This window comes from Pelobates fuscus, chromosome 8, assembly GCF_036172605.1.
Source record: "Pelobates fuscus isolate aPelFus1 chromosome 8, aPelFus1.pri, whole genome shotgun sequence".
NCBI lineage: Eukaryota > Metazoa > Chordata > Amphibia > Anura > Pelobatidae > Pelobates > Pelobates fuscus.
In genome coordinates, this window is record NC_086324.1 from 130877747 (window position 1) to 130949835 (window position 72089).

A 72089-nucleotide genomic window follows, 5' to 3' on the forward strand; every position below is an offset into this window, starting at 1 on the left:
AGTCTCATTCTAATAGATTTTGGCAAGAGATCTTCTAGGGTGCGTACTACTTGGAGACTGAATGATGCTCTTATCAATGATACGAAAAATAAGGAAGAATTAATCCAATTATTAAAATTCTTTTGGTTAGAAAACAGCTCCTCTGATACATCGCCGGCAAATAACTGGTGTACACACAAATCAGTTATGCGAGGCTATCTAATTAAATTAGCCCATATAACGAGGTCTATGAAGGGTAAGACCCTATCTGATCTGTATATCGAGTTCTATAACTTGTCTAAGCTAAATAAACAAAATCCATCTGCAGAAATGAAAACTAAAATAAATGATGTACAAAAACTAATTAATTTAAAAGTGGAAGAAAAAATTAAATTAAATATTTACAAACTAAGATTAAAAAACTATGGTACAGGTAATAGAGCTAATAAAAATTTGTCAAAAAGACTACAAAATTATCACGCGAAAAATCGAGTAGAACAACTGATAGATGGCCAAAAGGTCTATTCAACACCCGCTGCAATAGGGGAGAGATTCAATCAATTTTATGAAGATCTATATAACCTCAAAATGTCCCCTAATCTAATGGATATTCAAAACTATTTAGCGGACACGCAGATCCCAAAAGTTTCAGCGTATGATCTATTAATTTTAAACAAGATTATTTCGGCCGATGAAGTTAAATTCCAAATAAATAGACTCCCTATTAATAAAACACCAGGCCCTGACGGTTTTACGAATTTATATTATAAACAGATGCAGTCCTTATTAATTAATCCTTTAACAGACATGTTTAATCAAATAGCTCTAAACAAATTTTTTCCAACTGAATTACTACAGGCTAATATTATTCCGATATTGAAACCTGATAAAATTAGTAACAACCCTAGTAATTATAGACCTATAGCTTTGATTAATGTGGATATGAAGATCTATGCGGCCATAATTGCTGACAGAATAAAGACTATTATTGCGACATTGATCCATCCAGATCAGATAGGGTTTGTCCCGGGTAGGCAGGCATCAAACAATACTAGAAGAATAATTGACACTCTAGACTGGGCCAACAGATATCGGATTCCCTTCCTGGCCCTGTCATTAGATGCCGAAAAAGCATTTGACAGGGTCGGGTGGGGTTATCTTAGCGAACTTCTTATTGCATTTGGGTTCACTGGATGGATACACGACGCCATCATGGCTCTGTATTCCTCCCCCACTGCGAGAACGGTAGGACCAAATATCACAGCAGGGTGGTTTGCACTTAAAAACGGTACACGACAAGGATGTCCTCTTTCCCCCCTGCTGTATATCTTGTCTATTGAGCCCTTGGCAATCAATATTAGGAATAATCCTTTGATCCAAGGTGTCCATACGAATTCGATGGACGCTAAAATATCATTATACGCGGACGATGCGTTACTCACTCTTACATCCCCAGAGTCTTCTCTAAAATTTTTAATGATCGAAATTAATAAATATTCTACAATTTCGAACTTTAAGCTAAATATAACCAAATCCACAGTAATGTATGTGAATATGAACAACGACCTGGTAAACACTTTAGCCCACGCCTATAAATTTGTATGGACAGACTTGGAATTAAATTATCTAGGACTATATATAACTACCAAAGTGACAGCTATAATGGAGAGGAATATAATGTTCCTTATGAGAAATATGAATCTCAAACTAAAAAGATGGAAAAATTTAGAAACTTCCTGGCAAGGCAAAATAAATATTATTAATGCGTATATATTGCCTAAATGGCTATACTTATTTTCTATGATTCCACTCAAAGTCCCTGGGCCCTGGCTGGCTATGATTCAATCCAGTTTCAATAATTTTATCTGGAATAATAAAAAACCTAGAATTGCTCAAAAGATATTAACTAGAAAACTGTCTAACGGGGGTTTAAACTTTCCTAGTATTACCTACAGTTATCATGCTAATATCATTGGACATATCTACCTCCTTCAGGACCCTGAGCAGGTCTTAGAACCATGGTATAATATTGAATCTGAAATGGTCCAAACAGACAGACTGCAACATTCGATGTGGATAGTTACAAAGAACTCTCTAATGAATTTGTTTAAGAACTCAACGATACTATTCCAAATTCTAGAAGAGTGGTTATTAATTAAGAAAAAACTAGCCCTAGGAAATATGATATCCAAATCATGCACATTAGACATACTGCAAATTCTTATAGAAGATCTCTCTTTAAAGAACTGGGCTAACGCTGATAGAATAAAGTTTTCACAAATTATGCAAGGAGATAATATTTTGCCATTTCAGAGCATTAGTGATATTTTCCACATTCCACGCAGGGAAATTTTTACTTATCTACGGATAAAAAACTATATTCATAAAAATGTGCTCAAATCGTCTTCTATCTATGCGAAAAAGTTGGAAGTTATATTTAAGTCTCAACCCATTAAAAAAAGCATGGCTGTCGCCTTATCAATGCTGGAACTTCTTAAAGAGTCCCCATATAGTTTGATTAAGAAGTGGGAACAAGATTTAGAACTACAAATTTCTTTAGACGATTGGAATTCCTCTTTAACTCGGGTGAATAAATATATCCATTGTCTGAACCTGTCGGAATGCCACTTCAAAGTTCTCTATAGATGGTATTATACACCTGCTAGACTAGCTAAAATGTTTCACTCTTCTGATCCAACTTGTTGGAGATGTGGTAGCCATTTAGGTACGTACATACATATCTGGTGGACATGTCCAGCTGTTAAGTCTATTTGGTCTTGGGCGTTTAATATTTTTTCATTAATGACTACAAATAGAATTCCGGAGAATGCTGCTTCGGCTATTTTACATCTGAATATGTCTTTAGATTCACAAAGAGATTTCTGTTTTGCCATTCATTCTTTGATTGCGGTTAAAATCATTATCGCAAGACACTGGAAAGTATCTAAGTCGTTTGACAAACGACTATTGATAGACCAAATTAGATTCCAATTATCAATGGAATATGAGTTGATCAATAATGCGACTTTTACTTCTAAGAAAAAGAGATGGTATTGTGAATGGTTAGACAAATATAATATATTATTTGGATAGTTCTCCTATGGTTAAATTAGATATCTGCATAGACAGAGAAAGAAGGGATAAAATTAAAACAGAAGCCAATAACCTCAGTCCATGGAAAGGGAGTTGTTTGAAAAGATGCTCTAAGGAAATTTTTTTTTTTTTTCTTTTTTTTTTTTTTTTTTTTTCTTTTTTTTTTTTTGTTGTTGTTGTTTTTGGTTTTGTCGTGGTTAATCTATGTTAGTATGCTGTCATGCGGGTCTATAATTGAACATGCGATCACTGTGTTTGATCATGTACCATCTATCACTTATGTATTTGTTTGATACTTGTGTACACTTGTTGATCTGTATTAGTTTCAGCATACTTGTTGTCTATGTCAAATAATAATGAAAAACTTTTTCAATAAAGACATAATTATAAAAAAAAAAAAAACAAACTGTATTGAATTAAAAGCCAAATCGCTAATTTTAGCCTTAAACATTAAAGATTAAGTAAATATTTACGGTAATATCTTTCCATTTTTTTTTTGCAGCTAAGGCTGGCACTACCATAAGATGGATGGAGAAATAGACACACAAAGGGAGTAGGGGGAGAAAGAAACACACAAAGGAACTGGTCGGGAAAAAAAATCACACACAAAGGGACTGGGGGGGGGGAGGGAAAGACACACAAAGGAACTGGGGTAGTGTACAGAGACACACAAAGGGACTCCCAGTTCCTTTGTGTGTCACTTTCTTCTTTCCAGCCCCTTTGTGTGTCTGTAACATCCCTGCAGCTCCTTTGTGTGTCTCTTTCCCTCCACCCCAATTCACTTTGTGTGCCTTTCTCCCCACTATTCCCTTGTGATTCTCTCTCTTTCTTTTTTTGACAATCTTTATTTAAGTTTTGTTTTTTAGAATTGTTGTTGTAATTTTTACCACAAAATAGATAGGAACAATGAAGGAAATTGTAAATAGAAACAGCTTAACATGGTATTAACATGGTATACAGTATAACTAGTCACAGTTGACATGTGGGAAATCACGGTGGTATAGTGTACCCAAATGTATCCTGTTATCCCTAGATCCCATATGTCACAGTTTGGATTTACTTCTATGTCTAGTGACTATCTAATAAACTAAGCTAACCGGTAACGTTTATAGCATATATCGGAGGATAACAGTGAAAGTGAATTATTAGGAATTCGAGTTTTTATGGTGTAAACCTGTAGTGTGTGGCTGCCATCAATGCTGTGGTGATTTGAGGGCAATATGAGTAACTCGATAAGAGAGATCAATTTCTTCGCAGGTAAGGTGCAGTGACTACAGGAAATGTTGTGTGTCTCTTTCTCCCCACCAGTCCCTTTATGTGCTTATTTCACCCCCCCAAATTCATTTGTGTATTACTTTCTCCACCTGTAGACCCTTTATGTGTCACTTTCTCCACAGCCACTCACTTTGTGTGTCCTTTTCTCTCTTTCTCTTCCCACTTCCTTTGTGTGTCTATTTCTCTCCCCTCACCCAGACCATGTATGTGTCTCTTTCTCCCTCTTACCAAATCCCTTTGTGTATTACTTTCTCCACCCATGGTCCCTTTATTTATTTTTTTATAATTCTTTATTTTTGTGTGCATACGATTAACAGACATTTTTACAATGTCACAACGGCATTGGCAAGGAAGATTAAGTAGACAAGGCATATCATTTACATGGCATTTGAGTGTACTGCACATTTTTTTCAATGTCATGCAGGCTAAGCAGAACATGTCTAGCTTAACGATTGAGGGAGAAATACTACGCTATGCAAAGTCATAGACATGGTGAGCAGTGAGTTAACATAGGATGTAAAACATGTTGGTTTATGTTGGTGTTCAGCTTGTATCCAGGCATGTAGTGGTAGAGCATGGCATCAGTCTGCTGCCTTTGAAAGTAGGTATACCTAAAACTAATTCATTTGAATGCAGCTAGGGACCAGTAACTATACAGTGGTAATAGGGATCAGCCATTAATTATGAGCATAGCACATAAGGTGATTGATGTCAAGAAGGGGTTAATATGTTAAAACATGCTTGTATCAGTAGCCTAGAACGTTATGCTAAACTGCACACTTTAAACTACAAGACTACGTATTATGTGGACGTGTCTACTGAAGTAGAGAAAGCTTGAGCAAACATGATGTTTACATGTAAAGCGCGTTGTTTAGGCACTGAGGCTGGACTAGACACTTAGTGTTATGTGGGTGCAGTAAGATGTGTCTATCATGTGTGGGTCATGCAGGAAAAAACAAACTATAATACATATCAGGCTACGCTGGAGATTGCATTGCACAGTAGTCTGGAGCTCTAGTTAAAGGTCACTTAAAGCCTTAAGTGTAACATTTCATGGTTGGGTGAGTCCACATGTCTAATCTAGGAGCACAGTAACCCTTTCGAGAGAGTGCTTGAGATACGGGATAATATACATGTGACTGTCTCTTCTATCCGACTCCCTCCGGTGGTAGACAGCTGGAACCCGCTGGTGGATCACGGAGGGCCGCTGCCGCACAGATGCGAGGGAAGGTGTCCCTCCAGCCACAGGCTAGTGTATAGGCCTGCATCTCTTTGCCACAAACTCAGTGACTTCCGGAGTCCGGGTTTCCTCCACGTGTGGGAGTGTCGGAGGGCCTGGTGGTCTGCTGCCGCTTGCGCCTCTGCAAATGTGGATGATGCTTCTGAGTTTTAGCCCTTATGGCCTTCAGCCCGGGTGGGCTATGGAGAGTGAGGGTGGTTGGGTATACGGGTGCTGCGCCCGAGGGTGGCCCTCGCTGCTTGCGACCCTGCTCACCGGTGGCTGGCTTGTTTTGTTGCTCAGTCCGGGCTGCTTGTTTGCACTCCTGAAGTCTCTCCCAGAAGCGGAGGAATATTTCTTCCAAGCGCTGCAGGGTATCGGCGGCAGCACTATAATTGGGCCTGTGGCTTGGAAGCAGGCTCTGATTATAAGGTGTGTAATCAGCCGCCATCTTGAGTGCACTGCGAGAGTTAAGCACCACAGAGGTACATTGCTTGAGGCTTAGGACTCGATCCAGGCAGATTGTTTCAGACACTCAGTGCGGAACAGGATATCCCCCGCCTGTCCAAAGGGGGGGGGGGGGGAGGAGAGTTGGAGATAGGAAGAGTTGAGGAATCCTTGTGCGTGTTTGCGAGCGAGGAGAGTGCCCGCCTCTCCCCGGTTCGATCACCTGCTAGGCCTCAGCAGATTATTCCGGGTTCCCACAAAATAGTGGTTTGGTCTCGGCAAGTCTGCTCAGCCTGGAAGCTAGGCTCCGCCCCCCTATGGTCCCTTTATGTGTCGCTTTCTCCACCTCAGTCCCATTGTCTGCCTCTTTCTATCTTCTCTCTTTCTCCCCTCACTCCCTTTGTGTGTCTCTTTCTGCAACCTTAAACTTCCTGTCACACTGGATAGATGATCCGTTACCGTGGTCCGTGAGGCCACGTTACATGGAGTGACTGGCAGTAGGGGGAGTCATATGCTTTCCCCCCACCAATTACCATGACATGAAGGCAGCACCTGCCCTGTATCAAAGCAAAAATAATTGTGGAAGGCTGCAAAACCATTTGGCTGCATTGGCGATGCATAGTGGCCTCCATAATTCTCAAATGGAGGAAGCTTGGAACAACCAGGACTCTTCCTACAGCTGGCCACCCAGCCAAACTGAGCAATTACAGTAGAAGGGTCATTGTAAGAGAGGAGATCAAGAACCGGATGGTAACTCTGGGTGAGCGCCAGAGATGTGAGGAGATGGAAGAAACTTGTGGAAGGAGTTGTTGACCATTATGGTAGACCATTATAGTAGACATTAAAGCCCACTTGGAGTTTGCAAAAAAAGGACCTAAAAGACTATCAGACTGTGAGAAACAAGATTTGCACGTCTGATAAAACAAAGATTGAACTGTTTGTTTTCAATTCAGGGTGTTGTGTCTGAAAGAAACCAGGCATTCCTCATCACCTGCCCCATCCGATTGGCAAAGTATGGTATTGGTAGCATCATGCTTTGCGGGGGGAGTTTCAGTGGCAGGGACTGTGGAAATGGTCAGGTTTAAGGGAAAACTGAATGCAACAAAACAGAGATATCCTTAATGAAAGCCTGGTCCAGCCTTAATAGCCTTAAGCACAGAGCCAAGACAACGCAAGACTGGCTTAGGGATAATTCCCTGAGTGGCCCCTGCCACAGTCTGGACTTGAACCCAATCGAACATCTCGGGAGAGTTCAGAAAATGGCTTTCCACTGACAGATCTGGAGAGGATCTGCAGAGATTAATGACATAAACTACCCAAATCCAGGTGTGCAAAGTTTGTCTCATCATACACAAAAAAACGAGGCTGTACTCACTACAGGCCCTGGGGTGGCCGCACCAGCAGTAGTTTTGCCATTGGAAAAAAGCCAGCAGGTCTTCACACTTGCCTCTTCTGTTCACTCTGTGGAGGTAACGGAAGCAAAACAAAACCTCCCTGACTCTCTGAGTGACCGCCAGAAAGATTATTTTACAGCAATCATAAAAGTGCTGATTTCTATTAAAACTGGCACTTTTATAAACTTTCTCAAATATGACAGACTACAGGCAATACAAACTTAAAGTACCTCTGTCACTTTTGAGGAGAAATGAGGATAATATACTTACCTTAAGATGTCCCTCTTCGGTGCTTTTTTCTTCTTGCCACACAATTAATTAATTACCATAATTCTTAAGCATATGGCAACTTTATCTTTCCAGGAGTCATCCTCACTAAAGAACGAGATCAAAGGAGACAGCAGGATCCTTCATAGATAATCTTGCACATGTTCAATAAGGTGCCATATGCATCTATAACACATCACTCGACTTTGTGCTTTGATTCTTCTAAAATTGTCTAATATGACAGCCACATCTAAATTATTACTATGTACAGACAAACCAATGTATTTTCCTAATTTATGCCATACTTGCTTTTTTTTATTCTCTCAAACCAAGCACGAAAAAGAAAGAATTAAAAACAAAAACATATCACTCGAGATGATCTCTGCACCTAATCGCCATTTAAATCTCTCCAATCACCATACCACTACAGGTTACTACAATGGCTGTGAGGCAAGGAAACAATGAATGCAGTTTTATGTCAAACTGTTTTCACAAATTTTGACAGAGGTTTTCTGATGTCCATCCTGTGGCCTAGGTACATCATATGACAAAGTTTCACCTTCCTCATACTTTTAAAATATTTGTGTGGGAAAATAAGCGGAACTTGGCTATTCTGAATCTCTGTTAAATAAAGCTGTCCTCCATGTTGCCTCCTGTTCTGACACTCTGCTTTATCCTGGGTTTATGCCTGACTCTAGAAGCTATATCTCTACTGCATTGCCTGGTTTCATTAGTGTGCGTCAGTTACTGAACACACATTTTTCTGTGTCATACGTGCACCCACATTCAGGACATTGAGCACATTCAGGGCACGCAAGAATGATGCTGACCAATGATGACTTTTTACTTATTATTTAAACCAATCACATGTTCCTTCCTGTGTCCTACTGTGACTTCTTATAAACATAGTGCATTTGCCTGCATTCTGACAAACTTATACACAGAAACTTTCACGTTTTCACTAATTATGCATCCTCTCCTGTCTTCTGTTCACCTATCTTAAGGTGAGGAGGGAGATGGGCTGTAGTCTTCTCCCCATGGTGTCCAGAGATGACAAAAAAGAAGAGCTGTATTCTAGACAGTAGACGCTGGGATATGACCTTACATCCGGACGCTTGCTGACAAGTATAAAGTGGAATGAACACTGTGTGCTGAACAGCCAGAGACATGTCAGTAGTCCCCCTCTCAGTATACACAGGCACCTAGACAGTGGTTATAGTCAGGGCTGTATTTAACACAAGGCAAACAAGGCATTTGCCTAGGGCGGCACTTTTAGGGGGGTGGCAAAAAATGCCACACCAAGTGCCCAGGCAAATGCCTTGTTTGCCTTGTGTCCTGGGGGGGGGAGTTGAGCAAGAGCTGGCTGCCACTTTAGGGCCCCCCCTAGGTGTTAAAGTACTAATATTCTAGCCGGGTGGTGAGGGAGATATGTCCTTTTAGATAATTATTAAAGATCTTAATAATTGGTGAGTGTATGAGAAAATATATGTGTGTGAGTATGCAGGGCCGGTGCTAGGATTTTTGACTACACAGGCGAAGATGCATTTTGACGCCCCACCCCACGCCTCTCCCCAAAAAATAAACAATGCATCTTCAACTCTGTGTCTCGTAGCCCCCTTTTGAATTTCTTAGCCCCAATTAGTGTTGCATATCCAACCTCTTCAATGTCTTACCCCTTTGGCCCCTTTGTGCCCTTTAGTGTGTCTCCTACAACCCCTCTTATGTATTTCTTACTTCCCCGCCAGCCCATTTCTGTCTCTTTCTTCCCCTCAGCCCCTATCTATCTCTCTTTTTTTTCCCACATAGACATGGATACAGGCAAAAAATACATACATGCACAAATACACAAACATACAGACACACAACCATACAAGCACACAGACATAATTATTCAGGCACACAGTCACAAAGATATACAGACACACAGTCATAAAAGGCACACAATCAAACAAACACAGTCATACAATCTACACATACAGGTACATTGTCGTGCAAACACAGACATACATTCATACAGACACAGGCACACACAGAAATACAGACACAGACATAAAGAAACAGAGAGGCATATAGAGACATACATACACAATGATACAGACAGACATACACACACACTGACAGACAGACATATACACACACACACTGAGACATATACACACACACACACACACACACACACACTGACACAGATATACACACACACTGACAGACATATACACACACACACACTGACAGACAGACATATACACACAAACACTGACAGGCATACACACACACAAACAAACACAGACAGACACACACACTGACAGACATACACACACACAAACAGACAGACACACACACTGACAGACATATACACACACACACACACTGACGGACAGGCACACACACACACTGACAGACAGACACACATACACACTGACAGACAGACAGACACTGACTGACAGACAGACACACTGACAGACAGACACACACTGACAGACATACACACACACAAACACAGACAGACACACACACTGACAGACATATACACACACACACACACTGACGGACAGGCAAACACACACACTGACAGACAGACACACATACACACTGACAGACAGACACACACTGACTGACAGACAGACACACTGACAGACAGACACACTGACAGACAGACACACACTGACAGACAGACACACACAGACAGACAGACACACACAGACAGACACACAGACAGACAGACAGACACACAGACAGACAGACAGACACACACACTGACAGACATACACACTGACAGACATACACACACACTGACAGACAGACATACACACACTGAAAGACAGACATACACACACTGACAGACAGACACACACACACTGACAGACAGACATACACACACTGACAGACAGACAGACACACACTGACAGACAGACACACACACACTGACAGACAGACATACACACACACTGACAGACATACACACACACTGACAGACAGACATACACACACACTGACAGACATACACACACACTGACAGACAGACACACACACTGACAGACAGACACACACACTGACAGACAGACACACACACTGACAGACAGATACACACACACTGACAGACAGATACACACACACTGACAGACAGACATACACACACACTGACAGACAGACATACAGACATACACACACTGACAGACAGGTTCAGGATGGTGGCTTACCTGGGATCCAAAGTGCTGCCTGAGGTAGTTGGGAGTTGGAGGAGCTGGTCCTGCCCAGCCCCCCTCCTCTCTGCTCTCTTCTTGGGGGGACTTCCTCCCATGCTGAAGTGAGGGGCCGGCGGTAGCTCTGCCCCTGCTGGGCGCCAGCCGCGCTGTGTGCTACAGAGGGAGCAGGGATATGACGTGTTCATATCCCCGCCCCCTCCACACAGTCCGCGGCACTGCCGGCTTGCGCTCGGTCACGCTACAAGAAGTGACCGGCAGGAGAGGGGAGCTGTGCGCTTCCCAACCTCCTGCTGGTCACCCGGACTTTTGCGCCCCCCGGGCCGGTGCGCCCTAAGGCGGCCGCCTGAGCCGCCTTATGGACGCGCCGGCCCTGTGAGTATGTTTGTGACTGTCAGTGAGTGTGTGTGTGTGTCTGTCAGTGTGTGTGTCTGTTATTGTTTGTGTGTGTGTGTCTGTCAGTCAAAAAAAAAGGCCTTGACACAAATTAGTGGGGCAAATTTAGTTAAAGGGGGTGTCCCATTTAGTTATGCCTAGGGCAGCACTAATTCAGAACACACCACTGGTTATAGTGCTGTGGTAGTGGGATTAAGGAAGAACATATCAACGGGCAGTGCATTTAGAATTGGCTGCCAGATGTCATGCAAACAGCTGGGAAACCTCTGTATCACATAGGCTGTTGCCACACGTTGCAATAAACTGGAGCACAATAAAAGACATTGGAGGTACATAGCATCTCCCAGCACACGGTAGAACTGCGAGTGAATTAGAGACTTGTGACTGATGGATGGACCCTTTTAACACTTACCTGATTCCAGCGCCGAGGTCTCTTAGTGCTGGCTTCACCTCTACCTCCTCCAACTTCAGCGCGAGTGGGAACTTAATATGCATGCACAGCGCACATCGGGCCTTCTCCATAGGTAAGCATTGGATCAGTGCTTTCCTGTGGGGATTTGCAAGACACTGGATGTCCTCATGCAAAGCCAGGAAGTGCCTCTAGTGGCTGTTTGGTAGGCAGCCACTAGAGGATTTAGGCCCAGAATATGGACTGCCCCCCCTAAATAGGGACACTTAGCTTATTATTATTATTATTATTATTATTATTTTTGGACCATATTATATTTAATGCATAATAAATGGAGGAGGTTAATATTCAAGATATTGTATATTTAAAAAAAAATAAAAATATTCAAGATATTGTGTCCCTTTAACCCCTTAAGGACACATGACATGTGTGACACGTCATTATTCCCTTTTATTCTAGAAGTTTGGTCCTTAAGGGGTTAAAGAATGATTGGCATTATAGCTGGATACATAATGCTTTTGCAAAGGTTAAAGCGGCACTGTCACCGTCTGGGGACTTTGCAGAATTTGCTGCTGGGTGTCCAGGAAAGGAGAGTTCTACTTATCTGAACCTGTCCCTCGAAAGGGCGCTGACATCTTCTTTCGGCAGGTCCTCTTCAGCTCCAGGAGCCAAAGGCACATGCGCGAGAGTACAGCATTGAGATCTATGGAAGATCCAGCGAGACCTTCCATAGATAAAGCCAATTCCCTCACTGGTGACGGCTGGTGATATTGACACTTGTAGAAGGCAGTAGCTCCGCCAAGTGTCTAGAAGTGTCAAGCATAGAACATATAGAGACAAAGTAGTCCCTACTTTGTCTCAGTATATCTCTTGATTGTGTTGGAATTTAAAGGACCACTATAGGCACCCAGACCTCTTCAGCTCAATGAAGTGGTCTGGGTGCCAGGCCCCTCTAGTTTTAGAGGCCACTAGAGGCCGCTTCCGCAATTTACACTGAGTAAATAGCACTTATTTGACGCTGGACGTCCTCACGGAGTAATGAGTAATGAGTAATGCTTTTCTATGGGCAGGTTTAAATGCGCGTGCGCCTCTGGCCGCGAATGTGCTTTCGGCTCCACTCAGAAGGGGCCCTAATCACCGTTTAGTTGACAAGGGCTCTATAGCGTTAGGAATACATATTTGTATAACGCTATAGTGTTCCTTTAAGTGAAATTCTAACACAATCAACAGGACGATTTCATCCTTACGAAATACTCATTTTTCAGGGGTGGGGGTGACAGTGCTTCCAGAGAGTGCATATCAGCCCTAACAGACTTGTACAGGGTTATGCACTAAATCTAAAATTCACTTCGAATTCCCTACAATTCTCACTCAGTGAATAACCCTGGTTGTGTTGCTACTATAGTAAACTTTTAATATAAAAATCTGTTTTTGAAGATGTAAAATACAGCTGTTACTCTATCTCCCAGCACAACATGGTTATGTATAAGGTCCTTCTGGGAAAATGGTGTAAAAGTAGAGCAATCAGCAAAGCATTCCATGGTCTCCATGGTGACTGAGAACTTTGGCATAGAAATGGGTTCTACACATAACCTTCAACGTTCCATTCCGCACAACCAATCTCTGCAATAATCTGCAGCACGCTGACGATCTCAGTATTGTTCCTAACGGTCCCTCCACTAACAACCGCCTGTAAACGGACACCCTGAGCCACAGCGTTCGTGTGCAATCTACTGCGCACGCGCAAAGCGCTTGGTGACCTTTAACATCACAGCCGTTTGTGCCCCACACAATCATGGCGTCGGTGGATGAGCTGAAAGCTGGTGAGTTATCACTATACGCAGAGAGTTTATGGTTTATCAAAGTTTGTTTATACCAGCGCTGTAAGCCAGTTCTGCAGACCTGTAATGTTAATGCATGCCAGTTAAATAACCCTAGTCTGCTAAGAAGCATTGCAAGGCTTTGGTCTCCTGTACTCTGGCATTGAAAGGGTTCCATTTGCTTGTTAGAGTTTTGGAGGTAAGTCACTATGTGATTGGTGTGCTCATTACATCTTATGCATGATTGATGCATTGATCTGGTGAGTGAGAGAGCTGTCAGGTCCACTTGATGCTTTTAGAAGTGTTTGTTTTGACAGATAAGCATAGTTTGAATGGAGTTGCCCAGTTAACTGAACATAAAAGTTTTTGAGTTTTTTTTGTTTTTTTATGGCATAGGTTTAATGCATTACCTATCTAGAATATTTGCTCCTGCTGATCATGTCCTTTAAAATGAATACTCCAAGCACCATAACCTCTATAGTGTGCTGAAGTGGTTATGGTTTCAGAAGTGCTTGGCCAAAATGAATGAATGTAGTCAATTTAGTAATAGTTTGACTTCTCATCTGGTGTCTGCCTAGCACCGCTCCCTGCCTCCTCTCAGCTTTGAGCTAACCTTGGCAGTGCAGGACTTAGCTTATTGGCTGAGCTATATCCGCTAATAAGCTAGCCCTGCTTGACAGGTCTTAGCTAAGGAGAGCTAACAAACTTCAAGCAGTGGTTTTGAGTCCTCTTGGAGGTGCCTGGCTGTCTCCAGTTAAGAAGCAGGAAACCGCTATTAATTTGTTCGACTACTTATTTTGGGGGAACTTGGAAAAGAAAGCCATTCGTCTTGATGCAGCTGGCAGTATCAATTGCTCTCCATTCACATAACAGCACCCCAGTCCGAGGCTCCCTGTAGCCTCAGACTCGTATAGATGTGGAGGGGCAGAGCAAAATGGCATCGGACAGCAGACTTTGGGGTTAAACAGTTTGTTCCTAGTTTAACACCCTGGTGGTATGCCGATGCAAGGAATCTCATGACACCATAACAACTTAATTCAAATGAAGTTGTTATTTTGCCCAGAGTGTTCCATTAAAAGGACACTATAGGCACCCAGACCACATCAGCTCATTGAAGTGGTCTGGATGCAGATTATCTGTCCCCTTAAAGGGACACTATAGTCACTGCTTAATGAAGCAGTTTTGGTGGAGTATCATTCCTCAATTCTCTGCTATTTAGCAGGTAAATCACTTTGTTTATGCAGCTATAGTTACACCTCCCCACATGTGACTTACACAGCCTTTCTAAACACTCCCTGTAAAGAGTCATCTAATGTTTACACTTCCTTTATTGCAACTTCTATTTCTGTATAAAATTTCTTATCTCTTGCTCTTGTTTAATAGCTTACTAAACTCAGCAGAAGCCTACTGTATGTAATTAAATTTCAGTTTACAGAGCTGGATCTGATTGAAAATTAAACTATTGTGTTTTCATGTCAGTCACAGCCAAGGGAGGTGTGGGTGGGCTTGATAAACATAAACAAAAGTGATTTAACTCCTAAATGGCAGATAATTGAGCAGTGAAACTTCATAGGCATGATCTATACACAAAAACTGCTTCATTAAGGTAAAGTTGTTCTGGTGAGTGTAGTGTCCCTTTAACTGAACAGTGTTAATTATTGCAGTTCCTGAAAAACTGCAATAATTACCTTGCATGACTAAAACTGCCTTTAGAGGCGGTCAATCAAACAGCCACTAGAGGTACTTTCTGCTTGCTAGGTGACTTTGGTCGCCTAACTGATGCTGGGTGTCCTAACACTCTTCATGAGGACATTGCAGCAATGCTTTCCGATAGGGAGGGCCTAATCCGCTTACGGAGCGCCGAGGGAGATTGGGTGAGTACAGTAAGGGCAGGGCAGCGCGAGGGAAGTATTGTGTAAGAAATACACCTTTTGTATTAATAGCACTATAGTATCCCTATTATGCAGGCAGAATTGTAATAGGTATAGACATTTTCATTTTTCAAGCCTTGTTGCAGTCTTGAATGCACTAATGTTTGTTTCTTTAGTTCTGAAGGATACATTAGAAAAAGGAGGAGTTATAGGTGAGCTAAAAGCAAATGTCCGAGCAGCAGTGTTTCAAGCAGTCGACGATCGGAGTGAACCCAAACCAACACTTTCTCATGAAAATCTTCTCATAAATGAACTGATCAGAGAATATTTGGAGTTCAACAAGTACAAATACAGTGCTTCAGTGTTAAATGCAGGTATGTGTGCCAAATCAGTAACCAAAATTAACCCCTTAAGGACGCATGACGGAAATTTTCCGTCATTGCAGCACTCCCCTTAAGGACGCTGGACAGAAAATTTCCGTCATAAATTAAAATTAACCCCTGATTGCCACAATCGCGGCAATCGTGGGGTTAATCTTCCTGTAGTGTGTCTCCCTATCGGAGGCACACTAACACAGGCAGTTTCACTTTCACAGCCCATGTGATCGCTCTGACCGGGAGTCAGAGTGATCACACATGCTGCAGTGAAACCCGATCTGTTTCCCTGCAGCTCCGTGTGAGCTGTGAACAGCAGAGAGACAGATCGGTGCTGATCTGTCTCTGGCTGTAAAAAAAAAAAGTGTTTGTAGCAAAATCCCACCCCCCCTCACCTCTTTCAAATAAAATTTAACCCCTTCCCTGCCCTTTGATCACTGCCTGTAGTGATCAAAATACAGATCACAGTATTTCACTGTGATCTGATTTTTTTTCTTTTAACCCCTGAGGGTTAACTTTAATTTTTTTAATCCTCAGGGGTTAAATGTATTTAATTCATTATTTTAAATATTTATTTATTTAGCTAAGGTGGGTAGAAGTTAGTGGGGAAATTTGGGGATTTACGGTTAGGCTAGTTAGGGGTTAAAAGTTAAAAAAAAAAAAACAATAAAAAGTTAAAAAAACTTTTTAAAAGTTTAAACAAAGTTTTAAAATAGTAAAATAAGTTGTTAAATGCTAAATAAAACTTTTTAAAAGTTAAAACTTTTAAAAAGTTAAAAAAATGTTTAAAAAAGGGGGGAAATGCGTATTACCGCTACACTTGGTACAGGCTAGCGAAAAAATGATACCACGGTAAGGTTTCAAATATGCCTTTTGAAACACCCTGGGGTGTCTTCTTTAGGAAATTGTATGCCTTTATGGGGTAGCTGGAATAATTAACCTACAAACACACCTCCAAAGTGGGGTATGGACACAGCGTAAAAATGTAAAGTTTGAAAAAACTTAAATGGCTGTGTCTCAAATGTGCCCCTTCAATGTCGGCATATACCTGGCAAAGGTACATATGGGGGTATTGCTGTGCTCAAACGACATAGCTGAGCAAGATAGGAAGTATTATATAGCCGTAGCACACATAAGGTTTGCAAAATATACAGTACAAACTCATTGTGTGTGTAAAAAAGGCAGTAAAAAATGCTCATTACCACTACACTTGGTACAAGCTAGCGGAAAAATTATTTCACGCTAAGGTTCAAAATACATCTTTTGAAATACCCTAGGGTCTCTTCTTTAGGAAATTGTATGCCTTCATGGGGTAGCTGGAATAATTAACCTACAAACACACCTCCAAAGTGGGGTATGGACACAGCGTAAAAATGTAAAGTTTGAAAAAACTTAAATGGCTGTGTCTCAAATGTGCCCCTTCAATGTCCGCATATACCTGGCAAAGGTACATATGGGGGTATTGCTGTGCTCAGATGACACAGCTGAGCAAGATAGGAAGTATTATATAGCTGTAGCACACATAAGGTTTGCAAAATACACAGTACAAACTCACGGTGTGTGTCAAAAAAGCAGAAAAAATGCTTATTACCACTACACTTGGTACAAGCTAGCAGAAAAATGATCCCCCACTAAGGTTCAAAATATGCCTTTTGAAATGCCCTGGGATGTCTTCTTTAAGAAATAGTATGCTTTTATGGGATAGTTGGAATATATAGCCTGCTAAAAAACTTCAAAGTGGGGTAACAACACAGCGTAAAAATTCAAAATTTGACAAAACCTGCAATGGCTGTGTCTGAAATGTGCCCCTTCAACGTCCCCATATAACTGGCAAAGGTACATACGGGGGTATTGCTGTACTCAGACAACATAGCTGAGCAACATATAAAGTATTATAAAGCAGTAGCACACACAAGGTTTGCAAAATATACAGTACAAACTCACTGTGTGTCAAAAAGGCAGAAAAAAATGCTTTTTACCACTGCACTTGATACAAGCTAACGGAAAAATTATCCCACGCTAAGGTTCAAAATTTGCCATTTGAAATACCTTTGGGCGTCTTCTTTAAGAAATAGTATGCCTTTTTGGGGTAATTGGGAAAAAGCAGCCTGCTAACATATTTAAAAATATAATACGGACCCATTAAAACTCTCCATGTAAATTCACACTTAAAAACCTGAACTTATCACATCTCTTTCACAGCACTGTAACTTCACAAAATAGTGTCTGGGTCATATATTGGGCATATTGTTTTACTCAGAAGAGGTAACTGAGAATACTTAGGGGGAATTTATGACAGTGGCACTTGTCAAATGTTAGAAATACCCAGAGAAAATGCAACATGTATAAAAAATGTAATTTTTTTTTTTCACCACAAAATTTAAAATAAATTGGTGAAAACATGGTGGCAAGTTAAGGTATAATATATGCCTAATAACATACCCTTGGGTGTCTGCTTTCTCAAATGGAAGGCCTTTATGGGGTTATTTGAACAGTCAAATGGCTATAATGCCACAAATTCAGACATATGACCATCTATGAAAATTCCAACTATAGAAACTGAAATAGCATGGTCTCCTATATGGCACTGTAGCTTCACAGAATAGGGGCAAATGTATACAATGGGGGTATCGTTGTACTCAGCAGATGTAGCTGAACACAATATGGGGTTCTGTACAGGGATAGCACACACTAGATTTACGAAATACACATTACAAAAACCTTGTTATATGTGAATATGCCAAAATAGAGAAAAAACTCAATTTTACTCCAATATTTAGCAGAGATTGGCGGTGAAATGGCTACGCAGAAAGTGTCAAACTAACCTTAGGTAAATAGCATGTGATGTCTACTTTATATAAATATATACTTTTGTGTGGCAATTTTGTTTCCTGTAATGGGTATTAAACTTCCAAGACAAACATACCAACTTCTAAAATAGTTTCACATTGAAATGTTATTTTAGACCTTGTAGTTTGTGACCTGTAACTTTCAAAATAAACTGAAATCCTACACATATTATGTACTTTGTAAATCAAGACACATAAATTAATTGATTTTGAATTACTTTTCCTAAGCTGTACATATTATGCACACATTATTATTGCCAAAACGTGGGGAAAAAAAACGTTTTTTTTGTTTTTTCCACATTATTTTGCATAGGTCACATCAAATTAAAGCCCTTTTTGTTGTCTAAAAAACGGTATATAATATGTGTTGGTACAATAAATGAGAGAGATGCAAATTGCAGTTGAACACAAACAGCAAAAAATGCAAAAATTGCTTGTGTCCTTAGGGGTATGTCCAGCTTCTGAAGCTGTGTCCTTTAATTATTATTAATTATTTGTGTATAAGACCCAGTAAACAAAAAGGAAAACAAGTTTAATTGTGCTCAAAGCAATAAGTTGAGTTTTTTTTAATTCTTTAATTTATTTGTTATTGTATAAAATATTATGCATTTCTTCCTTCCAGCATCTTTATGAAGCATTTGTTTTTTCCCAAAATGTCTGTTAAAGGAACACTCCAAGCACCATGACCACTACCTACAGTCTCCTTCCACTCCAACCCCCAATGTAACTAGCCAAAGCAGGCTATTGGTCACCACTACCTGCCTCTCCTGTTATTGTTTTGAGAGCCAGAATCACTTCTTAGCTGATCATTTTCCTGCACCAACGGGCTAAGCTTAATGCCAGGAATTTCCAGAGGCAGGGATCAGCCTCTGGCCCAATTTGGCATGTGGGCACCATAACCACTACAGACAGTTTATTTTTTTAATATTTCTTTGAAAGTCTGTACTATAGAATCCCAAAGAAGCACTCCATTCCTTGTCAGACTGGCTGCTCTCACTTCTTTTACTCCTTTGGAAACACTTTTCAGTGAGCTGAGCTCAAATAGGACCATCTTAAGCAAACTTAATGGCCGGTCAAGTTACGTTCACTGGAAGCTATACATACAGCTGTAGTGATTGCTAGGCTTCTGGAAAGCTACTACCAGGAATTCATTGAGCTTAGCGGAGTTAGAAAAATGCTCCACCGTAAAACCTGATCTTAAATGGACACTATAGTCACCAGAACAACTACAGCTTAAAGCGGCACTATCATGGCCGAATCCCGTTTTTTTTTGTTTTGTTTTTTTTTAACCCGCCTCCACTACATCCAATTGACCCCTTAGTCACCCCCAAATGCCCCTAAGCCCCCTAGATTACATATTTATTAATCTTTATTTTCTGCCCCAATCTTTATTCAGGGCGCCGCCATCTTTGTGTGGGTAGGTGAAGTCCCTGTGGGGCACGTCATCTGCCCACACTAGACAGACTGTGAGATTCCCGCACATGCCCAGTGAAACACTTGGACATGCGAACGGGAATTTCATCCATTCATTCATCAGATAGACGAATGAATGAATAGAAAAAATCAGACGAACAAACAAACACTGAATATCCGTGTTCGTTTAGTTTATTACAAGGAGGAAGCTACCTGCGCGCAGCTCCCTCCTTGTAATATGTAAAGATAGAAGCGGCAGGGAGCAGTGCTCCCCACCACTTCCTAAGACCCCCATGTCCTCCCTCACTCTATGGGGGTCAATATGACCCCCATAATAATAATAGCATAAGGGAGATTAGAATCTCCCCAATGCCCCTACTTGCTATACCGCGAGTAGGGCCATGTCCACTAAACAGTGAGCAATAACTAACCTGTAAAAAAAAAAAATTCAACTTACCATTTGCCGTCTTCTTTTTTTCTAAAATCTTCATTTTTCAGCCCCAAAAAAGGCCAAATAAAAAACCATCATACCTGTCGAACTTAAAATAGAATAAAAAAACCAGAGCGCCCAAAAAAAATGATGACGAAAAAGAAAAAACCTGACGCTAAAAAAATTAATCCATCTTCACCCATGGAGGAGGGGAGGAGGGGGGGGTAACTAGGGGCTTGGGGGGGGGTTTATTTAGGGCCCCCACCCACCGCTCATGGGTGGGGGCCGGGGGGGAGGACAGTAGGTTTCCCCCCCCCCCTTATTGTTTTTTAGGGCCCCCACCCACCACTCAGGGGTGGGGGCCGGGGGGGGAGGACAGTAGGTCCCCCCCCTATTGTTTTTTAGGGCCCCCACCCACCGCTCAGGGGTGGGGGCCGGGGGGGGAGGACAGTAGGTCCCCCCCTTATTGTTTTTTAGGGCCCCCACCCACCGCTCAGGGGGGGAGGACAGTAGGTCCCCATCCCACCATTCTTATATAGGGTCCCCACCTGCCGCGCAGGGGTGGGGGCGGGGGGTGGACAATAGGTCCCCCCCATTGTGATTTATAGCCCCCACCGCGCATGGGTGTGGGCAGGACAGTAGGTCCCCCCCATTGTAATTTATGGCCCCCACCCGTCGCACAGGGGTGGGGCCAATAGGTTTTTTTTTGGGGGGGGGGTTTACAGTGAGCAGCCACAGGCTGCTCACTGCTTACTAGACATGCCCCTACTCTCGGTATAGCGAGTAGGGGCATATTATTTACTAATACTAAGTAATCTTTACTTAGTATTAGTAAATTTGGCTGAAATACCAATTTAGGTCTTTCAGCCTTTTAGTAGATAACTCCCTAATTCCCATGGTATTAGGGAGCTATCTACTAAGCGGCTGCAAGATGCAACCACAGCAATGAATAGGATCGGAGTTTCATTCATTCAAATGAAATTCCGATCAGAACAAAGTCCTGAATTGCGTTCTAACACGAATGGAGAAACTGTTAGAACGCCATTCGGCAGTTTTGCCGGCGTTCTGTCTAAGTGACAGGAAGCATCGTGGGAACAGGGAGGAAAGCTAAGGATCATGGGAAAATTGCTGTGACCTCCGGAAACAAAGCACACTTTGCTCCTCCGCTGGTCAGTGCGTAGGAAACCTCCAGAAGAGAAATAGTCCCTACTTTTTCTTAAGTTTTAAAGAAAACTATAGCAGATAGGAAGAAAAGAAGAACAGATCCTGAGAGAGGGAGAGAAGAGGAATCGTTTGGGGAAAGGTAAGTTCGGCATGACATTGCCGCTTTAATGTAGTTGTTCTGTTTAGTATAATCATTACCATCAGGCATTTTCATGCAAACACTGCCTTTTCTGAGGAAAGGCAGCGTTTACATTGTCCCTAGGAACACCTCCAAGTGATCACTCCTCAGATGACCACTGGAGGTGTTCCTGGGGCAGTGCTGCACAGTAGGATGCACTGCCGTTCAGCATCTCCATGCTCTGCTGAATATTTCTCATAGAGATGCATTGATTCATTGCATATCTATGAGGTGGTGCTGATTGGCCAAAACAGCGTTTGGTCCCATCCCGCCTCCGTGCTGATTTTAGCCAATCCAATGCTTTACCCATGATAATGTCACCATGTATGGACAGGTGTCTGGAGACCAATTAAGGTGTTAAATCAAAAGGGATGCTTCACTGCCAAAATGTAAAAAATTCTAGTTTAGTAGATATCACCCCGATACCTTTTTCATTATGCATATTTTTTTTTAAATTGGGGATATATATATATATATATATATATATATATATATATATATATATATATATATATATATATATATATATATATATATATATATATATATATATATATATATATATATATATAAACTAGCTTGCAAAGGCTGGAGATCTTGTCTGCAGCATTTGCAAGCCTTTCCCTTCTTACCCAGCCCAGACTTCCGCAATCACAGACTTCCCAATGCAAATCAATGAGAAATCTTTGCAAACCAGGTGGTCATGGCAGGTACCTGTGTCTTGAGTTTAGCTCCACTGAGCTAAACAACCAGGAAGTAACATTACCTATTATCTGATTAACAAGGTTAATGTATAAATGTTCCAATCTCTATTGAAATCTGCACTTTTTTTTTTTCTTTAATTCTTTATTTTTGTTCGTGCATAAGGTGAGAAAGTAGATTGGTATTGCCACAACAGCAGGTACCATCAATTACGCATACATTCTTAATCACATGGCATTGATGACATTGCACTTTTTTTTTTTTTTTTTTTTTGAGAGTAGTTGTATGGACAAAACAATATCATACGCTAATAAAGGTGAGTGCAGACAGTGTGTGATGAACCGCTATGGTGCCCCTATTAGTTATTTTAGAGCAACGGTTGTGTTGGGTTAATTGTTTTACAGATCACATTTCACTCCTGATTTTTATGTCTGAGTGAACCACGTTATGAGTATATGTGTATATTTTGGTACGTTTAACAATTGTGGTGGTCAACGCTTGTGTTCTATGTGGGTAACATCGTGTGCGTCGTGCGAGGTGCCCGCGTAGCATGTCCCTCTTTGTCGGTCCACTATGTGTACATGTTTTTAGGCAGGTTCGTCTGTGGGCTGGCGTGGAGGATGGGGGGGGGGGGGGGAGGTTTCACGGAGGGTTTACTTGTAAAATGAAGAAGGTGTCTGCCAGCTTAGGTCCCGCAGAGTGCGGCCGCTAGCTTTGTGTTCATGACACTAGCGTTTTCATGTGTAAGTGCCTATATGAGTGGGAAATTGTCCTCAGTTGTCTGCGGGGTTATTACAGAGAGAGGTTTGCGTCCGTTAGGTGAGTGGGTCACATAATGTGTGTATCTAATATCGCATGGAGCAAACCGTTAAACTGGGACATTAAGGTATAACAGTAAAGTAAAATTAAAGCTAAAAAAAATGAAAGTAAAATAAAGTACAACAGTCTCTATTCTGTACTAGAGAAGTTCTGCGCTGGTGGTGGAGCAGGTTATCCCCTGGAGCTGGGCGTCGAACCGCCGTTCAGGTGGTGTTTCTGGCAGGTGATGATCTGCGGGGTTCTCCTGGTATAAACTCTGGCATGTTGGCTGGGTTTAGCAGGGACTGTCTCGGTCTGTTCGCCAGCGGTGCTCACAGTATACCTGCCGACACCAGGATGGACTCCAGCTCCTGATGACTTTGGGCCTTGTGGGTGGTCCCTTCGTGGGTAAAGGAGACAGCTCGTGGCGTGCTCCAACGGTATGGAATCTCTCTGTTGCGGAGGTTTTGTAGCAGCGGTTGCAAAGATTTCAGCCAAGTAAGGGTTAGTGAGGTCTGGAAATAATTTTAATTCTGAGCCTTCAAACTGTAGAGGATCTTTTCTTTTTAACGCGGCTAGGAGGGAGGCCTTATCAGTTAGTGCCTGGAAACGTACAATGAGGTCTGCCGGCGCGTCAGTCGGAGCTCGGGCTGATTTTGGCAATCGGAAGAGCCCATCCAGTTTCACAGATTTGACTTGTTTCTGAGGTAGTAGGTGTCCGAGGAGACGTCGAACATAGTGGGGTAATTCAGTGAGGACAACCGTGTCCGGTATTCCCCTGATTTTCACGTTGTGCCGTCTCTATGGCGTCCAGCCGGTCTGTGGTGGCGTTTTGCTGTGCCTCCAGGTTAGTCACCCGTAGTTCTATTTTAGTGAGCCTCGAGTCATGGGTGCTCGTGCTTGCCTCCAGCTGGGTAATTTTAGTCGTTGCTCTTTCTATGGCCTCCTTATAGTAGGCCATGTCTGCCGCCAGGTCTTTGCGGAGATCCGCTAGCATTTTTTTTATTTGATCCGCGGTCACTGGGTCCCCAGTGCTCTTGGGTTCAGAGTGGCGGTCTGGCATGGGTTGGAAGGAGGCTCCTTCCATGAGGTCTGCAGCAAAGTCTTCTGACGAGTAGGAGGAGAAGTCATCCGTGAGCGCCATTTTGGACCATGCGGCCTGCTGCGTGTTCCGCAGCATATCTCCAATGTCTCTGCCCTGGGGGCCTTTGTCTGCCTTCACCTTTTTTGTCTTCCGGCCCATTGTCTGCTATGTACCGGTGGTGTGCTCTGTGGGGTCTTTTGGGTTCAGAAACCCCCTTGCAAGGCGTATTTCGAATTATTTTAGTCGGAGCTCCAGGAGATGCGACTGCTCTGTTGCGCTGCTAGCTCCGCCCCCCGAAATCTGCACTTTTTGAAAAGAGGACACACTCTTCACACAAAGCGCTTTTGGGGTCTGGAGTTCCCCTTTAAGTTAAAATGGTTCCAAAGTACTTCTGCCCCCAAAGCAACTTAATTAAAATAAAGTTGTATTGAAGGGATGAGTGTAGCTTTAGTATTAAAGGGACACCCCAGGCACCATAACAATGTTACTTTCACAGCCTGTGGTGGTTGAAGAACCACTGTCATTTTCTCCTTGCACCCTTTGTTGTTTGTAACTGTGGTGACTTTTAAAAATCTACGCAGCTGTTTTGTCTACACCCCTTCTCGATGATGATTATTATTATTATTACAGTGAGAAGCCTTTCTAGAAACATACTTGTTTGAATGATGCTTTCATGGTTAGCAGAAGTCATATAAGTCATCTCCTCTGACACTCCTTGAATCCTAAGCGTTCTCATAGCCTTCTGTGAACAACCACGTCTAAATGTCTTCATGAAAAATATGAGATCAGTTGGCAGGGAAAGAAGCCACACTGCCTTCTTTTACCATATGCTTGAGATCTCTTCATATCTTTACATGAAATAAGTTACATCCGAGTTCTGGGAAGAGGTTCCTTTTATATATTTGGCAAACCTCTAGGAAATAATGTGAGCACCTGGATTGTTTTCTGTAGTTCTTTGGACTTCTCACTGGAAAAGCTTGATTTGACTTGCCATCTGTAGACAAAAAGATATGGTAAACTTAGACATGACTGTAATTGGATGTATTATGTGATGCTTAAGAGTTTGAAGTTCCCCTTCATTAGAGAAAATATTTTTTGTCTTGTTTTACAGAAGCAGGTCTGTCAGAGATCCCACTGGATCGTTCATTTATTGCCCGGGAACTGAATATAATTGAAGATGGAAACTCCCAATCTGTGTAAGTACTTAAAGGATTATTTTCATGTTTCACAATCTTCAGTACATTCCCAAACATTAACAGAATCAGCTTAATAGTTCTAAGTTGTTTTTTTTGTTTTTTTTGTTTTTTAAAAGGATCCTTCTTATAAAATTTGTATCCAGAAACATGCTGTATTCCCAAGTCAATTTAAAAATGTGTATACAATTATGTGAATAAAACAAAATAGGAATCACAAACAACTACAAAACAAATCTTTTTTCTTTTAACCCCTTAAGGACACATGACATGTGTGACATGTCATGATTCCCTTTTATTCCAGGAGTTTGGTCCTTAAGGGGTTAAACGTATATCAATTCTATTGAATGCATAATCCTATCTCTCAAATCGGAGACAACTCATCCAAAACTTACTTTTGCCTTCTGTCTTCTTTGCGTTTCAGTTCTGCTTTCACATGTTCCAAATCCACTTGCCCAGTCTTCTCTTTGCTACCCTCTGTCAGTCAATCTGTGCACCACTTCCCAGCACATACATTTTATTTACCCCATCTAGCTAGAACTAAAAACTGCTTTGACTGAGGAAACCACACCATAGCATTTATTAGAAATGGATTTGCCACATTATCAATTACTTCTACATGTCTTTAGTATAATTCGATCTTCTTTACCTGGTACCTCTTTTATATCAACCATGGCAGAGATGTAAACAACTGTATTGTTATATGGCAAAAAAGATACCCAACCACTAAAAAAACACAGCTGAAAACAGCAAACCTACTAAACAGTGTGCCCTGTACAAACACCAATACAATAATATAAATAAAAAGGGGAGTAGGAATGCAAAGTGAAAGATAAACACTTCTAAGGTGCAGATATAAAATTATATACAACCTTATAATGATGAAGTAAGCGATATCTATATAAAAATAAATAAATCGCATATAGTGTATTACAGAACCAAAGTGTTGGGACACGCAAGAGGATTATATTGAACTCACAAGATTGCAATGTAAAACAGGCCCATCATCCTCAGTCAGACAGGATCTTCAGTATATATGGAGTAAAAACTCTTCTATGGACTTGGAATAGAAGAAACCAAATGATAGTGCAGACAGAAATTATATAGAAAAGAATTTAATGTACAAATGCACTTACAAAAGGATCCAAGTAAAACAGCATAAAATCCACACTAAGGTGGTATCAACAGCATCAAAGTAAGTCCCCAAGTGGTGTAATCCGACGCGTTTCGTCTAGGTGACTTCCTCAGGGATTGTGGTTGTTCTGTTACAGGGGTCGCTGTGGCGGAACCCACCTCGCCACTGGGCATTGGAGAGGCCTGGCTGCCCGCCTCCTACCTACTGACTATGGCCCCTGGTAAAGTTGTACTTTTGAATGCAATATTTGGGCATATTGTATTTTATTGTGCGGCTACTGGCCCTTTAAGCACAGTGAATGGACTTTTATTGTACTGTGCTGGCCTTTTAAAAACAGTGTATGGACATACTGAAACTTTTTGGACACTTCCTTTTCCCCTCCCCCGGATCCATTGTTCTCCAGCAGGGTGTTGTCCCAGGGACAAGGAAAAGCCATGCTTGCAAGTGAAAACAAAGGACTTCGACCTAACCGTTAAACCCCTGAACCTATTCAAGTGAATTTTGGATATGTTTGTCCCCAAGTTATACTGGTTAAAATAATATAAGTTTTATGTATGTACGATGTTAACTCACCAAGTTATAAAAATGTATAAAAAGTGTAACTTTTCAGCTTGGAGATAATTGAGTAGATACAGTAATTGACTCAATTATCTCCTAAGCAGAGGGGAGGAATATGCTGGGTGTGTTTCTATTGTCCCATTGTGTCTGATTGGCTGCTGTACTTGCATTGTATGTGTTGTAATGTGTTTATTGGTTGTTCTGCAAAACCCTCTGAGCAGCACTATGTTTTGTGGATTGTGAATAAAAGCCAGGCTGGATGTGCCAGTCCAGAGTTCCTGTTTTACCCTCAACTTGAGTCCTGTGTCTTATTGGGGGAACCGGCTACAAGGGATTGCTATGCTAGGCATATTCCCTTGCTATAATCACTGAGCTCTTGTAAGAGCTTGTTCCTGCTTCGTTCTGAAGGGAGATAGCTGCAGCCTGCGGTGCTTATGGTGTCTGGTGGAGTGCTTGGAGTCCTCTGGAAGCGCTAGGAGCATCTTTCAACGGAGGTACCCAGTCGGGGTGCCAGTTGATCCGTTACATTGGTGGCAAGCGGTGGGATGGCGTCCTAGTGCAAGGAGAAGCAGCTCAGAGACACCGGTAACGTGTGGAGTTGTGCAGCGTCCCTATCTTCAGCAACATAATGGAACCAGCAGTGGCTACAGCAAGCATGGCGTATAGCTACTCCGTACTAGAGTTTGGCACGATGGTAGGGTTGCGCCTGAAGTTTTACGGACCCAATCCAGAGGAGAAATACGTGCGGTTCGTGTGGGACATGGTGACCCGGAACCTACAACACAGGGCGTTGAGGGAAGGCCAGTGGGCACGTTGGGAGAAACTCCAGCCACAGGTAGAGTGGGACGAGGAAGAAACCGAGGTGGCCGGTGGAGATGGGACCGAGGTCTCTCTACCGGCCCTACAGGGATGCTGGGCACCCGGCCCAGATCCCCAGTGGCAGTATGTTTTACAGGGAGGGGAGACAGTCGGTCTCACTCCCCAGCGGCAGAATGTGTTATTGGAGGAAGAGACAACCGGTCTCCCTCCCCAACAGCAACCAGAGGTACCCGAGGTAGAGGACCTTATCGACTGGTCCTGGGAAGACCCACAGATGGCAGGTGGAGATGGGACCGTGGTCTCTCTGCCGACCCTACAGGGAGGCTGGGCAGTTGGCCCAGATCCCCAGCAGCAGTGTGTATTACAGGGGGCTGAAGGTGCCATCCTTGCTCCCCAGCGGCAGCCTAACACACCAAGGGGAGACAGTAAGCCCCACACCAGCACAGATGGGACCGTGGTCTCTGTGCCCAAGCTACAGGGAGCTGAAGGAGATGTCCTTGCTCCCCAGTGGCAGTCTACGGTTCAGGGAGAGGGGTTTGTTATTCCCTCTCCCCAGCGGCAGCGCAGCTCACCAAGGGGAGACGGTAAGCCCCTCACCAGCGCAGATGGGACCGTGGTCTCTGCGCCCTGCCTACAGGGAGTACATAGGGTCAGCCCTGCTCCCCAGCGGCTGAAAGTGTGTAAGGGAGAGGAGTTGGTTACCCCCTCTCCCCAGCGGCAGCTTAGCACACCAAGGGGAGACAGTAAGCCCCACACCAGCGCAGATGGGACCGTGGTCTCTGCGCCCAAGCTACAGGGAGTACGGATGGTCAGCCAGGCTCCCCAGCGGCTGGAAGTGTGTAAGGGAGAGGAGTTTATTACCCCCTCTCCCCAGCGGCAGCCTGGCCCACCAAGGGGAGACAGTAAACCCCACAACAGGGCAGATGGGACCGTAGTCTCTGCACCACTGGGGATATGGACAATCTGTCCTGGTCCCCAACAACAGGACAATGTATTGGTAGGGGAGGCAGTTTGTTTTCCCCTACAACCAGAGAGGGTGTCGCAGGGAGAGGAGCCTGTTACCCCCTCTCCCCAGCAGCAGCATAACCCATCAAGGGGAGACACTAAGCCCCTCACCAGCGCAGATGGGACCGTGGTCTCTGCGCCCAATCTACAGGGAGTACGGATGGTCAGTCCTGCTCCCCAGCGGCAGAATATTTTACCGGGTGGGGAGAGTCTTGTTTCCCCTCCCCAGCGGCAGCCTAGCCCACCAAGGGGAGACAGTAAGCCCCACAACAGTGCAGATGGGACAGTAGTCTCTGCACCTGCACCACTGGAGATATGGACAGTCTGTCCTGGCCCCCAACAACAGGACAATGTATTGGAAGAGAAGGCAGTTTGTTTTCCCCTACTACAAGAGAGGTCGTCACAGGGAGAGGAGCCTGTTACCCCCTCTCCCCAGCAACAGCTTTGTCCAACCAGGAGAGAGAGCACCCTGGTTACCTTTCCACCAGACTATGGATTTCAATCTGGACACATGTGGCAGGAGAACACCGGGACAGCTACACCGGGTGAGAAAAGCCGACCGACTATCAGAGCCCCAGACCGATTGAAGGTCTGGAGTCTGGATAGTCTCAATGGGAAAGGGGAGAAATGTGGCGGAACCCACCTCGCCACTGGGCATTGGAGAGGCCTGGCTGCCCGCCTCCTACCTACTGACTATGGCCCCTGGTAAAGTTGTACTTTTGAATGCAATATTTGGGCATATTGTATTTTATTGTGCGGCTACTGGCCCTTTAAGCACAGTGAATGGACTTTTATTGTACTGTGCTGGCCTTTTAAAAACAGTGTATGGACATACTGAAACTTTTTGGACACTTCCTTTTCCCCTCCCCCGGATCCATTGTTCTCCAGCAGGGTGTTGTCCCAGGGACAAGGAAAAGCCATGCTTGCAAGTGAAAACAAAGGACTTCGACCTAACCGTTAAACCCCTGAACCTATTCAAGTGAATTTTGGATATGTTTGTCCCCAAGTTATACTGGTTAAAATAATATAAGTTTTATGTATGTACGATGTTAACTCACCAAGTTATAAAAATGTATAAAAAGTGTAACTTTTCAGCTTGGAGATAATTGAGTAGATACAGTAATTGACTCAATTATCTCCTAAGCAGAGGGGAGGAATATGCTGGGTGTGTTTCTATTGTCCCATTGTGTCTGATTGGCTGCTGTACTTGCATTGTATGTGTTGTAATGTGTTTATTGGTTGTTCTGCAAAACCCTCTGAGCAGCACTATGTTTTGTGGATTGTGAATAAAAGCCAGGCTGGATGTGCCAGTCCAGAGTTCCTGTTTTACCCTCAACTTGAGTCCTGTGTCTTATTGGGGGAACCGGCTACAAGGGATTGCTATGCTAGGCATATTCCCTTGCTATAATCACTGAGCTCTTGTAAGAGCTTGTTCCTGCTTCATTCTGAAGGGAGATAGCTGCAGCCTGCGGTGCTTATGGTGTCTGGTGGAGTGCTTGGAGTCCTCTGGAAGCGCTAGGAGCATCTTTCAACGGAGGTACCCAGTCGGGGTGCCAGGTGATCCGTTACAGTCGCCATTTAAATCTGCCGCCGAAAAAGCCGGGATGTGATGCACCTGTGTGTTTCCGTCTTCATGTGCGTCTCAGCTTGGAACGCACTGCGTGCATCCGGCGTCGGTTCCAGTTTAGCAATCAAAAAAACTTCTATGCGTTCCATACTGGAAAGCAGAAGCGAAAAAAGGAACCCCTCGGACAAAATACTACATAGTGATTTCAAAGTGACCCAAAATGAAAGGGTACATACTTCAAAGAATAAATATGAATAAAAATAAACAAATCTAATAAAAAATCTAATGAAAAATATATGTATATACCCAGTAATACTGGGACACTTTTTACATCTGTATAACATGAATACATATCTTAATGCTGTTATAAAACAAGACAGTATAAAATTCAAATTAATAACACTCCAGTAAACAAAACAATAATTACATAACATTCTCACTCCCAAGAGATTTCTGAAACTTAAAAAAAAAAAAATTAGAAATAAAAAAAAGCATAAAATATATAAAAATATTAGAATAATATACAAATTGTACATAAAGAATACACAAATAATATATAGAAGAAAGGAGATATATGTATTGTTATATGCTGTGATAATTCTTTATTTTTTTTTTTGTGTTTTTTTTTGCACAGGCCTATTCTTTATGGGATTTTAGCACATTTTTTACAAGGACAAGTCCAAAGAAAGAGGTTTGAAAACTCTAAGGAGCAACATTTAAAAGGTAAAGTTATGATGTTTTGTTTCTCACAAAAGGCTTTTGAATTACAGTTTTTGGAAACCAAGTTTAAACACGTCTATAACACAAACTGTATTGTATTGAAGTCTTCATGTGAACTTATTTTTTAAAAAATATCTGCAGAACATGATTGGTAAGTTTTATGATTTAGTAGAATTCACTGACGGGTAAAAAGCCTTTAGCCTTAATTTCCTGCCAAAATGTGAGCAACATTTACTGGCATATAAAATAGTTTGTCTGTTTTTGCTGCCAATATTAAAGAGAAATAAAAACAAGGGATACATTTAAAGCGGTTCCTATCCATGTAGTGTGCACCAAATTCCAATAGGTTTGTTTTTATTACAAAAGATATAAAGGTGCATAGGCGCTACCAATATAGAAATACAAACAGAGTGGCGTAATAAAAGTGTATCTCACAACACTTAAGAATAAATACTACACCAGTTTAAGGATCCAGGTATCAGGATTTAGTGGTACTTAAAGCGGCACTGTCACTGTCTAGGGACTTTGCCGAATTTAGAAAGATCCCCAACGGTGACCTTGCCGCTGGGCTGTTTGGTGCCGTAAAGGTCAGATTTACATACCTGAACCTGTCCCTCCGTCTGCTCCTCTTCAGCTCCTGGCGGTTCAGTGCCAGGAGCCGGCGTCCCTGCTGTACTCTTGTGCAAGCGCCAGAGTAAAGCATTGAAGTCTATAGAGGGAACCACGGGATCCTCCATAGACCGAGCCAATTCCCTGCAGCCATCACGGGTGGCATCTGTTGGGATTGATTCTTTAGCTCCGCACAGAGTCTAAGAAAGTCAGGAGGAGTAAATTTATAGAGACAAAGTCCCTACTTGACTGGGTTGGAGTTTCAGTGAAATGTCATCACAGTTAATGAGTATTTCATGAAAAAAGCTATGAATAACTAATTTTTCACTATAGTGTCAGGAATACAAACATGTATTCTTAACAGTATAGTTCTAAACTAACTGCTTAGCTCTGTAGCCCCTATCAGATTGCATTGAAACTTATTAAACTTACTGTGGCGGAACCTACCGCCAATTTAATATACTTTGCCCCAGTTCGTGTATTTTTTCCCTTTTTCCGTAAGGGAGTTATTATATACGAACGAAATCTATTCTGAAAATTCTGAAAAGATTTAGAAATCTATTCTAAATCTGTCATCTTGTCTCCCGAACGTGGGCAGCGGCACTTGGTCGTTGAGCGCCCGGAACTCTTTTCGGCTAGGCACTTGCACAAACCCCGGTAAAGATTAGACCACTGCCCGTTCTATTTCCTGACCACTTATACAAACGATGTTCGTGAGATATGAACTACCGAACAGGGGGAGCTATCGTACCCTAAAACTAAGAGATCCCCTTGCATGGTGTTTGCACAGGAACCCCCGAACAGAGACCGGCCAAGGCAACTACTTCCCTGGAAATGTTTTGGGCTAGTGTCAAAACTTTACCCCGGTGGCATTCCAGTTTCACCGAACTGATCTGAGTGATCTTTGAATATGTTAGACACTCAGATCAGGGATATCCGGGTATATGACTTTTGTGGGGTTCCTAGTTATGGTGGGGGCACTTTTGGGGTACTGTATATTTTGTATGGATTTTCTGTACCTGAGAGATAATTGAATTATAGGTTTTTCTCGCGCAGTTATCTCTCAGGCACAGAGTATCTTGGGATTGAAACACCTTTTTTATATTATTGGAGACCTCATGTAGGGGTTTGTGCATAAAAGCAGTGTGTGGTCGGAATAAAATCAGTTGACTCCCAGAACTATGTTTCGTCCGGTTCCTGGGGGAATGGATGTCTGTGTATTGTAATGGTTCCAGAGTGGCTAAAGGAAGGAATTAGCGGAGGTAACCAGTCAGGTTACCCGTGGTCAGCTACATTTACCTTTTCTCCCATGCCGTACTGGTCTGGTTGCGGCTGTTCCCTCCTCCATAGCTGAGATCATTATCAATCTTGATGATCTCCGCCAACCCAATGCTTTACTTTAGGTAAGCATTGGGAGGCTGTTGTGAGTAAAACTGCAGTGGTTCTGGTGACTTTAGTGTCCCTTTTAAATTATACCACTATTGGGAACAAGTGTTGTAGGTTTTTGTTTTTAGAAATTTATCCAGATCTTAATGTTTTTAAAATTTACATTGTTTTGTATGAAAATGGGGAAATAAACACAAATGGCCTAAAAAAGGAAGAAACAATAATAAAATGTTAAAAGACTGCCTGCGACCTTAAAGGGACACTCCAGGCACCCAGACCACTTCTGCTCATTGGAGTGGTCTGGGTGCCAACTCCCACTACTCCTAACCCTGCAAGTGTAATTATTGCAGTTTTTTATAAACTGCAATAATTACATTGCAGGGTTAACTCCACCTCTAGTGGCTGTCTACTAGACAGCCACTAGAGGCCACTTCCTGATTTGTAGCAAGGATTTTCCTTGCTAGAGCGTCGCTGGACGTCCTCACGCTCGCCCACCGGCCGACGGAATCACAGGGAAGAGCGGCGCGGAGGAGGAGGCAGCGACGAGGGACATCGCCGCTCCCTTAGGTAAGTGACTGAAGGAGTTTTCAACCCTTCAGTAACTGGGGATTGGTGGGTGGGTGGGAGGGAGAGGGACCCTCCAGTGCCAGAAAAACAGGTTTGTTTGTTTGTTTTCCTGGCACTGGAGTTTCCCTTTAAGAAGCCACGGACGGTTGCTGGACATACCACTAAAAGCAAATCTATTCATGCTGCACTACTATTTAAACTAGAAACAAGGTTTTGTTGGTTAAATGTAGTTTTTGAATATCTGTCACTAGGGGGAGCTGTCTTTCTGTAGATAACTGTGTTTCAGTCCATATACCTTCTTAACGTTTGGTTTTTGGAAAATTATATATTTTTCATAACTTTAGATTTTAATGATATAAGATCATAGTGTGTATGTAATATATTCCAGCATTTAGGTATGTCTGATAAGAGTTTACACACAACTTTCTTTTTTAATATAGTTTTTAACAGTTTCTGGGCATGTTACAGGCTCCTATCACTTGATATGCCTGGTTTAACAGTGATTGAAATATGACTGTTAGATCTACTTTATTCACCTGTCTCTTCTCCTCTCTGACCTACTTTTTCTGGTTAAATGGCATCTCAAATACCATAACCACTGCATCTTATTGTAGTAGTTTTGGTGCTTTTGTTTCTTTGGCTCCGATTTCCTTGTTTCTATCAGACTGATTTTTAGAGTGGTTTGCCAAATTTTGTGTTTTCCCTGATACCTAAGGCCCTGCTGACCAAATAATGCAGAAGATTCACTTCTGCATTTTCTGTCCAAAGTCAGTTAACCTTGGATGGGGCAACAATAAGCTGAGAACACTAGACTGCCAAGCCCCTGCACTCTGTGCTTATCCCTGTCATCTATAGTTGGATGCTTTTAAACATAATGTAGACTTGTAGATAGATAGTGTAGATAATTATCCCAAAAGCTTTAGAGGGGATTTTGCAATTGAATGGAAACTCTAATTGGCATGTAGTGAAATGGAGTAATAACGTGGGTTTTATCCTGCTGCACATTGATAAAGAATAGGGAGGGGGGGGGACAAAAAACTCCCAAACATACGTATTCATTTGTCAAAATAAAATGGGTAGCATGATGGTGTTTTGCGGGCAGCTGCCTTTAACCCCTTAAGGACACATGACGTGTGTGACACGTCATTATTCCATTTTATTCCAGAAGTTTGGTCCTTAAGGGGTTAAAGGGACACTAATGGCACCCATACCACTTCAACTCATTGAAGTGGTGTGGGTGCACTGTCCCAGGTCTCTTAACCCTACAAAGCTAATAACTGCAATAGTTTGCTTGGTGGGATAACTCCACTTCCGAGCTGTTAGGTTAGGTGCCGCTCATGCGCATTAGGACTCCCCCTGCTGGCTGACGTCATCTGGGGAGGAGTGAAGGCAGACCCGAGGCAGCGCCGAGGGAAATAGACGCTGGACTAAGATAAGTGACAAAGTGTTTTTTAACCCCTTCTGCACCACAGGGAGGGGGCCCGAAGGAGGGACGAGCTTTGACAGGAAAACAGCTTTCCTTTTAATTATAGGCCAGTCAGAGGGTCTCAATTAAGTTGAGATAATATTAAAAATCTGAACCGGATTCTTTTCACCAATTAATTTTAATTAAGAGCAACACTGCTTAATGTTTCTTCTGTATGGGGCATTTGCAATTCAAAAGTGTTGAGCGAGAATATTTGTTTATAAAAACATGCATTTCTAACAGGTTTCTTAAATAATACTTCAGAGTCACAATGGAATGTTCTTCATTGGAAAAGCAAATGTGTATATATTTTTTGTCTTTAAATCCCTTATTGTGAATTTATTTGTTTTTATGTTAAATTTATTTATAGATGTCAATCAAGAAATAATTCGGCTTCCACAGTCCAGCACCAGTGACGCCTATGCTTATCGTAACATGAACCGATAACAGCCTGCAAACACCCCGATGCCTCCCATAATTCCCTGTTATTCCTTTTAAAAGAATGTGTTCTTGCAGTGTCGTCCTCTAACTTAAATTCGTTTATTTTTTATTTATAACCTATCAAGAAGCACTGTTTCACTTTTGTGTACAGCACTAATTTTCCAATTTTCTGAATAAATATTTAATATTCTTTATACATATTGCAGATTTAAGTCATTCTAATTTGTCTTCTCCACTTAGTGTTGCTTTAACAGGGTTTAGAGGCACTTCAATCAATGCATGGAATATTTAATCAGATCGGGTATTGACTCCTATAGATTGTCAGGGTCAATTCAACTTCATGTTCATGATAAAATTATAAAAAATTATTGACTCCTGACACATCAACTACAATCAATTACCATCAACGTTACTGAAATATTTGAGATGGTGATGGAATAGAGAAAATAGATTTGGGAAGAAGACACACGGAAGAAAATTAATTCTGTTAAATACCAGGAGTTTGTTAGTTGGCATTTTGGTGCCAGACACTCATGACGAAGAACTTCCCTTTGGCACATGAGTCACTTGCCCAGAACACACAAAAACACTATTCATTGTGAAAGGTGCTTACATTATATCCACTTTTCCTTCTCACCAGCACTCTGTATTTCAGAGTTCCAAGGTTACCGACAACCTCCACTAATCTGCCATAAAGGGTGTATGTCTAGAACAGTAGCCATCACTTACCCATACTACAGTATACTTTCATAACATCCCAGGGCCTTTTTCAGCTTTTTTATATGGGGGGAGATTAATAATATTATTATATAGGTGCTCTACGGCTCTGAAAACTTTCCAAAGGATGGTGTAATCCTTTGGAAATTGTTAATTGCGGACCTGCAAAGTGCGTTTTTTGGGGGGGAGTTTAGGGGGGGGGGGGGGAGGAGAATGGGGGTATTGATATTACACCAACAAGTGGTAAAGGTGAGAGAACTGAAACCTGTAAGCACGTTCTCTCCGCTCTATCATCACCATCATCAGAATTCCTTTTTAAATGAGGTTATGAAGATAATAGTGGATTTCAGCTCCAGTGATAGGCTACGGGTTTCCAAGACCCTTTTATCTGGGTTCTGAAGCAGGTTCCTCCCCCCCCCCCCTTTTTTTTTTTTTTAAATGTATTTATTTTTATTGATTTAATAATTTTCTAAACACAAAAAGCAAACTAGGAAAACAAACAGATGAAATAGTTTCTTAACAAGAGGGTGCACTCAAATAATCACTGTGCTAATATACATTGTTTATGGTGATTAGTGTCCCTTTAGTACATATTTCAGTTGTAATTCTAAGCATTTGGTTTATCTTGGTACATGTACCGCCAGAAGTGACTGGTATGTGGGAAGGAGAGCGCAGATTTCCAATATAGAATACAGAGAGTGGGGGAAAAACATTCCAATAATACTTTTTTTCTTCAACTTTCAGGAGATTGAATTGGTTGTTTACTCATCAAGAGTTGGGAGAACATTCGGATTGGGTGCAGGGTAGTATCCTGCTGGATATTTTTTTATTTTTATTTTTTTTTTGTGATGTGAAAATGAGCACGTCTGTGTCCGAATCATGAATAGGGGGGTGTCTTATTTTTTTTATTTCATATTATATTATATTGCTATATAGAACAATTGCAGTTTTTCTTTCATTCTTATTGAAACTAATTTTTCTCTAGATAGATTTAATGGGTTTTTTTCATTCGTCATTTCATGTATTTCCTCCAGGATTGGGAAATCCATAATCCATAATACTTGTGGAGAATGAAATTAACTTTACGCAGGTAATCTATACATTGTACAGCTAAAATTACCAACATATTAACAGCTAAATATACGTTCACTTCCTTCCCTTCGAAGATGGATACAAATGGACAGGATTGGTACGGGTTTGGCCACCTACAGATATTACACGTAAGATTTTCTCTACACAAACAATGTAGAGATTATGTCACTAGAAAAAAATTGCAATGGAATTTTATAATGCATTAGCACGTTGTCAGACCTATTAAGTCTCAACTGATTTTTCACTTCGTCCATCTAGTCAGTCTTGACAGTCTGGTGTCGGGAGAACTGAGGGAATGTGCTGTATTTTAAGCTCATACAGGAGCACTAAAACAGATTCTGTCTGGAAGGCCAAGCATTATATTAAAGGAACACTTGGGCACCGTAATCACTCTAACATATTGAAGTGGTTATGGTGCTTAGCGTCCATGTGTGCCAGAACCCGCATCACTGCTAAATGGTTTACTCACTGTTTAGCAACAGAATGTTAAGTTTCCAGAGAAAATATGGCAGAGCCAAGCTTCTGCCTTGCTCCATACAAATTCATACCAGGGGTGTCTGGCAGTGATAGGCCGAGGGCATCATCTGAGCACTCTCAGCCAACCACTGTCCTCCTCGCTTCCCACATATGCCTGAGAGGCTACAAATCATTCCTTTAGTGGTAAGAAGCAAAGCATTTGCATTTCCTGGGGTATCTCACCCAATGGTTAAAATGGATGTCCGAGGAATCGGATCACCACTCAGATAAAACCCTGCAAAAAGAGCCATTCAGAGTTTTTTTTTTGTTTTTAAATAATTAAAATCTTATTTTATCATTTATATAGCGCCATCAGATTCCGTACCGCTGTACAATGGGTGGACTAACAGACATTTAATTGTAACCAGACAACTGGACGTACAGGCACAGAGAGGTGGAGGGCCCTGCTCAATGAGCTTACATTCTCTATATAATACATTAAAATGGGTGGAAGAAAATTATACAGTATTATTAAAGTATCTTAGTTATCATGTTCAAGGACTTAACATCATCTAGAAACTGTTTAGTCTACCTCGTTATAAATGGAACAACTTCAGATTCCAGTGTTTTGCTATATTTTGTATTCAGCAACACCATATATCTGTCATGTGCCTTCCCTTTCATGCAAAAAGAGATTCCCTAGCATTGAGAGGATAAAATGAACAATGGAAAATATATGTGACTGATGGGTTAAAACATTATAGTTCTAGTGTTCACATTTCCCAATACCAAAGTTTGCAAATGTACAATATTATCCCCTTTACTATAAGTAATGCATGAATATATCTAGAGAAAAAACATCCCACTTACCTTATTTTTAGAGTCTAGAAACATAGAATGTGATGGCAGATAAGAACCATTCGGCCCATCTAGTCTGCCCAATTTTCTAAATACTTCAATTAGTCCCCGGCCTTATCTTATAGTTAGGATAGCCTCATGCCTATCCCACACCTGCTTAAACTTTACTAAGTTAACCTCTTAGCTGGAAGGCTATTCCATGCATCCACTACCCTCTCAGTAAAGTAATACTTCCTGAAAATATTTTTAAACCTTTGCCCCTCTAATTTAAGACCACATCCTTTAATTTAAGTCTGTCTACACTGATTTCTCTACTGGGACTTCGTTCAGTCTCTCTGCATCAGATAGAGGGATTGTAACAGCAGCCATTTTTCCCTCTTGTATACAAGACGTGCACAAAGTATTTTAGCAGATGGAGAGTAATGAGCTCTGTGTGCACAGTAAAGGGAATGTTACACCATGCCACACCCTATATAGTAAATATTTCGGGTTTTATCTAGGTAATTATTTGTACAGTATGATGGTATTATCTTTTCTTTCTAACTGCATTTTTAGGAATATGTACTCTGTGAAATCCCAACAGATTCCTCATAAATATGCATAGCACGTTTTTATATTTTGCCATATTTTATTGTTTTTTTGTATTTTTTTTTTCCACACGGCACTTGACAAAAATGATCATGTTTTAGAATCAATCTAAAGCATTGCAATATCAGATACGCCATACAATCTATATTTGTATATCAATTTATACACAAAATTCCTTTTCTATTTATGGAGTAAATATGCTCCATTTAATAAACAAAAGAAAATAGAAAGTTGGTAATGAGTGGGTTTTATAGTTTTATGAAAATATAGGGTTCAATAAAAGTGTCATTTCATAGCAATAAAATTCATAAACAGACTTTCTGAACAGCGTAACATGGTAGCAACTGCTTAGGGCTGTGTACATAGACTGCAGCAGTTAGAATCAATAGAAATAATTACTTATGGATTGTATTGTGAATTGTGGTTAGGCCTATGCACAAAATAGTTGCAATATTCTTTTCATACTAATCATTTCAAGGTTATTCATCAAAAATTTTGGATTTCCAGATATTTAAAGTAAATGTAAAGTACATTGAAAAGCTTAGAACAAAATATGGCCAAGCTGCAAAAAAAGTGTCTAAGTCAGCTATGTTTTTAGTTCACCTATTTTGGTTTGCAATTTGAAGATTTTGTTTGAATTCAGGACAATTCCCACTGGTGTAAAACCCAGTTTGAGTCAGACCAGAAGTCTTCACATTAAATAACATCAAATAACTGATTGCATGGTCCGGGCAAACTTCTTTCCTTTATGAATGGGGGAATGGTTTTAGCTCTGCCATTTCCTGCCTGCCCCACGCACTATTTTTTTATTTTTTATTTTATATTTTTGCTGTGCAATGGTTAGGTACAAACATGCTCAAGGTACCCCAACGGCAGTCCTCTAGCGGTATATCAAGCTGTACATTCAGGGTAGTAGATTAGGTGTGCACAATTTGGCTGTAGCTTTGCCTGGTTGGGGCCCCTCCGGCTGCGCCTTGGTCTTGCGCCGTTCAGGGTATGGAGCTCTGAGTGTTGGCATTGGCGGCTGGTGTCGATTCTTCAGACGGTCCCAGAATTGCCTACATATGGCGTCACACCTCGACTGGAAGGCTGTGGCCCAGTCGTAGGGAGCTTGTCTCGTTGTGTGGGCGGCGGTGCCGTCAGCCAGCTTAGTAAGGCCTCGTGTCTCCCGCCTGTCAGCCTTGCGACCTGAGTCAGGTTGTGGGTGAGTGCTCACGCTTTGGGGGTATACCGGGATGACCCCCGCCAGTCCATTGGCACAGAAGCTCAGTAGGTCGTTGCGGCAGAAGAGCAGCCATCTACCCTGCACTCACCATGTTTGTAGGCCTCATACTCCTATCAGGCAAATGTTGCTCCAAACGGCTCTTAAGTGGTATTACTTTGTGCTGCTGGACGTCGCACTATTTAGCCCACCAATGTTTAGGACAATATAGGAACTTTTTTCACATTTGGCTCTTATTATTAGGGTTATTCAGTAAAGTAGGAATTCTAAATTATTTTCAACTTTGCCCAACTGGAAACATTCTCTGAGTTAGCGTAGGCCAGCTCCCTGCACCAGAGGGAGAAAAGAGGGTAAGCTTAGAGTCTATGGTAAAGCAAAGTTTGTGGTGCGGTACATTTTCCCAACTCAACTGTTTTCATCTAAATTTTGCATACAAAAAACCCAACCAATCACCCCCCCCCCCCCTCCAAATACTGTAAATGTGATACGATACAGTGAGTGATAGTTATAAAAGTGAGCTCTCACCATGGAAACCCTTGAAATGCTGATGTTGATTTAACTTATTTCCATGGTAACTTCTTTTAACTTGGCCAACTTCTCTGTAAGAAGCACAAATCTCACTTAATGTTTTTAGAAAACTGTTTTAGATCCCATTAATCCACAAAGTGCTTTCATTTCAGCAAAGCAAAATTCTTCCTGACTTTAAACTAAGTTGTTGTAATACATGCTCCACTGTGTATTGTCGCAGCTATGATGGAGTGAAAATTTAGTTGAGATTTTCAGTAGAGATTATATTTCCTGGTTACTGCAGTGGTAACATCATTGTCTTAAAAATGGAAAACCCAGATTAATTTCCTGGCCAGACCACCTCGCCAGTTCGTGTCCTCGGTCAAGACACCTACTGATATATATCCACCTACCTCAAATTCTCATAGATTGTAAGCTTGTCCAAGCAGGATCTTCTTCACTTCTATCCATTTTATTTTCTCTAACTGTAAAGTGCTGTAGAATATGTTAGCTCTATATAGATGTTAAACTCCTACATCAAAGGGACCTGTAGGTCCAAAACACATTGGGTGTCTGGTGTGACCTTTCCACCTGTTTGTTACTCTTTGTTTTGTGCCGATTAAACCGTCCTGTGGATTTTGAGCGCTTGCAGTAGGGTTATTTCTATTTTTTGTTTTTGCTATGTAAATGCTAATATTTTAGTGTGAATTATAAGGAATTTTCAGACATCGCAATACATTTGTTTCTCAACATTCCTGGCTCATTCTGAGGAGATCATATATTTCAAAATTATGTCTTACTCCTGATTAAGATAAGAAGGATTTTAGATTTCTATAGAGATTTGTATCTTGCTGATCTAAGTTCTGCCAGCATTGTACTAACTCACCCAGCAATGAATATGTTAATGACTAATAATTTACTACAGGGTTCCAAGTTAGCCAACCTGCTTCTCTCCTGAGAGGAAGCCAACTCTTATACGGTGACCATGTATGGGGAAGATGCAACAACAATTTATGTAGCTACAGCTTATGCTTTTATCCTGCAGTCCGCTCGTTTCTATCAAGCATGTTTGTCCACATTCCTTTCTCCACTGTGCAACATTTTTCCATTGACTGAAATGTCAAAGGATATTAATGTTAAAAATAAATTAGATTAATAATATACATGACATCCTTAAAGTGAACATGTTATATAAAAATAAACTTACTTGAAATCGCTCTCATATACATTGACTACAACATATATCACAAAGATACGTGGTGTAAGCAGTGTAATATAAAGATTTACGCCCTTTTCCTTCGTTCCAACTCTACTCCACCTCCACTCCGCCCGAAGTTTTCTTTGATTTGCCCTGCTTGGGACGCACTCCCCAAGCAGGGCAAATGTCGTCAGTGACATCGGCATGCTGGCTTTTTTGCCAGCTGCGGGATGGAGTGAAGTCATCTCACTCTGCTCCTATACTTCCTTGCGCGTGCTTGAAGGACGATAGTAGAAGCACCTCCTAATGTCAAAATATTACAAAACTAAAATATATTTCATAATATTAAATCATTTTAAAATATATGGAGAACGGATGGGAAAAGTTAGATACAGCATTAGAACATTCATTGTTCAAAATGGAGGCTTGAAATCCATATATAAAATAATTTGAACCATATTAAACTCCTCTTTCAGAAAGACCATCATCCCCAGCCACTGGACATGAGAGCATGTGTCCATAGGAGTGGATCAACCCCATATTTCACCCAACTTGATAATTTAATAATATACTGTAACTGATAAGAGAAGAAAAAAGTGCCAGTGCGCATTAAATATATGCTGAGACACCTCAAATATTATAAAGTGACTCAAAAATGTACATACCATGATAGTGTAAAATCCCCCAAAAGCACCTTATGTGCAAACAAGACACTGACAAGTGTATACTTATAGCCTGCCAGTAAGTACAGCTGGATACTATAATAAGGGAGACAAAAAAAGGGGGGGGGGGAGAACAAAGAAAGCACTAATAGTGCAATAAAGTTATTAATATAAACACATAAAAAACTGTCTCTTTAAGAAAAAGACTCACAAGTAAAGTGTGGTATAAGCCCCACTCCTGGCTATCTTGCCCAGGGAGGATCAGCCCCTTGGGTACGTGGGATCCAAGAAAAATGCTCCAGTGACCACTGTGTCAGACGCAGTGGTCACTGGAGCATTTTTCTTGGATCCCAACATATCCTAGAAATATAGAGTAAAGTTAGAATCCAAGAATTGGAACATACACTAGAAGAAGAGTGGTACAAGATAAAGAAAATTAGTGGATGTTCAAGTGTAGCACCCCCCTATGTGTGCTGTGATGTCCACACAAGTACAATGATACCCTCCATGTACAGGTTTCATGGGATTTTGGAAAGTTACAGGGTCAAATACAGGTCCTGCTCATTTCAGTCTGCATACCTGGAAATTGGACAAAGTGTTTTTTTTGGGCCGATGTCTCATTTGAGAGAGTATGACAGCTAGGGTGATAACTTTTCCACCATTATGGCATACATTTTTAAAAATAGGCAACCAAAAATGTTCCAAATAACATATTTTGAAATGTTTGGTCTAGTTACTTTATCAGACATGCAGGCCACATTTAGTAGTTATACTTTTATTTGTGGGGGTTTTCCGCACACATGAACTCCATTTATCCATTTCTTATTCCTGATAGGAGTTAGTGCAATTAAACATTGTCTCACAAGTATAAAAGTACCCCCATTTATCAGTTATCCAGGTATATAGGATAGGATAAATAGGATACTGCTTTCAATACTTTAATTTGTATTTTTTCAACCACATAAACTCAATTTTAACAAGAAACTTCATAATACTGACAAGTATTAATGCAATAAAATATAAATGTATCTATTTAACGTTGTCTCCCGGATATAACCGTGTACCAGTTTTCCAGATTAGATTGGTAAATCACAGGGTCAAAAATATTAGATTCCATTGTTAATTTGGAAATGTAACAAAGTAATTTTCTGGGCCTATGTTTCCTTTGAGGCAGTATTGCAGCTCAGGAACGAAAATTGTCCCCATGATGGCATATCATATTTAAAATTAGGCACCTCATATATTCCAAATGGGGTATTTTGACTTGTTTGTTCTAGCCTTTTTTAATGGCTGAGCGTAACATAAACAGGGAGAGGCCAAGGAAATCAGAGTAGTCAGTAAAACAAGCCAATACGTCGGTACAGCAGCTGGCAAAGAGTAATCAGGACAAGATGAGGTCAGGAATCCAGAATGAATTAGGTCACATACAGAGTGTTCTGAATTAATAGTTTAACTATTTATACTACACCATTAAAACATTCAGATGTGCATAGGTCAGGTAGAGATGGGCAATAATATAGTAGAGCCCCTCCTATCTACTCTTTTGTAGCAGACTACTTGTTGTGGGCAGTGGGGGGATTCTACTAGGGAAGTGTCTTCCACAAAGTCCCTATTAAGGGTTAATAATGTATAGGGGTGTATATAAAAAATACCCCTTTCTGTCTCATTAGAGATTTTTGCCAGAGGCTCAAGGAAGCAAGGTGAATGGTTAGAGTTAGGACCCACCTAGGGAGGTCTGCCTTGATGTTGGCAGGTGGGCTAATCCTCTCATGGCCATTGGAGGTAACTAAAAGACCTCCATTTGTTTAAAAATACATAGGGATAAAGGAGAGAGCGCAAGTAACTTGTTTTTCTTTGGTTTTTACTATATATTGGGGCTTATGTGTACTGTAGTCATTGCAGCCACCCAGTAGTGATGGGAGTGAGTGCAGGACTTTTCTTTCTGCATTTGTATCCATTTTTTGTATTACTCAGCCTTGTTACAATGCAGCCGCCCATCCCATGTGTTCCCTATTAAGGGTTAATAATGTATAGGGGTGTATATAAAAAATACCCCTTTCTGTCTCATTAGAGATTTTTGCCAGAGGCTCAAGGAAGCAAGGTGAATGGTTAGAGTTAGGACCCACCTAGGGAGGTCTGCCTTGATGTTGGCAGGTGGGCTAATCCTCTCATGGCCATTGGAGGTAACTAAAAGACCTCCATTTGTTTAAAAATACATAGGGATAAAGGAGAGAGCGCAAGTAACTTGTTTTTTTTGGTTTTTACTATATATTGGGGCTGATGTGTACTGTAGTCATTGCAGCCGCCCAGTAGTGATGGGAGTGAGCGCAGGACTTTTCTTTCTGCATTTGTATCCATTTTTTGTATTACTCAGCCTTGTTACAATGCAGCCGCCCATCCCATGTGTTCCCTATTAAGGGTTAATAATATATAGGGGTGTATATAAAAAATACCCCTTCCTGTCTCATTAGAGATTTTTGCCAGAGGCTCAAGGAAGCAAGGTGAATGGTTAGAGTTAGGACCCACCTAGGGAGGTCTGCCTTGATGTTGGCAGGTGGGCTAATCCTCTCATGGCCATTGGAGGTAACTAAAAGACCTCCATTTGTTTAAAAATACATAGGGATAAAGGAGAGAGCGCAAGTAACTTGTTTTTCTTTGGTTTTTACTATATATTGGGGCTTATGTGTACTGTAGTCATTGCAGCCACCCAGTAGTGATGGGAGTGAGTGCAGGACTTTTCTTTCTGCATTTGTATCCATTTTTTGTATTACTCAGCCTTGTTACAATGCAGCCGCCCATCCCATGTGTTCCCTATTAAGGGTTAATAATGTATAGGGGTGTATATAAAAAATACCCCTTTCTGTCTCATTAGAGATTTTTGCCAGAGGCTCAAGGAAGCAAGGTGAATGGTTAGAGTTAGGACCCACCTAGGGAGGTCTGCCTTGATGTTGGCAGGTGGGCTAATCCTCTCATGGCCATTGGAGGTAACTAAAAGACCTCCATTTGTTTAAAAATACATAGGGATAAAGGAGAGAGCGCAAGTAACTTGTTTTTTTTGGTTTTTACTATATATTGGGGCTGATGTGTACTGTAGTCATTGCAGCCGCCCAGTAGTGATGGGAGTGAGCGCAGGACTTTTCTTTCTGCATTTGTATCCATTTTTTGTATTACTCAGCCTTGTTACAATGCAGCCGCCCATCCCATGTGTTCCCTATTAAGGGTTAATAATATATAGGGGTGTATATAAAAAATACCCCTTCCTGTCTCATTAGAGATTTTTGCCAGAGGCTCAAGGAAGCAAGGTGAATGGTTAGAGTTAGGACCCACCTAGGGAGGTCTGCCTTGATGTTGGCAGGTGGGCTAATCCTCTCATGGCCCTTGGAGGTAACTAAAAGACCTCCATTTGTTTAAAAATACATAGGGATAAAGGAGAGAGCGCAAGTAACTTGTTTTTCTTTGGTTTTTACTATATATTGGGGCTGATGTGTACTGTAGTCATTGCAGCCGCCCAGTAGTGATGGGAGTGAGCGCAGGACTTTTCTTTCTGCATTTGTATCCATTTTTTGTATTACTCAGCCTTGTTACAATGCAGCCGCCCATCCCATGTGTTCCCTATTAAGGGTTAATAATGTATAGGGGTGTATATAAAAAATACCCCTTCCTGTCTCATTAGAGATTTTTGCCAGAGGCTCAAGGAAGCAAGGTGAATGGTTAGAGTTAGGACCCACCTAGGGAGGTCTGCCTTGATGTTGGCAGGTGGGCTAATCCTCTCATGGCCATTGGAGGTAACTAAAAGACCTCCATTTGTTTAAAAATACATAGGGATAAAGGAGAGAGCGCAAGTAACTTGTTTTTCTTTGGTTTTTACTATATATTGAGGCTGATGTGTACTGTAGTCATTGCAGCCGCCCAGTAGTGATGGGAGTGAGCGCAGGACTTTTCTTTCTGCATTTGTATCACAAACAGCATACCCACCATTGCAATACTGCACACAGCCTCCACACACACAACTTTTACAATCACTTATATAGCGCCAACATATTCTGCAGCGCTGTACAATAGGTAAAACAAGAGAAAGGATTAATCTAACACAACGCTTTGACATACAGGAACACAACATCACTAGCAACATCCCCACACACTCAACCCCACAAGTAGACTCCAAACACATGTGGCTAGTTGTAAGGTTGTACATGTGGGGGATGCTGCTTGTGATGTCCTAAGCAAAATCAGTGGAAGTGTGTAATTAAATTTGCTTTTTTTTAATTGCTGGGGAGGCACGCCAGCAAGGGTTACTCCATCTAAAAACAGTGTTTATTAAAACACTGGTTTTGGTTGGATTAACCCCTTAAAAGTAAATCTGGCCATTTTGGGGGGCACTCAGGGATGTGGGAGTCAGGGATGTGTGGCTCTCACGCAGCCATTCTGTGTGCTGGGCAGCCTACACATAATATATGTGTAAAAGCAGCAGAAAGAAGGGGGAGAAGAATAGCAGGGGACCAGAAAACCTTGTACCAGGAGGGTGGGCCCTTGATCACCCACTGCCCGAGGGCCCTGTGAGGTGTCAGTCCGCCCCTGATGTTGGTGGAAACTTTTTAAAACTAGGTATGGTGAACCAGATATGGCTGAATACACTTGTTAGGCTAGCCAAATCTACCCTCCCCCATATGCTTGTTGTAGTCAATAATGCACTTTGGCTTTTCAGTTTGTGCATTCTACACATAGAACCCTACATCCAAAACCCAAAAAGGAAAATGAACAACTGATCGCAGAATAAAACGCTGCCGTCAGCACTTTTAAGTTTCTGGGTTTTAAAAAAAAATAAAAAGTGTTAAAAAAAAAGTTAAGATAGATAAGATAAGGGGGGGTGGGGCTTGACAATCATGGCGACTGGTTGTGTTTCTTGTGAGCTCCCAGGAACACACTAAGCAAATCTGCTATTTTGGCTGAAATATCCAAAACTGGGCACCAAGCGACTTACCCCTAACTACATGTAACGAAGACCCGACCTGCGAATGCTTCCAACAATCTTTTCAAGCACTCCAGACACCGAGCTTCACTGAGGCCTAGTGAGCGCTGAGGAGGGGAGAAGCGGCCGCTCTCCCAGACTGGCGCGATTGAAGTGCTGAACATGCACCTGGAGCCCTGCTACCCCCCCTTTGGACCGGTGGGGGTTATCCCGGTCCCCACCCTGATGGCTCCCAAACCCTATAGGAGAGCCGCAGCAGAGTCGCAAACACCCGCGAGCACGGTGGAGCACCATCTAAGATGGCGGACGACACGCGTCTCCATACCCCTGGAGGGGAGATACCTGATAAATACCGGCGCCTAGAGGCAATCTTCGACGCCTTTTGGAGGGAGCTGGAGAGTAGGCTGACACCCACTGAGACCACGAGGCACCTCCTGAACCATCCCGCTACTCCCCGAAGCGCCCTACTGCACACACCACGAGCCCGACATACCGGAGACAGCGATGGCGGCCTAAGCGGCGTAAGGCGGTAAAATTAGCCGACTGGCAAACCGCAAAGCTTTTTAACCTCAGCAACATGCAGAAGGAAACGCACATGGTCAGAGAGAGGAGTAGAAGGCAACTGCAGCACAAAAATATGCAGCCTGAGAAGCCAAGCACCCTGGGACACTAAATTCCCTATAAGGGGGATAGGATGACCACCAAGATGGGCCTCTGACCCCAGCGCCTACCCAGTATGGGGTACCTGGGCCGTACTGGACTTGCTTGCCATACTTGTGTTACTTACTAGCGTTGCACCTCACACTTTATTTACTTTGACAGGTCCAGAGGGTAATGCAATCTATTCTGCTGCCGTTCCTATGGGGTGTTGAGGCTGTCTGGGGTGGTAAACTCTACTGTATCCCTTACCTTACCATGGCTATCTACACATAGTACCTCTCTCTTATCAGTAAGGGGATATGTCATGCCATGCTTGTTAATTATTCTATTTTTACTACTCTTATGTTTCACCAACGTTACTGCTACTAAATACTATAAAATTGTGCATTGCCTAGCGATTACCCTACTTGTTACTTATGCTAAGCAGCTCGAGGATTGCCTTTGGGGTACTTCAAGCCAGTTTGTGTCCATAATATGCACTGCAAAAAAAAAAAAATCAAGCATGGGGTTAACAAAAACAAAGGATTAAAAGGGTCACATTTAAAAAATAAAAAATAAATAAATAAATATATATATATATATATATATATATATATATGACGACCCCCCAGAAAACAAAGCAGTACTAGTGTAATGATCACTCTGACAACAGAATTAGCACTGTGATCAGCAGTAAAAGGGTTAAATAGAACAATTAAAAAAATAATAAAAAGCATGTATATATATATGAACATGGTAAAATTCTGGAACACAACCACCAATGACCTTTCTGATACAAATCATTGGCTGTGACATTGTATCAGTGATCGCAGTGACAGGTGACAGGCTGTGACACTTACAGCCCATGCCGTTCAGGACGTAATGACATGTCCTAATGGCGGCAGTGAGTTAACTCCTTCATTGCTGAGACATTTTGCATACATACCCCTTCAGTACAAATCTTGACAGCCTAATACCAGTACTTTCCACAAGCACAAAGATATAATCTAAGACATTACAGTTAAATAGACACATAGCAAACGGCAAGTGATGTTTCCCTGGTTTTTGTATGCCAAGACTAAGTTGAATAGAAGTCACCGGACACTAATATATTGATAAAAATTTCCAAAACTATGCGTTGTGGTGTAATACACTTGGTGGTGTAATAAACTTTGAAAATTTTACAGAGTCTTGGATTGATTGATTGCCAAATAACACTACAACAGAATAAAATTGGCTTTCATGCGACATGAACATTCTGGATTTTGTCTGTATATCCTTTCTGTAATGTAAGCGTTATACATAGACTCTTGCTCCCCACTAGATACAAACAGTGGGCATCTTTTCTACCCTCACATTTTCAGGGGCATTTGGAGGAAAAAATACCATGGCTTTTTTTTGTTTGTTTTTTAGACTTGAATTATAGACCAAGACCGTGACAGTCAGCTATAAGTAAAATAAATATTTTGCTAGTCTGTGTTTTTGACTCTCTCAGGAGCACATACACACACAACCAATGTAGAAGAGTAAATATTCCCACTAGACTAGATGTTTTTCCATCGCATGTAATCTGTTGGCTACATTACAGCAAAGTCCAATTCTTGTACGCTGTGAAATAAAGATAATAAGACAAAGACTATGACAAAGAAAAATAAAATCAATTTAATAGGAATAAAAAAAAAAATATTATACGAAATAGCTGTCAAAGAGCATTCTTGTGGGCCATTACTTTAGATGGTAATGGAATCTCCAGTCTTTACTATTAACATAAAATCATTAAAGGGACACTCTAAGTACCAAAACTACTACAGCTTAATGTATTCATTTTGGTGCACAGACAATATCCCTGCACTGTTACAAATGCCATTTGCCAGAAAGAGCAATATTTACATTTGTGAGAGAAGGTACCTCAATCAGACAATCAATCAAGCTCTACTAGAGGTGTTTTTTTAAAAAGACTTAAAAAAACTGAAATTTTTATGTTCGACATTGCAAAACTGTCATATATCCTTTCAAACCTGGTTGTGGCGCTCCTCTTCTCTTCTCTCAGGCAACACCGTTCCTCCTCCTCTGGACACCGCATCCCAGCATACGGGATGCACAGGATTACGCGGAACGTTTGGTTCTGCTCTTTATTAAATCAACAGTTGCCCAAAGTACTAGTTGGCTAAACTCAAACACCCACACACACACATATATATATTGCTAAGTATACCAATCAGTCTCCAACCAATCACCAAAACTTATGCCTATTTAAATCCTTCTCTGACATCATTTCCTTTCACTGTCGTGGTCTTAGTAGCCCAAAAGTGCTTTATAGTATTCAGTGTGTTTTTCTGGTTTGACTTGCCTCTGTTATCTGACTTTATGTACTCATTTATTCTACCTTCTTCTATCCTTGACCTTGGCCTGTCTCTGATTACCCTTATTCTATATATAGGACTAAATTATTTGCATCTGATGTTAAGCCCGACACTCTAAGGTCCGGTCATTGTATTAGTTGTCTCTAGCTTGCAAGTTGGTGTTGTACTTTGACAAAAACTCTTTCAATGCATCGCATAGAGAAGTATTACATTCAATGCGCCTGATTGGCTGAAGCTGGCAAATGTTGCACATGCCAGGTGGGTTCCCAATGCTTCTCTACGAGAAGCATTGGATTAGAAGAGAAGTCATGTATCAAGGTGATCTCCGAAGACAAGGAGCAGTTACCCAATGAAGACTGTCTGGAGCAAGAGTACCAATGAGTAAAAAAATTGCATTTTTTATTTTACAGAGCAGGAGGGTCCGTAATCTAAACCTCAAAAACACTAACAAATATAATTTATCTATTTATTTTCAGTTTTAGGCTGATCCTTTAACAACTTGTCTATGTTACTGGAAGCAGATTGCACAGCCGGGCAAACCCTTTCCTCAAGACTCATTTTTTTGCCTGAGGAAAGGGTGTTTGCTTTTGTCATGTTCCTGAAGTCTATCAACAGATGTGTAATAGGTTTAACTAGGACTATAGTCTTATTGTGACCTAAATTACTATGTAACTATTAGGAAACTCATTATCGAATCAATACCATTACCGTTTAACGATATTGATGTGAAAACTGGGACAGATGTAGAAGAGGTCAATGTAGGTTTAATGGCTATTAACACTCCAGATACATTGAGACTAAGGAGTTACATTATTAGTAGCTATTAAAATGGATGCCAGACTGCCCTCTCTCTTATTTGACCTGCACATCATCAGCAGTGCTGTTTTGTGTCATCATCAACTCATGCCTACTTTGGCACAGCCCCTTCCTGTCCTTATTACATACCTCCCACAGTTGGGAAAGATATAACTGCGCACCTGAAGCAAAGGAAGGTCATCTAAAAGCAGCAATATTTGATTAGTAGGTAGGCACTCATTGCCCCTGTAGTAGGAAATATAATGGGAACTTTAGTGAAGATACACTTTGTTAAATCAGAAAATTCTCTCTTTACTAAATTCTATCTCTCTTTACTAAACTCCACAGCAGTAAAGAAAGTAAACGTTTAACCAATCAAAAATGCAATAGGGAGTAAGGTATTCCCAGAAAATAGGCTCCTCCTCCTCTTTCTTTACTGCTCCATCGCAGACAGGTCAGAGTTTTTGGGCTCTTCCTTTATGAATATATATTATTCTGTTTTATGACCTTATAGTATTTCATATGTATATTTACTTCATATATGTCTTAGCATTTCTTTTTCTGACTTTATTTTCCTCATATTTTATGTTTCAGTTAGTTTCTAGCTACAGCTAGCATTTATTTATTTGATTTTATTGTATTTACTTTCATTTATATTAACAGAATATCCCCTTATTCATTTATACTCTTTTATCCCCCCTTTTATCACCGCCTGCGGGCGGACCCGCGGACTTTTCTACTTCCGCCTACCCAGCCCTTCACTGCCGTTTCGTTACGGCCTTTCTTCCCCATTTGCCGCGCATGCGCGGCTCTCCACCCGTCCCTCACACACTGCGGCCATTTGCAGTCTCGCGAGATTGCGGACGCCATTTTGATTTTCCATTGCGTGCCGCGAGGGACACACTCCGCTCGGATAATCAACCCGGTCTATTCAATTTCCACTCTCAAGAGGTCAGTCCGTTCCTTATTACCGCTGCTGTACATAGGCACCAGGATTATTACCCTGTGCCTGTTTGGAGTGCTGCTCCATCTATAATTGCTGCTTGATTTGGAGGTCGCCCTGTGGCCACCTCTGTCACCCTGGGTGAAGCCCAGCTTAATATTATAAATCCCAATTTGGTGGTGTTGGCCCTATTAAGGCTACCTTTTGGCACTATTAGTACACGATACATACTATTATCATTGTTCACACTCTGTATTAGGATTACTACATCTGTTATTCTTGGATTCTGCTGGGATCACCTTACTCAAATACACCACAGACCCTGCTGGGGTTACTACCATATTATAATTTTATAATTATAATTTTCTGAATATATCTATTAGTACACCACTGCACCCTGCTGGGGTCAGCAAAGTGTTACTTACAGTGAATAAAGTACAGCCGCACTGACCTCTATAGTTACTTGCTCCGCCCTGTGCCATATATATTGTATTTCTGATCAAAACATGGATGCCTCTCAGAATTCAGTTGACTTCCAAAATATGATAAACGAGGCTGTAGCAGCCTCCATGGAGAATGCACTCTCCAAAATGATGGCCTCTAATACTGAAAAGAGGATACCATCAAAAACCCACCAATCCCGACATGATTCAGATTCCGAGGATTCGGAACCACATAAGAGCCAAGAACCCTCCACTGGCAAACGCCACTGGAAAGGGGAAAAGGGCCAACAGAACCCGGCCAAGGGTAAAGCCCCGGCTAAAAGACGCAAGCCCTCAATGGTCGCTACGACGACCCCACTACTTAATTACTCCTCTGAAGAGGATGACATGCAGTCCAAGTCCTTGGCCATTTTAGATGAATGGCAAGCTCAGGAGTCAGACAGGCAAGAAGACACTTGGGGTACCGACTCCGAGTCCCAACCCGGTCTGTTAACACACACATTGCTGGGAGATTCCCAAGTGACCGACGCTGCGGATAACCCGCCAGAGGACGAGGACGCCATCTTCGACCCATCGGGCCAGAGATTGTTCGATCCAAGAAACCTAAGGCATCCTCGATCAGGGGACTGGACACCCCCAGAGCATCTTGCAAAATTTATGCATCTCTGGCTCCGCAAAGCCATGGACAAGACAGTCCGCAACAGACTACGTTCTGAATGCCCAAGACCCTCTCTACCAGACCACGTAGCGGAGACACCTGAGTTCGACCAGGTGATGACCACTTTTATGTCCCGTGGTGGCCGTGATCCACGCAAGGGCGTAGAGAAAGGTTTCAGGGCAGTCCAGGAAAAACTACTGGACTCAGTGGGACCACTTTCCAGGATCATGTACCTGGCGGATGATGCGCTCACTAAAGCAGACCAATTCGACGCGACCATGGTTTGCGAATGGGCTCATGATGTGCGGGAGTGGGCACAAAGATGCTTTTGCTTTGTGGTTAACACCAATGCCGCCCTCTGATCCGAGTGGCGAAAAGCAGCTTTACTCCGTATTGACAGAAAGTTGGTGGAATTGGGCACCAAAGAATTGGGTCCTTTGGCACAGGGCAAACTATTTGGAGACCCTTTCCTCAAAGACTTAGACAAACGTAAACATATTTACCTCTTTAAACAAAGCTTAATCTTCCATGAGGAGAGTGTTTAGACATAACCCAACCAGGGTTTTGGAAGGGCTGGCCAAAGTGGCCGTGCTGCCAGCCGATTCTGGCCTTCAGGCCCCCGTAACACAAGGCCCCAACCTTTCTACCCCGAAGTGGAGTACCGTCACCAATTCCCCTACACCAGAGGGACGGACAGAGGACGTGGACCACGTACCCGCGGCAGAGCACGTTTTTCCACAGGTAAGCACCCACCTAACTCATTGCCTTTCTTTTTGTATTGCAGGTCGCATCTCCCTTTTCTTTCAGGAATGGCGAACCATTTCCACGGACAGCTGGATCCTACAAACAATGCAGGGATATATCATCGACTTCACGAACCGTCCACAACAGACGGTCGCTCCACACCCTATCAAATGTTCAATGGAGAACACCGAACTCATTCACAAGGAACTACAAGAACTACAAGCGAAAGGAGCGATCGAACCCGCCTCCGGACCGCAAGGCTTCTTCAGCAACATCTTCTTGGTGAAGAAGAAAACAGGAGACTTTAGCCCCGTCATAAACTTAAAAAGACTCAACGAATATGTTACGTACAGGCATTTCAAGATGGAAGGCATACACCTCCTGAGAGATCTGTTACAAGACAAAGATTGGTTCACAAGACTGGACTTAAAGGACGCATACTTTTCAGTACCCGTCCACCATTCCTGTCGACAATTCCTGCAGTTCCACTGGCAAGGCCACCCTTGGCAATTCACATGCCTTCCCTTCAGCCTCAGCTCAGCCCCATGGTGCTTCACCAAACTACTGAAGCCCGTGGTCACTCATCTTCGAGCACAAGGAATCCGGTGTATCATTTACCTGGACGATCTCCTACTGTTCTGCTCCGACAAGTCCAGACTGATACAGCACACAGGCTACGCCACAGACCTCCTATCATCCCTGGGGTCTATAGTAAATTTCCACAAGTCAGCCATGACACCATCTCAAACAGTACAGTTCCTCGGATTCGAGATAGACTCTACCACAAGCACCCTAAGACTACCGGCGTCAAAGATCTCCAACATTCGCAAAGAATTTTGCAAGACCATTCGCGCCCACATCATTCCACTCCGCGCCCTCGCTCGAATAGTGGGACTCCTCTCAGCTTCTATACAAGCTATCTTCCCGGGCCCACTTCACTACAGAGCGATGCAACGCCTCAAAGCTTCTTGCCTCAGGCAAAACCCATCTTACGACCAACCGATACCAGTAACAGTGGAGGTCAGAGAAGAACTCAGCTGGTGGCTAGACAGCATGGAAGCATGGAACGGTCGAGCCATCTTTGGAAGCACACCCGACATAGTCCTGGAATCGGACGCCAGCCTCTGGGGTTGGGGCGCTACAAGCAACGGTACATCAACAGGCGGAGCCTGGACTTCCCAAGACCTCCACATGCACATAAACTGACTGGAACTCCTGGCAAGATCCTTTGCCATCCTCAGCCTCGCAAAAGAAAAGACGGACTGCTGCATCCTTCTACGGATGGACAACATCTCAGCAGTCCGCTACATCAACCGCCTGGGCGGGGCACGATCCCGGATCTTGTCAGAAATAACGAAGCGGACTGGTTTTCACGACACTTGAGGGACACCAGCGATTGGAAACTGGATCCAAATATTCCAAAGTCTACAACAACTTCGAGGTCCATTTCACCTAGACCTATTTGCATCTCGCAACAACAGGCAAAACAGACCTACTTCAGCTGGTTACCGGACCCGGAGAGCAAAGCAATGGATGCGTTCCTCCAGCCATGGCCGACCACGGGGGCATACGCCTTTCCCCCATTCGCCATGATAGCAAGGACCATACACTACCTAAGACGACAACGAGTATCTCTTCTACTCATCACACCTCTATGGACAGGGCAACCATGGTTTCCAGACCTCCTAGCCCTATCTTACCAGGATCCCCTTCTACTACCTTCACACCAGTATACCCTCAGGGATCCGAAAGGGAGCCCCCACCCACTAATCCTGGCCAATCGACTCTATCTAGTGGCCTGGACACTTTCCGGGGTGCCCTGCAAGTCGGCGAACTATCGCAAGCTGCTAAGGACCTCCTATGGGACTCATGGGCTCCAGGAACCAGAAGATCCTACCTATCCGCTTGGCATTCCTGGTCCGATTGGTGCATGGAACGGAACCTCGATCCATTTACGGCCTCTATCCCCTCCATTTTAAACTACCTCACCCACCTGTTCTCTACAGGACGATCATACAGGTCGATTAATGTGGTCCGCTCCGCCATCTCGGCGGCCCACGTCCCCATAATAGGGAACCCAGTGGGTAAAGACCCGCTGGTATGTCGACTTCTCAGGGGCATCCGTCTACAACAACCCCCCGAACCTAAATATTTACGACACTGAGATATCGAGATAGTACTACGCTTCCTGAGGGAATGGCCGACCAATGATAGACTCTCACTTCGACAACTCTCTGCCAAACTAATGATCCTGCTCTGTCTGGTGTCCTTCCGCAGAGTATCAGACGTCCGGGCGTTTGACAAAGACGCTTTCTCGGTCTCCCCAGAGGGAGTCACATTCCACATATCACGTCGCACGAAATCAGACTCCTAAACAGTTTTCTACCCCTTCTTCAACTCCGATCCGCAGCTCTGCGTGGTAGCCACTCTACGACGCTATGTTGAAGTTACGATTCCAATTTGGACACCTCCTACCGGACAACTCCTCGTCTCATATGTTCGACCACACGTCCCCATCACTTCCACTACACTCGCCAGATGGGTTCGCTGGATACTCTCATTAGCTGGTGTAGATGCTTCCTTCTGAGCCCACTTAGTACGAGGAGCAGCTGCTTCCTCAGCCTTCGCAGCAGGTGCCTCATTATCGGACATCCTACGCTCCGCAGACTGGTCGAGAGAATCTACGTTTCGCACTTTTTACTTCCGTCCAAACTCTTAACGTGGCAATGTCACTCTTACCACAGCGTTAAAAATGCAAAATAGGAAGCTTCCTGTCATGTGATAAAATTGAAGATTATGCTAGCGTCAGTGTACCTATAATCTTAATTTTAATAATGACAGGAGGCAAGTATTTTCCCTCCCTTTCCCACCCGGGGAAGCTGGAACAGGTCGAACTATAACTGTATATATTTTTTCTCTCTCTCATCTGGGAGATTTTTCTGGGAATACCTTACTCCCTATTGCATTTTTGATTGGTTAAACATTTACTTTCTTTACTGCTGTGGAGTTTAGTAAAGAGAGATATGCAAAATACTCACCTCCTGTCATTATTAAAATTAAGATTATAGGTACACTGACGCTAGCATAATCTTCAATTACCATGTGAGGTGGGTGGGGGGGCTAAAATATAAATTGATAATAAAACACTATAATGCTAGTAATACATGTTTGTATTTCTAAAGTTAGAGTGTTCTTTGAAATCTAAAGATTTTCAATATATGCTCATCTATTAAAGCATAATAATATATAGTTTTTTTTTTTTTTTTAGAATAACAAGCATGCTTGTAATGCCACAACAGCAGGAGCAAGCTGAAGGACACAAGTCAAATAAAACCTTGTTGTGGCATTCGATGAAACATCTCAGTTTTTGGTATAATAAAATAACAGAGAGAGACAGGCTGGGCAAACATGTGCAAGATTGAAAACTGATGCCATACCTAGACACATATGCAAATCGCTAGAGAGCTAGATTGTCGCCCACAGTATAAAAAAACAAAACACAATTCTAGAGCAGGCAGGCTGGGTAATCATGCTGAGGGCATGTGTATGCAGTGTCACATATGCAGTGACAAATATTGTGCCATAAATGCTAAATACTGAGTTATCCAAACTAGCTAGATAGGAATGTCTACTAGCATATTAAAGGTAAGGCGAATAGGCGATGATGGGTTTCAGGTAAGTAGGGACATGTTAGGTGCAACATAAAGCTGTATAATCCACTGTAAGTAACACACATAATATAGATACTGCACCCCTGAACTGAAAATCAAAGAAGGCTAACAAACATATTGCTCAACAAGAGTCAACATTGAGGCTTGGGAGGCCTGGTATGGCAGGCAGAGGCAGGATGGCGCCCATCGGTAGCTGTGGAACCCCAATATGAAGGCACTAGGTACCAATACCTAGGTCTGGAAATGGCAAGTGCTGCGGGGAAGCTGTTCGTGATAGTGGTAAGAAAGGAGCAAGTTAGTCCATTCCTCCTGCTCCAGGTCTGAACGACGGACAGCATCTCTTTCTTTTGGGAAATAGCAGAAGGCCGTGATGATGTGTTGCTCCCAGAGAAGATTTTGTCTAGATTCTGCAGCATTTGTTTCACTAAGCCATAATGATCTGTCTTAGACTGCGTTGGCCCAAGTTCCAAAGGTAAGAGCGCCTCCGCCATCTCTGGGGATCCAGTTGCTGTTGATGCAGTTGGAGGGTGTCGGCTGAGGCATGTGGTGCCGGCCAGTGGCAACCGGGATAAGCCCTACCGGTCCATAGGGGGTGGGGAGTGTGGGTCTGTGATGTGTGTCCTTGAGGCTCATTGAGGTGGTACGGGAGAGCGCCCCCCTCCCCGCCCGATGGATTGGTAGGCCTCACTGGAAATTCTGGGCGAAATCCATGATACTATGTTCGCTTCTAGGGACACACAGCCAACTGATTGAGCCAGTTGAATGTGTTGGGAGTTGAGATTGCTCTCAAAAACGTCAAAATCAGGCAGGTAGCTCTCTCAAAGTGCGTGTGGATGCCTTGATGTTCAGGCCCCATCCTCAATAATATTAATAATATTAAAGGGATACTCTAAGCACCAAAACAACTTTACCTTAATTAAGCACTTTTGGTGTATAGATTGTGTCCCTGCAATCTCACTGCTCAATTTGTTGCCAAACACAATACAATTTATGGAATTCTCATTTTATTTTACCTTAAACCCTCAACCTTTGTCCCTTATATTTTTGGTGGTACACTACTTTATCCAAATACATTTATTTTTAGGCATTTAAAAAATAAATTCTTTCTTTCTTGGATTCTATCACTAAGAGCCAATATTGTGGTCTGTTATCATTCAGATCAACATATCTGTAATGGAAACACATGGTTTAATTTACAAACCTGGCATTTGATTGTTTTTACTATACTCTGGTGCTATTCTTGTGTTCGTACTATTTATATTTGCTTTGCCGTATACTATTCCAAATTTAAAGGAACACTCCATGCACCATAAATACAACAGCACACTGTAGAGGTTATGCTCCCAGGAGTGCGTTGGTACATTTCCATTTAAATTTGTCAAATCATTATTGTAGCAGACCATGGGTAACCGGACCGGTAACCTCAGCTAATACCTTCCTTTAGCCGCTCAGGAACCCTTACAACAAGCAGGCATCCATTTCCCCCCAGTAACTGAATAACACACAGCTCTGGGAGTACAACACAAACTGAACTCTGTTTATTTTGTCACACATGGTTTTACATGCACAGACCCCTACATGGGGTCTGCAACACAATACACCAGGGGTTTCAATCCCAAGAACCTGATGGGGGATGGAAGAGGGACAAAGCAGCCAGTTCAAACTGGCAATGTTATTGTGACAACGCCCTGCTGTGAAGAGGAAGGGGGAGGGGGAGAGGCACAGACAAGCAATACATTTTACTTAACAATAATTGACAGTGCTGCTGCCCCCCCTCCCCCCCACTTTGTTGACCCACAGCTGCATATACAGACACATGTAAAACAGTCCCAAAAATGGTGCCGTAAGCTTGTGTCCTGCGCCAAACAAATCAGGCCATCCATCACATATCCCCCTCATAGAAATAGACAGACCTGTGGCCAGACCCACGGCAGGCCTGCAACAAGTAATTTGGACCCCCTTGAGTCTACAGTCCAAGTCCTTGAGGTCCAATATGACTGGACAAGTGGGGGGGAGGGGGGGCACATGTGGGTATGGCACTCAGTGACGGCGTTCCATCACAGTTATAGAATGTTTTGACAAATTACCTTTAATTAAAATAAATGCTACATTTTAATGCCCTGCAAACAAATACTAGACTGGATGTATTGAAATTAGAAAATCATGTGGCGCTATTATAAAATATTTAATACCATTGCATTTATCAAACAAAGTATTTACTTATGTAGTTGTGTTCATGTACCTTGAAAACAACACATAAAAGGTGCATAGCGTAATAATGTCACATTTATTCAGGAAAAAAAAACTCAAGTTAAAAACTCTTACATAGTATATATGTGAAACTTGTCACAATATATAAGATCTATTCGGAGTTACCAGGGCCGGATTTAGATGAAAAGAGGCCCTAGGCTATTCCACTTATGAGGCCCTTTCGCCTTCCATTTTTAAGTTTGTAAATTACATGAGAGGCAATAAAATACATCATTACTGTGATATATATCAATATGTTAAATGAAACATGTTGTGATTGGTACTAACCTTTATAAAAAATGTGGCACGGATAATACATTAAAAAAAAGTCGAGATGAGGAGGGGGGGTGATTGTGAGAGGGAGGGGGGTGATGAGGAGAGGGGGGGTGATTGTGAGAGGGAGGGGGTTGATGAGGAGAGGGGGGGGATTGTGAGAGGGAGGGGGGTGATGAGGAGAGGGGGGGGTGACTAAAAACATTACCTTAAATCCCTGGTGGTCCAGTGGGGGCTGCCTGGTGGTCCGGTGGGGGCTGCCTGGTGGTCCAGTGGCCCTCATTTCCGGTCTGCAGCTCCGCAGAGCTGCAGACCATGGATCTCGCGAGACCCAATCAGAGCATTGCCGTGGTAACCCGCGGCAACGCTCTAATTGGGCAGTGCATGCGAGATCCATGGTCTGCAGCTCTGCACATTGCGGAGCTGCAGACTGCCGGTCTCTGCGATCGCGGCAGGAGGGGCATTGCAGTCTGCCCCGAGCACCCCCCTAGTAAGTGGCACCCAGGGCGGACCGCCCCCCCCCCCACCCCCTTAGTACGCCACTGGTCATATCATATGCGTAGAATTTCTTCTTATTTTCGGTTCAGTGTTTTTGTGTTCACTGTTTTTAAAATAGTGTAATTTTAATTTTGCTAACAATTTGAATGTAGGCTCCTCTTGATCTTGAGGCCCTAGGCTGAAGCCTAGTTAGCCTATAGGAAAATCCGGCCCTGGGAGTTACCACTCCTTCAGAAGACTTCCAGAGTCCCCGCACTGACCAACAATGGCTAGGATATGTGTCCTCCAATCTATAAAACCTCTTTATGGTCTGGAAAAAACTCCATGCTGCGACCAACGCGTTTCACCCTTTATAGATGTTATATAGATGACTGGTTTTTCATTTGGATTGGCAATCAATGTGTTTTTTTTTATTATTATTATCATATACTGTATGAATGCCAATACTCTCAGCTGGTAGATTTTTTTAGACCTAGACTTTGGTGGAGAACTGCAACAGTAATATTATGAAAAGCACTTCTGTGATATTAGTAAAAGCAGTAACAGTAGATGTAGTAGTGGGTGCCTTAATTACATAGTTACATAGTTACATAGCTGAAAAGAGACTTGCGTCCATCAAGTTCAGCCTTCCTCACATATGTTTTTTGCTATTGATCCAAAAGAAGGCAAAAAAACCCAGTGTGAAGCACTTCCAATTTTGCAACAAGCTAGGAAAAAAATTCCTTCTTGACCCCAGAATGGCAGTCAGATGTATCCTTGGATCAAGCAGTTATTACCCTACATTGAAAGATTATATCCTTGAATATTCTGTTTTTGCAAGTATGCATCTAGTAGCTGTTTGAACATCTGTATGGACTCTGATAAAACCACCTCTTTGCAGGCAGAGAATTCCACATCCTTATTGTTCTTACAGTAAAAAAAACTTTTTCTTTGCCTTAGACAAAATCTTCTTTCTTCCAGTCTAAACACATGACCTCGTGTTCTATGTAAAGTCCGGTTTGTGAATAGATTTCCACACAATGGTTTGTATTGGCCCCGAATATATTTGTATAATGTTATCATATCCCCTCTCAGGTGACATTTTTCTAAACTAAATAGGCTTAAATTTGTTAACCTTTCTTCATAGCTGATATGTTCCATTCCTTTTATTAATTTTGTAGCCCGCCTCTGCACTTTTTCTAGTGCCATAATATCCTTCTTTAGAACAGGTTCCCAAAATTGCACAGCATATTCAATATGTGGTCTTACCAGTGATTTATAAAGAGGCAAAATTATATTCTCATCCCGAGAATGAATGCCCTTTTTCATGCATGACAATACCTTACTGGCCTTGGCCACTGCTGATTGACATTGCACATTGTTGCATAGTTTGTTGTCTATAACAATTCCCAAGTCCTTTTCGTGTGTTGTTATCCCTAATTCGCTTCCATTATGGGTATACGTTGCTTGTGTATTCTTTACGCCGAAGTGCATAACTTTGCATTTTTCAACATTAAATTTCATCTGCCATTTGAGTGCCCAGTCCCCCAGTTTATCTAAATCCCTCTTGCTCACATTGTATTATTTTACAGAGTTTTGTGTCATCTGCAAACACTGAAACATTACTTTCAATTAATAAATCTGGAATAGTTTTTAAACCTAAGTATGTGTGCTGGACAATTCTCTTTACAGCCTAGAGCAGGAGAGGGCAACCTCCGGCAACAGCTTGACTAATTACTATGTGGGAGCACAAGGGTCCTCCTGGAATCATAACCACTAATACTGTAATGGTTATGGTGTTTGGAGTGTTCCTTTGTCAATATGAAAGTTCTGCCTGTACGTTTCTATTCTAGCATTGTTTTCAATTTTACATACAGCTATAAGAAAGACAGAACATGATGTTACCATGATATTTTAAATGCAAAAATGGGTTTTGAGAGAAAGTAACATGAGGGGAAAGGCAGAGATTACTGAACGATGTGGGGGCAGAGTATTAATGAGCAATTAAGGATTTAGGTAACTAGACATTTCAGACCGATATATAATCATGTGCAATAACTAAACTAATAGACATATTGAGGGGCGTTCAAGTAATGTTATAGAATTTGGGGAGCTGACTAGGAAACGTTGATAGAAATGTGGAGAACAATATATCAGTTGGTCGAAATGCTGAAGTCTTTTGTTCCTTGCAACTACATGGGAAGCAAGAAGCACAAACAGTGCGTGGGTGAGAAGTCAGTCTGCTATTTATTTTTTCTTTTGTGTGTGAAAGGTTTTATTATATTTATTTTGTATTTTTTTTCTTTGTCAACCTCCCCCCCCCCAAAAAAAGCAAACAATAGAATGATAATACATTTCAGAAATACAGCCATATGATAGGATATGTGGAATGTCGATTGATTTATCAGTCCACCCCAGCGAGGGAAAAAGATTCAAAAAGAGAGAGAGAAAGAGAGAATCGAAGAAAACAAATGATATATAAATACATTTTACCTATCCTGTCCCATCCATACTTTTATGCTCTCCCATCCATAATCAATGTTGTGATGAAGTTAGCAATGGTTTATTATGGTCTGTTGAGAGGATTCATCCCAGGTAGGGAGGCTGGGTGGACCTCTTTATTACTAAATGTGTGTATGTTTTGTCAGTGACCGTATGTGTGGGGGGTGGGAGGGGAGGATCTGTGGATACATCTGTGATTGTGTGTGTGGGTCTGTGATTGTGTGTATGTTTGTGATTATGTGTGTGTATGTTTGTGAGTGTTTGTGTGATTGTGTGTGTGTGTGTGTGTGTACGTTTGTGATTGTGTGTGTATGTTTGTGATTTTATGTTTGTGGGTCTGCGATTATGTGTGTGTGTGTGTGTGTGTATGTATGTACTTATGTGTATAGGTAAAAATACAGAAAAAAACAGACTGTGCCAAATAAATACTAGATAATCGTATACAGATATATATATATATATATATAATATTATATATAAAAATATTGAGATATAATAAAGAGGCACAGAGTATTTTTTGAAATAAGAACCTTTTTATCCTCCTTCGTGTTCAAGTAGAGAAAACTTTAGTGCAGATGAGGAATTCTGTGGTTGATGTTTCATATGAAATAAAACACAAAAGAAACCACCAATAGTGTAATCCAGCATATACAATGTGTTAGGTAAAATTAAGATAAAATACACTAACAAGGAGAGAGCTTCTATTCAGCTATTAGGGCTCTGAGTGGTACAATCCCCGCTGAAGGATAAATCTGGAGCTGTCCTCTTTTAAAGTTCACAATGTAAACGGCATATGAAAGGAATAAAACGAGATATAGTACTCACTGTTTCAAACAATAGTGTCACATGTTCATCCTCACCTCGTGGTGTCTGTAATGACAAACGCCTTTCTGACATTTACGGAAGTGCCACTCAGCAGCCTTGTACCGGTATATCTGACTCCTGCAGCATGTTGAAAGATGCTGGCCGCTGCAGATCCATTCCAATTTGAAACAGGTCTACCCACGGTATTGATGACGTCAATGTGCGTGCAACGTCACGCAAAGGACACACACGCACATTCTGGGGTCAAAGGCCGGGTACGGCCAATCGGATCTGAAGGAGGCTTATTTAAACTCCTTTTTTCCTTTTCCTCATTGCCCTGTCGTGATTTCCCTTAGTAGGTTATCCAAGAGAATGTTCCTGAGCGTTTATTTCTGGTTATTGACTTTGGCTTAGTTTTGACTTCATTGTATTCTGGTATCCTTGACTTTTGGCTTTCCCTCATCGTTGTCTCCTTCTGTGTCCCTGACTTTGGCAAGTATCCTGACTATTCTCTGGTACGTGAAGTCCGGCCATTCTAAGGCCAGGTAAGACATTAAAGTGAAAAAGAGTATAGTATACACACTAACCACAGATAATAAATCTGCTAAATTGAAAGGGTCCCAGGTGTACCTCACGAACACCCAAAGAAGTAAAATGTGCAACAAAGAAGTGGAAACCTCATTCAATAAGCATACAAAAAATACAACCTGGAAAATATAACCAAAGTAGGTCTATTTTCTATAGGAATAGGATAAAGTCTAAAATGACAAAAAATAAATACAAATCATAGCGTAACACAATTAAAATATTAAGTGAAAAACGGGGCGGGGCCGGACCGCCGAACTGGACGGTCGCACGCCTGAGCAGCTCCTGCAAATCAATGATATTTACCCTCTAAAACCAAGTCTCACCGCCTAAAAATCAGACCGCCAGAGCAGCTACCCGCAGCTGAGAGACTGCTGGACCCGGGGAGAGGCTGGCGTAACGTGCTTCAGTCCCCCGGGGGGAGAAAAACATGTTGCCCCAACCAGGGCCTTCTCCTGCGGTGAGTGGGGCAGACGGCCGCTGCCCCACTATCCTGCGCCACGGAACCCAGCCACGGGTGCAGATCGGACCGGGTCCGGCTCCGTTTCCCCCCCCTCTGGACCGGGGGTGTGAGCCTGGTCCTCACCCTGTGGCACTGACCGCAACACGGCAACTGAGGCCAGGGAGCCTGCCCGCCACACCTAAAATGGCGGACGCCATGTGTACCGACGGCAAAGGGAAGATCTGCTCCCTTCTCCCGCTCACAACCAACAAGGTGGCTCAAACCTCCCGGCCGTGCTACACGGAAAGACGGCGAACCCAGCTCCAAACCTTGCAGCCGCGCAAAACAAAGCTGAGCTGCACAGGAAGGGAGCCCCATAAGATGGCGACCGCACCAGGCTCAGCGACGCGAGGCCTATCTCTGTCGCACACTGCCTCAGCAGGCCTCACGACCGCTACACTGGCGGCCCTCCTAGACGGCTTTTGGACACTACTGCTCAACCGGGTAGGGCAGGCGGCGGAACCCGATGAGATACACCGAGCTGGCAACGGGGAGCGGCCTGGGAAACCTCCTACAAGCCGACAAATACCCTGCACCAACCTGACAGTGTTGCAGAGGAGAGGAAAGCACGGGCCACCCCTGGCCTACCCGAAGCGCAATCACCCAGCTCCCGCCATCGACAAGCAACCCCCAAGTCGAAGAATGCTGGAATACGGCACCAGAGACAGCGATACCTCCAGCCTGCTCGCAACTCTACTCGACCACACAGAGCAAAGCATGGGAACCCCCACAAGAGACAGCAGCAGGAATATGCCAGAGTGTACACCTCAACGAAGGTATCAAGGGGACCCCCCCCAGCGAAAGTTCCCACCTGCCGATCCATAGTAGGCTGGGATAGCCTGCAACACATAACCTGGCTACGGGACTCTGTAACCCCTCAGGCAGGCATAGGTTAAACTGCCTCCACCGCAAGGACTCAATGGCCACCCACTTTATCCACCGACAACCATGGGACATGGCATGTAACCTACACAAAACCGAACGCTATCCTGCCTCTTATCACCCGTTGTTTCTCCATGTGTTGTAAAAGCTCAGTTTACTTAGTAGATGCAAGTCTCACAATACCTAATGGGCCCCCAGTTGCATGCTCTTTATCTCCCATCTCCGTACTATATCATATCTGAATGTTCATTCTGGGGAATAGGGTACCGCACCACTAGTATAGTTTAACATAAATATGGTGAGCAGCACTACCACCACGCATATTACACATATGCCTATTATGCTCCCTTTAACGCATTACTGAATTTGCAGAACGCATTAATGCCCATAGCCTGGGACTTCATCCCATGACACTCAGACACTTCACATAGCGAGCTAATCACTAATTTATGCAGGTCATACGTCTTACTTCTATTACCTGTGTTACTTATATTTCTAATACTGTTGAGACCTGCAACCAGACGAGTACCAACAGCTTGACTATCACTACATTTAAAAATTGTGCCAAGACCATAATGTCACATATATGTTCCATTGTATTATCACTGTGCTTACATACACCGTTGTGGCAATGTAAGATGCCTTGTTATTTCTTGCACAACAAAAAATAAAGAATTAAAAAAAAAAAAAATATTAAGTGAAAAATGAGATGTTAGTAACAAACTCACAAACAGCGGTGATAATCAGGCCTCTCACCCCCTTGGGGTATATGGAATATGGAACTTGATAGTAGACTCAAGTATATAGAAGTCTTCAGAGAAATGGATAAAAAGAGCCATACATGGTGAAGTATGTAATAAAATAGAAAAAGCACATTTATTGATTGCACTTACAAACAGAGAAGAATAATAAGCATGTCTCCACTACAAGTGGAACTGGATAGCAGCGTGGTAGATTGGAGCCAAATCCCAGCTTGAGAACTCAGCAAACAGATTAACAAATAAAATATTAAAATGAAACAACAAAAGTCCGAGGCTCAATACAGCCCAAGGAAGTCCAAAGGTTGGACACCCATGATCTAGAGCATACAGGGAAGCTACCTTCCCTTATAGCAACCCTAGAGTTAATCCTGCCCCCAGCCTGTTGTAGTGCTTATGGTGCCAGGAGTGACCTGGTGTCTTTTTAAGAATGGTTTGAGAACTTGGGTCCTGCTAGGCGCCAGCAGCCAGCTCCGCTCCTAGCGGTATCAGCTGAGCATGGGCCACCAAGGCCACAGGACTTGATTTCTTATTAGGCAGAGTAGGCACATGTCTAATAGAGGCTCCATAGATGCATATTCTACCAGTTAAAGCAGCCACCACTTGTGCTACGCTATCTGCCCAGACAGGACAGACTGGAACGGAGAGTGCAGCATTCTGTGATCGCTGTATTCAGTCTGAGGGAGCCTAATCTCTGCATGGCTTTGGCTCCTCAGACTGAATACAGTGACCTCCAGAAGCTAGGGGAGTGGACTGAACACACACACACACACCTCATTCCCCGCTGTACCCTTTTTAAAATCTGTTTTTGGTCATATCACATAGAACAATGTAGATCAGGGAACACCTGGTGGTTTCTTTAATAGGCAGCTTTATTATAAAGTACAGAACTAAAACTTGGTCGTGTCACAGTGAATGGGTAAATTCCTAGACTAATTTTCCTTGATAGTTGGGAAACAGACTGTTCCTGTATTACTTTGCCAAGCAGAATGCTAATTTCTTTTATTTAGTAGACAGTGCCCCAGTGTTCCCAGGCTCAAGGAGCTGTAAGTCATTATGAGACAACCCAGTGACATATCCTTTAATGCAATTCTTGGCATATTTATAACATGCTTTAATTAAAAAAATACTTTACTTTTTTCCAACATTTCTTTGTAATAAAGACACTACATATTGGGAAAAAATAAATTAACTTCAAACACATTTGTAACCTGAGAAATTGTCAGTATATGCTTTTTTTGCAACTAATAACTAATTTATAAGCCCATAGAAAGCAAAATATCAAAAAGTGTAGTTTAAAAAAAAAGAATTATTTTTTATCTGCTTCGTATTAAAACTGGCAATCATATTAAAAGCTGTTTTGAAGCACAAAGCTCAGTTGCGTATTTTTGTTGCTTTGGGGTTCAGTTTACTAGTTGGTGCATCTGCCAATTTAAAGGGATGGTCTAGACACCAAAACAACTTGAGCTTAATTAAATGGTTTGGGTGTATTCAGGGTGTACTGAACTGTAGAAATGTTTTAGTTGTACTCTCTTTGCAATGCCCCATAACAGCCTTTTGTTAGGGAAATTACAAACATACATACTCACGTTTACATAAACACACATACTCACACACACTCGCTCACATCCATACACACGCACACACACATTCATACAAACACATGCTCACATTCATAGACATGTACAAACATTCATATGCACAAATGCTCAGATTCACATACATACTCCAATTCATATACACACACATCCATATTCACTCACATACATTCATATGCACACACACATACGCACACAAGTTTTTTGGTTTCATCTTTTATCCCTGGTCTCCAGTGGTTTGTGGCATTAACAAAGCAAGCATTGTGCACCTCCATTTCACCTGTCACCAGTTGTTGCAGACTGCCCCACCATCCCCAGCCCAGATACATATGCTAATAGGTCTCAATACTCAATTCCCGGCTATTTAAATGTTAATTCACTTTGTTTATGCAGTTCTAGCCACACCTCCTCTGGTTGGGACTCATAAAAAAACAAAATCATTTTTTTCATTATAATGTGTTTATTTTGAGACGTTACCTTCTGCTATGTTAAGTCATCTTTAATCAAAAATAGGAGGCTGTTATAGGCTCTAACATGCATTTAAAAGAGGAGGAGACACCTTCTGAATTAAATAAACTGTGAAGTTTAAAAATTGCACCTCTTTTTTATAAAGTGTGTAGGGAGGCTGTATGAGTCACAGCCAGAAGAGGTGTGACCAATGCTGCATAAACAAAGTCATTTAACTCCTAAATGAAGGGACACTGCAAGCCTATGCTCTATACAACACAACAACTTTATTAACCGCTTAAGGACCAAACTTCTGGAATAAAAGGGAATCATGACATGTCACACATGTCATGTGTCCTTGAGGGGTTAAACTCAAGTTGTTCTAGTGCTTAGAGTGTCCCTTTAATTTATTACACCATCAATTTCTTAACACAACAACATGTATCATTAAATCTACCATCCACTAAATGTACTGTAAGGAAACATTAGTCTTTTTGTCAGAATTGATGATAGAACAATTTTCTTCCACATTTAGATACATGTAACTGTCTGGAAACCATGAATATTTAAATAAGAGCTGTACAGGGAGTGGAGCCTAACGCTAAAGTATGCCAGGATCTCCGGAGTTCTTTAAACAGCGAAGAGCCCTATCACACAAACTGAATACCATTGCTGAACACCATGGAAGGGATTTCCTTTACAGCCACATCAATTATCCTTTCTCCACATTTTACAAAAACTTCTAGTAAATGACAGCTATTGTGGGGAAGATTTGAAGTCCCTCGCAGCAGAAAGTGCAGTGCGTTGTATGTGTCTGGCTGAAAATGAGTTTATCTGTAATATGCAACATATTTACAAGACAAATACTGGAAACTGGGGGAAGTGACCTTATTTGTTTTCCAGAGAACATCAACACAACTATGGGGTCATTAACTCGGTCAAATCTAATGGAAGGGACTCTTTACGAAGTATAAAAAAAACACATCAGAAGCCAAAATAGAATATTTGTAACAGATAGATCTAGCTACTCCCTCCCCCCACCCCCAGAAAACTGTACAATCGCCATATCTCCTAGATTTCCATCATAAAATATGTAGACTATTTCAATTTATTTCTCTCTGTCTAAATTATTATGAAATGTGCATGCACAGATTATCAGTTAAATGGTCTGCTCTGCACAAAATCAAACTACGTGGCCAAACGCTACATTGAAGTGATTCACTTTAAAAAATGTCTGTGTTAAAACGGTGAGTTTTAAAGGTTGAATATGATAATTGTGTTGATATTATAATAGCACTCCACTCCAGGGAGTGCAAGAGTCATTACAGTGCTGTTTACAATGGTGCATTTTACAGAGACACACTCTGTATTTTAACCCTGTTTTACAAGAATGCTGGGGAATCATAACCACCATGGATATTTGAGATGAGTTACCTGATAGTCCCCTTACCATTCACTAATCATTGTCAACCCTAATCCCAACCTATCTTCCAACAAAATCCTCCATCCCGGTGGGGAGTCCTTCCAGTCACTTATTTTTTTATTTTATTTTTTTTAAAAAGGGCACTCCTTACTCCCCACTCCCTCCCTGCGCCTCCCTGCCCTCGTACCCCCAAAAAGCGCACATGCGCTCTAAGCCAGTGAATTGGTCAAATCATAGGCTGCTCTATGAGAATCCTGTGATTGGACTTCACGTGGCTGCCGTGACGTCAGGTAAGGTCAGGTAAAACATTTCTAACAGGTTTCATTGTGAATTGAGAGGAGGGACCTTCTCCACAATGTCTAATACGGCATATTGCATCAGGAAGAATCCCAAAAGGTAGATTTTGGGCACCCCTAGGTTATAGTAACCCCTAAGCAAGATGAACTTTCTTTTATCTTTTTTACTGAACAACTCACTCCCCAAAATAGGGATTTTCTTTCTCCAAGCAGTTAACAATTTATCTATATAGATACAGCAGTAAGCAAAGCTAAAATCAATGACCAGGGTTATCTCTCATCTTCCATTTTCTCTATAGCTCTATCTCTTATCTTCCATACAGGCACAGAAAGGGTAAAATACGGTATCATTGCTGGTCTTTCAACCTCAGTAGCTACAGTCAAGGTGCCTGGAAAATTCCTGCTTGGTGTCAGGATACTAGTTGATCCAGCACGCAGAACTGTATCACACCTAGGACTAAAGGTAACGTCTTACCAGGCCTTAGAATGGCCGGACTAAACGTACCAACCAGAGAATAGTCAGAATACTTGCCGAGGTCAGGGACACAGAATGAGACACAATGATGAGGGAAAGCCAAAAGTCAAGGATACCAGAAAACAGGGAAGTCAAAACAAAGCCAAGTCAATAACCAGAAATAAACTCAGGAACACACTCATCCACTGAGGGAAACCACGACAGGGCAATGAGGAAAAGCAAGAAAGGAGTTTAAATAAGTCTCCTTTAAATCTGATTAGCCGTATCCAGCCTTTGACCCCTAGAACGCGCGTGCGCGTCCTTTGCGTGACGTCACACGCACGTTGACATCGTCAATACCGTGAGTGGATGTGGGGTCATAAATTGGTATGGATCCACAGCGGCCGGCGTCATTCAGCATGCCGCAGGAGTCAGATACACTGTCACAGGGCTGCTGATTAGCATCTCCATTAATGCCAGGAA

At 42.2% G+C, this 72089-nt stretch overlaps 1 protein-coding gene across 1 annotated transcript; it reads left to right on the forward strand.

The window, feature by feature from the left end:
- Nucleotides 1-13300: 13300 nt before the first annotated feature.
- Nucleotides 13301-35934, forward strand: CEP20 (centrosomal protein 20). Its single transcript, XM_063428849.1, has 5 exons — nt 13301-13505; nt 15550-15747; nt 25477-25561; nt 31277-31365; nt 35760-35934. The coding sequence occupies exons 1-5, from the start codon at nt 13478-13480 to the stop codon at nt 35834-35836; spliced, it is 477 nt and encodes a 158-aa protein (XP_063284919.1). The 5' UTR covers nt 13301-13477; the 3' UTR covers nt 35837-35934.
- Nucleotides 35935-72089: the final 36155 nt, after the last annotated feature.

Coding starts and splice junctions, on each gene's coding strand:
- CEP20 (XM_063428849.1), top strand. CDS start 13,478: ATGGCGTCGGTGGATGAGCTGAAAGCTG. Junction 13,506..15,549: donor GGTGGATGAGCTGAAAGCTG/GTGAGTTATCAC, acceptor TTGTTTCTTTAG/TTCTGAAGGATACATTAGAA. Junction 25,562..31,276: donor GATGGAAACTCCCAATCTGT/GTAAGTACTTAA, acceptor TTTTTTGCACAG/GCCTATTCTTTATGGGATTT.